The sequence below is a fragment of the Glandiceps talaboti genome, chromosome 7 (assembly GCF_964340395.1).
Source record: "Glandiceps talaboti chromosome 7, keGlaTala1.1, whole genome shotgun sequence".
Classification (NCBI taxonomy): domain Eukaryota; kingdom Metazoa; phylum Hemichordata; class Enteropneusta; family Spengelidae; genus Glandiceps; species Glandiceps talaboti.
Window position 1 is genome coordinate 2471475 of NC_135555.1, and position 63526 is coordinate 2535000.

At 34.8% G+C, this 63526-nt stretch overlaps 4 protein-coding genes across 4 annotated transcripts in view; 3 read left to right on the forward strand and 1 right to left on the reverse strand.

The window, feature by feature from the left end:
- Nucleotides 1-8242, forward strand: part of LOC144437372 (TBC1 domain family member 31-like) — a 12812-nt gene extending 4570 nt beyond the window's left edge. The window contains exons 8-21 of the mRNA XM_078126297.1: nt 447-629; nt 1016-1098; nt 1396-1542; nt 1872-2005; nt 2400-2533; nt 2810-2989; nt 3756-3935; nt 4250-4455; nt 5091-5460; nt 5888-6004; nt 6247-6324; nt 6619-6772; nt 7249-7392; nt 8100-8242. Coding sequence (XP_077982423.1) covers nt 447-629; nt 1016-1098; nt 1396-1542; nt 1872-2005; nt 2400-2533; nt 2810-2989; nt 3756-3935; nt 4250-4455; nt 5091-5460; nt 5888-6004; nt 6247-6324; nt 6619-6772; nt 7249-7392; nt 8100-8242 — 2253 coding nt within the window. The remainder of the gene's footprint in view (nt 1-446; nt 630-1015; nt 1099-1395; nt 1543-1871; nt 2006-2399; nt 2534-2809; nt 2990-3755; nt 3936-4249; nt 4456-5090; nt 5461-5887; nt 6005-6246; nt 6325-6618; nt 6773-7248; nt 7393-8099) is intronic.
- A 13284-nt stretch (nt 8243-21526) lies between these two features.
- On the reverse strand, nt 21527-23917 carry LOC144437376 (uncharacterized). The gene is made up of 7 exons (XM_078126301.1): nt 23873-23917; nt 23241-23308; nt 23008-23088; nt 22495-22544; nt 22185-22260; nt 21806-21845; nt 21527-21532 (listed from the first exon to the last, which is right to left on the reverse strand). The coding sequence occupies exons 1-7, from the start codon at nt 23915-23917 to the stop codon at nt 21527-21529; spliced, it is 366 nt and encodes a 121-aa protein (XP_077982427.1).
- A 2577-nt stretch (nt 23918-26494) lies between these two features.
- On the forward strand, nt 26495-40413 carry LOC144438334 (alanine--tRNA ligase, cytoplasmic-like). The gene is made up of 21 exons (XM_078127407.1): nt 26495-26583; nt 26893-27054; nt 27823-28011; nt 28580-28725; nt 29345-29536; nt 29930-30074; nt 30365-30510; nt 30807-30915; nt 31298-31451; nt 32031-32155; nt 32720-32870; nt 33206-33375; nt 33989-34111; nt 34745-34882; nt 35538-35678; nt 35864-35976; nt 36669-36777; nt 37180-37305; nt 37647-37766; nt 38102-38302; nt 39374-40413. Exons 2-21 carry the CDS (start codon nt 26908-26910, stop codon nt 39548-39550), a joined length of 2922 nt encoding a protein of 973 aa, XP_077983533.1. The 5' UTR covers nt 26495-26583; nt 26893-26907; the 3' UTR covers nt 39551-40413.
- An 889-nt stretch (nt 40414-41302) lies between these two features.
- On the forward strand, nt 41303-53498 carry LOC144437377 (N-acetylglucosamine-1-phosphodiester alpha-N-acetylglucosaminidase-like). Its single transcript, XM_078126303.1, has 13 exons — nt 41303-41470; nt 41790-41859; nt 42362-42405; nt 42788-42902; nt 43464-43536; nt 47088-47576; nt 47979-48118; nt 49207-49315; nt 49616-49744; nt 50271-50476; nt 51701-51874; nt 52237-52371; nt 53040-53498. Exons 1-13 carry the CDS (start codon nt 41303-41305, stop codon nt 53309-53311), a joined length of 2124 nt encoding a protein of 707 aa, XP_077982429.1. The 3' UTR covers nt 53312-53498.
- The last annotated feature ends 10028 nt before the right edge of the window (nt 53499-63526 follow it).

Here is a 63526-nt window from a genome sequence, read left to right on the forward strand (position 1 = left end):
GCCAATGTGGGTGGAATGACACAATGTATCGTATACTATAGTCTAACATAGATTGACTACCACACAGGGAGGAGGGGGTGCCAGGGTGAGGAGGCCTACCATTGGTGTCCTATGTCAGGATGATTTCAGAAGGTATTCACATTTTCACAATGGACATAAAACTATTCTGATTCTAACATACAGTTTTCTGTACCCTTGTAATAAGAACACTTTCTCAATATGTTTGCAATTTAATTGACTGACTGATAACCATACAAAATGTATGTACTATAGTCAAATATGTGGTGCCTTGGAAGCTAGATATTCAGTGAACACAGTGATTAAAATGATTAGATTGCTATGATTTATTTTCAGCTATAATCAATCAATCTAAGCTAAGGATATTACAAACAATATTTGTAAATGCCAAATATATTAATGAAGTAATTGTCTTCCTCTTTATCTAGCCCCCACCACCATTGGTGAAAGCTGTGTCATATGGTAGAAATAAGTCTATGGATTCGTCTGGTTCCAGAACTTTGAGATCAGTAACTCCTAGACAGACTGTTACCGTGGATACCAAAGATAAAAAGAAGACACGAATACTTGGTTCAGGAATTACAGCAAGTCAGACTTCTGATGTAGATGAGGTAAGTTTTTAAATGATGACTGTGTCATATATATTACAACATTGGTATGGCTGATGTGTTATGTACAACTTTTCATATTGTATTTTGTATTTTGTCTTAAAAATGAGTATGGTGTACATAATGTCAATAAGTACTATGGTCATGATTTTCACAAGATTGTTTTTGTTTTCATGGAAAAATTAATATTCATTCATTATGAAGAGAACCACTTCACTTGTAATGGATATTGCATGCAATGAGGGGAATGCCATGGTGCTTCAAGAGGAATATTTCATAGGGCTTCAAAGTAAAACAGACAACTGTTTTTCATACATTTAAACAGGGGAATATTCAACTTCAAATATTTGTGGTGTGAAATGCTGAAAACTTACAATTTTTCTTTACAGACGTCAGATTTACCTGAAGGTCTAGATATGAACAGACTACTGTCAATTCTGAAAGGTTATGGAGAATATCCAGCTAAGTACAGGTAGGAATTTGAGAATTTACAAAATGGTAACATTTAGATGTTTGAAACTAGTATAACCCAGGGTGTTGTGTCATCAAGAAGTCAAGGTACATGCAGAATAATATTACAATTACTTACAGATCTCAAAACTTTTGAAATTACATAGAACCATAATCATAGACAGTTGAGAAAGAAATGTCTCTCCCCCCAACGTCTATTGTCTATGGTCATACTGAAGTCACCTCATTCACTCTAGTCAGTTTTTACCTTCTAAAATGTTAAAATCAGTGATATTGATGATGAATTTTCTTTGCATAGGATGTTTATTTGGCGATCCCTTCTGCGGCTTCCAGAGAACCATGCAGCATACAGCAGTTTGGTTGATAAAGGTACTCACATAGCCTGGGCCAGTCTACATGAACATTATCCTATCAAAAGCAGGAAACTACTCAGAGTTTTACAGAGGTGAGTAAACAAAAACAATATGTCCCCCATTCAGTGATGGCCTGATTTGAGACATGTGACTTTCTACCCCATGTATAACTTGTTTAGCTGATTGGATGATTTGAGACATGTGACTTTCTACCCCATGTATAACTTATTCAGCTGATTGGATGATTTCAGACATGTGACTTTCTATTGCATTTGTAAATTTTATGTAGCATATTGGTTGATTTGAGAGACATGTGTTGCAACATTTAACCCAGCTGTTTCATCTTGAAAGCAATATAAGTGTTATAATTTTTTTGTTGTTTTTGTGTTCTTACAACATTTTTCTTTGTCTTTGTCTCTAGAACTGTGTCATCCTTAGCTCACTGGTCAGCCATCTTTGGTGAGACCGATTACCTACCTTTACTGGTCTTCCCATTTGTCAAACTCTTTCAAAACAACCAGTTGATCTGTTTTGAAGTTGTTGCCACAATTTTTGGTAAGTTTCAATAAGTTTATTCTTTGTGACTTGCTCATCCTAAGTTACAGTATCACATCAAAGATTTATTTTCAGTATACTAGTAATGTATTCACTTCATTTTAATGAAATATAACTGAATTATTGAGAGCTCAATTTGGAACTCACACTGGCTTGGCTCAAAAAAAAATTTATACTTTATTTCTCCCCAAACAGTAAGGCGAGAGGCTTCAGAATGTAAGATATCAACATGGTGTAATCATTTCTAAATAAATTACAGTTGTTTTCAATTCATCATGAAAAGAACTCTGTATTCCAAAATGATGTGTGTACCCAGTGAATGTTTCCTTTGCTGAACTCTGTAGTATATCTAAGAACCATTGCATGATTTAAAGTGAATCGTTTAATTTGATAGAAAACTGGTGTCAGCATTGGTTTGAGTTCTTTCCCAATCCACCCATCAATGTACTCTCCATGGTGGAAAATGTACTGGCACACCACGACAAAGAACTATTACAGCATTTTGTGAGACATAACATCACAACACAGGTCAGTGTCAAGTCTATTATAGCATTTGTTTGTCTTTATGTAAGGTTTTATAACCTCAGAGATACATACATTGTAACTGAACATCTAGCTAACACTTTTGGTGGACAATCCTGGGTAAATGATATAGAGAACTCGGGTGCCCTAAAAATAATTATTTTGTCAGAAACATCACAACTGTTTTGAACACATTCTACTGCATAGAGATATGTGGGCATATTTTCCAAACCACATAAACTTTCCTAAACATATTTTCTTGATTTTTCATTTCATGTACAGGTATATGCATGGCCATTGATGGAAACCTTGTTCTCTGAAGTACTAACCAAAGATGAATGGTTAAAACTATGGGACAATGTCTTCTCCAACCACCCTTCTTTCCTTCTAATTGCTGTTGTTGCTTATGTCAGCTGTTCAAGGCAACCACTTCTACAGTGCATTGACAAAGAAGATTTTGAGGTGAGATATCATAGTGAGATTGTCAAAATTACAGTGTGTGCTAATATAATCAAAATAATGACAGTAAAACATGTGCAAGTGTTTGACATTAAAAAAAATGACAAGTTGAACCTCCAGTGATGAGTCGTGTGATCAACCCAGAACATCAGACTGGTGAACAAGTTTCAGTTTTCACATTCACTAAATATAAACTGTGTGTAGTTGCCTCAAAAGTTTTAAAGTGGCCATGTGGATAAGACTTTGGTATTTATCTTGGATTTTTATTTGATAAAACAGCTTCACCATGTTTTTATACTTGAAAAAATAATGTGAAATAACATATACCAAGTCCATGTTCATCACTCAATACATTGCAAAAAGATGCAGAAAGTGTAAAAAGTTTATTATTGTACGTACAATAACAAACAATTTACACATTGTTTAATGTTTTAATATGGCCACTTTAATGTCAGTATACTGGAGTGAAACCAATGTTTGAGATTTTGGAAGTTTTATTCACATGGAGCTTTACATTTGTAAAGTAAATCACTATACTGATATGACAAATGCCAATTTACATTCTGTTGGCATAATATACTAGTAATGGATTCCTTTCATAATCCCTGGAAATGTCAAAGGTCATAAAGTCACATCTTTGATTTGATTGGTCCTTACCTCTGGAACAGTTTTTACATATACATATCCTACAGCACTTTGGCAGCATTTTTTAATTAACAGTACACCATTATTTCCAACTTTTAATGTTTTCTCCATCTTGTATTTGCAGTATTTCTTTCATCATCGGAACTCTGTGGAGATTGGTACAATATTGAAAGAAGCCTATCACCTACAGGAGTCAACACCAGATGACATTCACCCTGTCAGAATGTTAGATGACTTCAAACCACTCACCAAGGGACAGTACCCAATATTCAATAAATATCCTAAGTTTATTGTGGATTATCAGGTAAATAGTCACAAACTGTCATTAGAAAATGGAGAAGCTTTTGTTTTGATTGAGTATTGTTGAATACTGCTATGATAAGACATTGATTAAGAAAGTTTAAGATCTTTAAAGTCCTTATCGAGTAACCATGTGTCCATGCAAACACAAAACTAATGGTTTACACTAAAATATTTTAATATCTACCACTTTGTTTCATAGACTAAGTAAATCTTTATAGAAGCATGGGATAGTGGTGATTTTAAAACATGGATTATATTGTTAGATTGTTCATAGATGTCTAATTTTCATATGTGGATGTTCTTCTCTTTTATAAGGCCCAGGAAAGAGAAAGAATTCGTCGAGATGAGATGGAGTATCTTAGACAGAGAGAAGCAGCAACAGAATTACAGAAGGAGACGGAGAGACGACATGAAGAGGAGGAAGCTTGGTACAGACAACAAGAACTGATCAGAGATGCTGAGGAGGAGAGAAGAAATTTATTGATGGAGGAAGAACAGAAAATAGTAGATCAAAGAATTAGGTATGATAGGGAATATTATATTAACATTATACTGGGAAATTGATAAATATGATATCTTGCAATCTCTATCAGCTTTTCAAATAGATATTGTGTGTGTGTGTGGGGGGGGGGGGGTGAAGTGATAACAGTAGTCAAGAAGTGGGGGGGGGGTGTAAAGTGGAAGGGATAATAAACAGATTTTGTAGAATATACAACTAATACCCATATTATGGAATCTTTCATTTTGTTTGATTTCTCAGACATAACCAGTTTGCCCTCTCAGAAAAGACAACAATTTTCATTGTGGATGAAAGGATACTAAATGTGTAAAGCAAGGTTTTCTTGTGAGTCATCCTATAGAGGGAATTGGGTAACACCACATTTTGGTGAATCACAATAACTTGCTTTTATGTCAATAGCAGCACATCAAATTGACAGAACAGACACACTCCAGGCATAACTCACATTTGTTGGAAAATTCAAGTATGTAGAGATGAACTCACAGTTGCACATTGGTTCTACTGTTCATAAGGTTTTCTATGTTTATATTTTCATGAGCTAGAATTTTACTTTGCTTCATTGCATACAATCTTATCAACTTATTATACTGGCAGTGTTTACTGTAAAAAAAAATGATTATGTTGCTGTTATTGTAGATTGAATGCAATGAAGAGAGAACTACGCATCAAAGAAATGCAGTTACTCGATGCAGCCAGAAGGAAATTTGTCCACCATGAACAACAAGAAAGAGAGACTGAACTGAAGAGATTAGATGAAGAGTTAGCTAGAAAAGTGATGTTACGAGAACAGGAGACACAGGCTGCTAAAGAAGATGTGGAAATCAGAAATATGGAACTACATCTCCAGAAAAAAATGTTACAACAGGAATTGGGAAGGGTGAAGTCAGAATCAGATTACCATAGACGGGTAGATTATGATGCTAAGAGAAAACAACAAGAGGTAGAAGAACGGATTCAACTAAGATCCATTGAAAATGAAAGAGAGAGGGAACATGAACTCAGAAAGGTAGATAATATCTATCATTTATGTACCATATTTGTCTACATGTTAGCCAATGCTAAGGCAGTCACACAGTACAAGTGGTCACTTGTGTAGACACATTGAAATCTACATGTATGACAACACAGTACATGCCGCTGTGAAGAGCGCCCTCAACCTTAACCAAAACTAATCTGCCATGAAAGTGAATATATCTCTTCAATTCAAATTTGTACTTATATATAACCCATGAGAATTTTTACTCCCAGTAGTCAGGGGAAAATGAAAGTTTTACGTTTTACTGTAAATATCAGTAATTTCATCAGCATTTACAAATGAAACTTTTTATGATAATGTATTCATATATAATGGCTTGTCTTCCACAAAGTGCAGACCACTCATGTCATGTCTGTTTATGGTAATTTTCTACATTTATCATATTTATTTATCACAGGGTGTTCAGAGAACCTTGGCACATGCTGACCAAATGAAAGAAGATGCTACAATGAGGAAAACAACAGAACTTAGAAAAAGGAGAGATGATGTTGAAAATGAACTCAGATCAGTTGAGGTAATGAAAAATCACAGGCAAAACATTGATTTGTTGAATTTACAATGATGCTCTTTAAAAGTTATGTTCTCAAACTAGTCCTTGGTATGAAAAGATTACATATGTACCTGTTATATATATTCTTTTTAATGTACAATGATCTTTGTAATTCATGAAATATGGCAATGGAGCAAACCAAAAGACCTTTTCTGAATATATCCTGAATATAGCTGTCATTTAAAGTTCACTTTGTGTTTCCACAGCTGGCAAGACTGAATGATCAAAACCGAGAACTAGAGGAAGATATTCAAGATTTGATGCAAAATTTGGAGGAAGGCAAGGTAATTTGAACTGCTTAAATTTCAAACAATTATTAGAACATCAACTGGATATATTGATTTTTATAATATGAGTAATTTCAGACAATTTAGGAACTTGTGCATAATTTGTGATGATCATCTTGTATTATGGTAGTACTTGCACATGACTGTCAGCTGATTGTATTCTGTTACACCTGATGCATGTCCTTTCATGTGAACTTATCTAATTTGTGCTAGATATCATGTATTCTTGTGTACGTTACAAAATCATGTGTTCTTGAGTGTATTACAAATATCTCTCCTACTTTGACACAGGTAGATGAAGCTGTCAATGAGCAGGAACAATACAATAAGTTCAAGGCATTGTCTGAAGCATCAGAGAGAAGACGTATGGCATTGCTTCAAGAGGAAGCAACTCTAGCTAGAGAACATGCTGAGGATTTGAGAGTTTCAGTGGATGCATCATTTGGTAAGTTACTAGACTATCAAATTCGCAGTCACCCCTTGAAATGGGACTTGCCTTGCTTCATAAAACAAAGGGTTATACCGAATTATAGCACATTGCAATTCTGTCCTCTGACTGCTATTGGACAAGTTACATAAAATAACCTAGTATAGATTTCAAAGTCCACTGTATTTGGAATGATTCTGTTCATTATTTCTTTTTTTAATGTAACCCCAGACGAAGAGCCACATCAATTTATAAACTTATGGATGCTAAGAAGAAGAAAACATGTTTGTTATGCTTTCAGCACATTTGAAGTAAATTTATGTAATGGTATACAACAAAAAAACACAGTTTAAAGAAAGATGTTACTGTTTTCCTCACAATCGACATAAAAGTACACCTTTGTGTTAGTGTGACTGCTACAAGTTGCATCAATTTCTTATCTTTGTATTTGTAGTCAAGCATTACTTATTACTAATTACTAACTTTCATTACAGAGAGACTACGAGATATACGAAAACAACACACAGAGTATGGAGTAACAACCCCAGTGCTAACTGAGACAAGTAGACAAAATGGAACATCAGGAGACAACACATGTCTGAATGAAAGAAGTGAATTACCTGACAATGATATACAAAGTAAGTTTTTCTGATCTGACTACTTTGATTTTAAATATTTTATCAAACTATTGTCAGTGTATTTTGTTTTACACACTGCATTTTGCAAAACTTACAAAGGACATGTCGTTGTGACTATACTTTTTTATACAGCGCATTGAACCAGAATATCTACTCTTTGACATTTTCCATTAAAACATAAACACCCAAAAGGTACCATTAGTGAGGATAAGAAATATATCAACATTGTCTTAAAACTAACTGAAAATTACAGTTTTGCTAAATTATATTTTAGTAGAATATAATCAATTGCAATGAACTCCTGATGATCGAATGGTTTTAGTGGCTAGTTTGGAATCTGAAGGTTGAAGGTTGGAGCCTCCCCACCTCCGTTTCTTTCTGAATGGATGAAGTCCTTGGGCAAGATTTGAACCATGATTGTACCTTAGTCAACCCAGCTGTATAATTGGGGACCTTGTAGGACAGAGATTGCAATGTGAATGTTTTAATTCTATGTGCTTATAAATGCTGTGGTGGTTTGTATGCTCCCCAGGGAGTTGAGGAAGTATAAAGGGCTGTTGTGCTGCTATAGATCCATACCAGGGGTAATAATTGTAAAGCATTTTGAGCACAGAGTGGGAAAACGATATATAAAAACTTACATTATTATTATTATTATGAATCAATTTCCATTGCATTTAGTAACATAATACTTTCACTATTTTCAGTTTCATTAGACCGAGGTAGGAGAACATTTGATCGAAGAGAGCAAGAACTGCTGCAAGAAGTCAGAGATTTGAGAAGACGACTTGCTTCAGAAAATAGAAAATCACAACCGCCATTGAACTTTAACCCCGATGATTCCACCTAGATACTTAATATTCCAATACTAGTATATACATTGTATTTAACACCTAGATACTTAATATTCCAATACTAGTATATATTTAACACTGCCTGCAATTGGTCATGGCTATGTCACAATCAAATATTCTATCTTTAAACTCTCTATGTATCATCTTTGTCTCTCTCTGTCCCCTTATATATATATATATTCTAAAATCTTGGGCTATTAATTTACGGTTTATGATTATTCATTTTATAAGTGATATGTATAAATGTGATTGTGATTCTGCCCCTTGCTGTATAAATGTGATTGTGATTCTGCCCCTTACTGTATAAATGCTGTCTATGAGAATAGATTGATAAGTTATTCCTATGCATGGTTGGGATATGTTTGTGTGAACTTGCATGTCATAGCTTGACTCAAAAATAAAAGCGTAGCAGATTTTTAGTAGAGTTTTATCTTGGCTCAAAACACTAGTTATGTTGTCAATTGAATTGTTATGTCTACTTGGACTTTTCCAATACATTATATTTTAAGAATTGATAGAGATGAAGTCATACAAATAAAATCAAAGCATGCCTAATAAAATTATCTCTAAAACATGGTTTTAATCAAACAAAATTTACATTACTTTCTTTGTAGAATAAAAACAAGTTTAATTGAACTGAAATGATGATGTAATTAATAATTCTAATCATAAACAATAAAATCAATATTTGTATGTTTTTAGGAATCAAAATTGTTTCTGCATGTTTTTGTGTATAATTCCATGTAATAATTGTGGTAGTGAGATTTTCATCTTCATCATATTAAAGTTGATAACTATGGTTTTGAAACAATTAATTGATGTTCAAAAAGTTGTAGAAGAAGAAATCAGAAAGAAAACTGATAATGAGAAAGAGTTTTATAAATTAGAATATGATTATTATGATCAGACATTTACATTTAATAAATTAAAAGTCGATGTTCAGGTATGTGATCACAATCCTGATAGCTTAGTACATCTGGTGGATGTAAAGAAAACTGCATCAGATGCAAATTTTGAAAACAATTAGTTAATTATGTTTTTGAATAATACAACTCAAGTATTCACCTTGTATTAAATTGAAAAGATTATAATGTTTGATGTCTTAGATGAACCAGCTAATTGTCCTGATTAATATCATTTTTCTGTGGTTATGATCACACGTTTTGAATGTAACATGAACTGACTGACAAATCATTGATTTTATTCACTGATTCTCCTTTCGTAAAGTGGTGAGATGTGTTGATACTACAAGGTAGGATTTGTTATAGGAGTGTGGATTACTAATGTTGCAGCTTGTTGTTGAGATACCTAACAATAATTGATAGATGTGGTTTGATCTTGAACAGTTAGGGTTGTTTTGGAGACATAAATAAGTCCTAGATAACTAGTAATACTGATCAACGAGCTAGGCAAACTGGCGAGGCAGTTGAAGACTGCTCAGCTCACTGCCTTTGTCGGTTTACCCAGCATTTTTGGCTTGCCTTTTGATGACTGATGATGGAGTGTCATATAAGGAAATTGGACTTGACATGGCTGGGCTTTTTTCACATTTTATTGTTAGCACAAGTGAAAGGGTGACCTGGGTGAATGACTGCTAACAGTTGGGTGAAAAAGGAAGGAAAACTACTAATAACTGGGGGAAAAGTTTGAGAACATTTTTAGAAAAGTTTGGGGACATTTTCCCTTACAGATTTCATTAAAAATGAATGATGAACTCAACACATTTGAAGAATGAGACGGGAAAAATCAAGAGAGACTGATGCCAGTCTAGGATTGGAGTAGTTGTTGAAGTAGAATGTAAATCTAAGTCAATGAGAGCGTCTACCATCTTAACCTGTCAAAGAATGGTTTCTTCACTTTCCACTCAATTTAATACTCCTACTCATCGGAAGCGAACGTTAAATCGAAGCCCGCCCCTGTGCGGTCAGAAGATGGTCACCTTGCTCGATGCCTGCTTTCGTGAGAAGGTAAACTACACTATCATGACTATAGTAGTAATCAATAGCGACGCAAAATCGAGAATGGGAAAGAAAGGGTAATAATCGTGACTTATTAATGTCTGTATCAAGTCCTGTATTCCTTTTGCAAGCAGGATTAGCAAATGCCCGATGCCTCACTCGAACATCACCCGAGCACTCGAACTAGCTCTGGATACTAGTTAGTCTCGCTGCCAGACTCGAGACTATCATCCCTATCTGTTTATGTATACCGAGCGGCACAGCCGCGAGAAGAGAGGGACCAGTCCCGACTTGTCCCTCTCTTCTCGCGGCTGCGCCGCTCGGTATACATAAACATATTAGGGACGATAGTCACGAGTCTGGCAGCGAGATGCTCCGAAAACTCCGACACATCTCTAGAGCTACACTCAAACCATTTCCATTCACAGGCACTTGTTGATAAACAAACGCGAATGTCACATGTCAAGAAATCATCTGAGTCAACTTTTGTGTTCAAGACAATTCTACAATAATTTCCAAAAGTCAAACCAAATCTTGGACCAACGCCTACATCCAAGTACAAATCACAAAGAAAAGTATATATTGTTCAATTCAGACCATATTAAATGAAGCCTTGTCGGGGAGGGGGGGGGGCGAAGGAGAGAGACAGATGGGGGAGAACACAACACAACACAACTCAACACAAACAAGAGATACCGAGAAACAGGGAGGGAGGCAGAGACAAACAGGGAGGGAAGAAACCGACATACATAGATGGAGAGCGAGCGATACATATTGTATATAAAGAATATCACATGACAAAAGGAAGGAACACAAGATTTTTGGAACTTTCCGATTATGTGGACAATTTTATTGAGGGTTAAGATATTAGTTTACTTGTGGCACATCTTACATGTTTGAAGCTGTTATCAATATAAGCTTACTATGAATGTGTATGAGAGATAAAGGTATGATGGAGAGATAGAGGTGTAAAGGTGTTGTACTGACCTAGACTGTGTCAGAGTATTTAGTACATCCATTACTAGGTATAACCAGGTGATCTGTGTAAAATTTATGATAACACTTTAACCTTTATATATACACGGATGAGAGTATCAATCGCCGTCAGACAAACAAGTGGTTGTTTGTGTGCAAACCTTGAACCACTTTCACTTTCTTGCACTAGTAAACAGCGGATAACGATTTTCCAGATAATTTATATTATTCCTTTTACTTCTGTCACCATAGAGAACGATGCATATTGGTCTGTCTGGACAAATTTGGTACGTGGGCGAGGGATGCATTCTCACGCTAGTTTAGTATGATGTTCATTAACCGAGACGGAAATCTGGTTTGCATTTTGTCCCTTTAAAGTTACATGTAATATTTCTTATATTTGTTGAACAGCTTTTAGTCTTGTATATGTGTTCATTTCATAATATCCTGATATATACTTGCACACTACATACTTATTCTGTGAAAATCCTTACTGTTGCACTGAAGGAAGTAGTAATAACACAGTTACTTTGGTATGATGATGACAGTAATACATGTAAGCCCTTCTGCAAAGAACGAGTACAGATATATGTGACTGCGTAAAATTCTACTCCAACTAGCACAAACCCTTTGAGTTTACTTCACTGTGTGAAAGTTTACAAGACTATTGTCTCAGTGACTGTAGGCATCAGCCTCTTGTCATCAAAGCACCTGCAGGTTAACCATAGATCATCTATAGTTCACCACATCAGATTCAGTTTATCATTTGGACTATACTAAATAAAAGAAGTCACGAGAATATAATTTATGAGGTATGGGCTATTTTTGGGAGCGAGAGTGCAGAGTGCTTCTCTTTCTTTTTCTACTACTTCTTCTTCTTCTTCATAATAATAATAATAATAATAATAATACGTGCATGTATATGTATGTATGTATGTATGTATGTATGTATGTATGTATGTATGTATGTGTATGTATGTATGTATGTATGTATGTATGTATGTATGTATGTATGCATGCATGCATGTATGTATGTATGTATGTATCTATGTATGTATCTATGTATGTATCTATGTATGTATCTGCATGTATATGTGTGTATGTATGTGTCAGTGTCCTAGTAAACACAGCATTTATTTTCAATGTCACAACTAATAGTTCTGCATATCATAAATGAACCCAATATTGTCGTGTACATCTCATTTTAGTCGTCATTGAAATGATACACATTACTGACAACTTTCAACGATGTACAACAACACACGATAGGTCAACAGTTCATACTTGTATTCTCTCAACCCAATGCATATTTATCACCTGGTGTAAGTGTTTTAGACAGTGGGCTTGTGATTTATTGAGAATATTTATTGGTAAAAGCGTAGGCGGTATGCTGTCAATTGTCTTTGGAACAAATCCAACTTTCTTTTTCTTTACAGATAAATCAATTGGGGTATTCAATTGAATGATGGTATAAACGATTTGAAAACCATCTTTGTCAGGAGATAATGTTACGGATGACAGAATACAACTTTTTAAATATTCGCTAAGTTTTGATGTTTTGCGAGGTCACCGTGAACTCTCAGCTGTCATGAATTAATACTTGCAAATGTTTGCATATCCCGAATAGTATTCTTCTAAGATGACAACATTAAGTTATTAAAAGATCAACAGTGTCAAATAATGACTAATTACAGACAGTTGGAAGAACAATGATGTGATCGCATTGTTTAGCTGGTTTTCATATTTGTCAATTATATCATTTGCATTGAATTAAGGCGACGGCAACACTTCCGTTTTAGTCATTTATGGTGCTGATTATTTTATCACCAAATCATTTGAGTATTGTATATTTTATGTTCATAAGAATTTAATGAAATAAAATTATGGATTCATTCTTTGGAAGTTGGAGCTGAAGGCAACAGCTAGGCCTAGACTAGGAGCTTCCATCTGCTCCGTGGCCACCTCCAAATGATCCAGGTTAACCATGAACATTGTGTGTAGTCTGAGCCAATTCACTAAAAGCCGTCTACGGAGTGGAGAGAGAGAGAGAGAGAGAGTAACATTGAAGGAGGGTTACGTTAACAGTAGAGGCCCCCTCTATTTGTTACAATAAATCAACCCCCTAAATACACCCATGGACTCATGTACTTGGTAATATGACACTCCCGTTGTCCTGATGTTACATTTATCTGTAAGAGTACTTTTACGTTGAAACCAAGCAGATACAAAAATAAAAGTAATATTCGTTTGTCACGACTTTTTTCCTATGTTGAAAACAAACGCGGCTACGCTACGTGCATGTCATTCCCCATTTACACTGTAACATTACCTCAGCTCACCAACTACACGGTAAAAGAAATTTAGATCCAAGCGTATGGCGTATCAACTGCAAGTGTCGTACCGAGGAATAAAACGTCAATTCTATCTCTCACAGCAAGTTGGTTATGATGAACTACGTGAACAATCAAGGCGAACATACAGTCAGTGCGTCATTGTGACTTTATGATTGCTTACGAGAATGACGAGGGGTTTAGCATTACTCTATCTGATAACCAGTACCGTGGAGTATGACTTGTACGTCTGTGCCTGTAGTCTAGTGCTATCCTCCGGGACTATCCTTCATATTGTCTTTATAGATCAGGTAGTCTGGATGCAACCTGTGATAACCCACATGTGAGTGAGCGTTACGATACTGTATAGGAACTAGACTATAGAACAGGGGCCCGAACAGGGTTAGAGTACTGTTGTAGTATAAACCATGCAACTTTGCAATAATTGTAGCGTTTGTTTTGTTGTTTTTTTCTTTCCGTGATTTAACCGAAAAACAAATTCTACAATTCCTGCTGGGCAAGCTTACTGATAAATAAACGCACAGGCACTCGAAACAATCTGTTATGATGTCGATTTTTTTTAATGTACTGTTATCTTTTATACATAAAAAATCATACGAATTGATTCGAGTGCCTGTGAATAGACGGGTCTGATCTGCCTCGCAAAGTTGGTTGGAATTTCTGCTAAATTACGTCCTACCTGGCCAAAAATCTGACATTTGACTAAGAGCCAAGATATATATGTTCAAAAGTATCCGAATCCCGTCAAAAACGGCAAAAGTAGCATCGCACCACAACATTTTAAAACGGGTATGTACGGCGAGATCACGCAAAAACTAAACTCAAGCGGTTTGTATGCAACTATAGCTACTGGTACCTACACATAACGCCAACTGAAACATCGAGTATTTTCTCCCGACCAATAGCCCCTGCCGTAATTTCTGCTTATTCCATAACTCCTCATCACAAAGACAAGATTCAATCCGAATCTAACGTTGATCTCGCTTTGATCTAGTTTATATAAGGCTCGACTTCCTTCTCTTCAATGGCATTTATTGCATGTAACAAAAGATAACACGTTGAAGGACTGAAACGTTGGTTGACCAGCTTTCCGTGCAGTTTATCGATATATTGAGTTGAATGCAATTAGTTGTTACAGTACTTGAAGTTACTTGAGCAATATGCAAATGGTGAAACGCTGTCCACGCACCCAAATTTTGGTGCCTTGGTTACAGGAGGAACTGTAGATGTCTACAGAAGGCTTGACACAAGCTATTCCCCATGTCTGTATGTCACAACGTTTCAGTTCTTTCTCGATGCATTGGAGCGCCTCTTCTGCATCTCCTATGCGAAAAGCCCCGTTTGCGATTTCTGTGGCGTCCCGGATACTGTCGTCATCATCAGTATGTTTCAATGGTATATCATCACTAAGGTAAAATACGATTGCGCATTTTTTATGGGAGTGAAGTGTATGTATTTCCGATCCGTTGAAACGGTGGTTCTCAGTACCAGTGATGTCATTATATACCAGACAGGTCAATCTCATCCAATCATATTTCGCGGACATCTTCTGTTTCAATTTCGCAACGATCTTTTCATTCGTATCATCTTTGTTTCCAGAAACGACATCTTCCATATCTTTCTGCATATTACTTTTACATTCGGAAGTGCACCGATCGAAGACAGCTTGAAACTTGTCTTTAACTTGACTTAATTTCAGACTGTATTTCTCAGTTGAGAGCCTAGCACTACCAATGAAGCAATGTTCGTATGTATGAAATGCTATCAGTCCCCCAATCACAAGCTGTGTCAAAGTGGCTCCAAGTTCCACCAATTTTGGCCTGTCACCACCCATCTTGTCGTAATGTTTGTCAAAGATACTATTTCGGAAATTTCCAGTACCTGCCATCCCATCCAGTAGTGAATCTAATGCCAATTCGAAATCTCCACCTTCGCAAAGACGTTCCAATTTCACAGAATAAGTACGGTGGGTTGCTTTATCTTCACTGCTAGCCATCCCATAAGCGTGTTGAATTGCAAGGGTAAGTTTGCTTGTGGCATCAGCATACTGACCTTTCGTAGCTTCCCATTCTACTGTCTTCTTCAGGTCTGCAATAGAACTTTTAATCCTTTCTAGTTTGTCATGCAGTGATATGATTCCTCCCATGATTTCTTCATGCTGCTGATCCGGGAGAAAGACGGCAAGTAGAGCCCCAACTGCTCCAATCGCCGGACCACCTACAGACAGTACACCGGTGATTTTTCTGAACTCATCTCTACCTGTCGCCTCTGCTATATCCTTCACTGCGTCCATGCACGACTTTACTGCGTTCAAGTCAGCCGCCATCATCAACAAATGTACCGGGCATATATAGTGTAGTCCTATATACTATGTCGATGTTTTCCACGACCACTATCCTCTCCACGTGCAGGTGCAGTCAAACATGAGTCAACGAAGCTATTCTTGAAAAAAAAACCTGTTCTTTATATGCTAGTTTTCAGTGGGCGGGCAATATTTTGTGATTGGTAGTGGGCAAACAATCAAGTCCTGATTATGTATAGTGGGAGGGAAAACATGGAACTGTGGGGGAAGGAGTGTACATTGTGTACATCAAAATGAATTTTTTGGTATAGAGTGGATAGCACAAACATTTCAGAGGTGGGTAGTGGATAAATCATCCTCGCGATACTGGGTGGGCAGTGGGCTGGTGGGCAAGTTGAACACCCAGTGAAGGGAGCAGGGCAGATATCCTTCACCACCAGTCGGAAGAACAGCTAAACACACGCCCCACAATTTTGTTTTAGGAGGGAGCGATTCAAACCATTTTTGGTTTGAAACAACGTATTATTAGTGGAAACTGCAAATCTTCCCGTTGCTGCACCTGCACATATTAGAAAGTTTAATACCGAAATCTGGCTATTAAACCTGTTTGGAAAAGCCAGGAATGTCCATGTCAACAGTTATCCATTACAGACTGCTACAACAATGTTTGACCAACTGTATCTCTTAGCCTGTCTCAAGGTTTGCTAAAACTACCTACTAGCAGCATGTTTCTCTATTGATCACAATGTATCCTTCACTCCCTGGTGTTTGATAAGTGTACATTTCACCAGTGGAGTTCAGGATATCAACACTGTGGGATATCTAATCTGGTATATATAACAAACAAAGTTGCAGCATTGTATTGTGTTCTAGTTGCTAATGTTGGAGTTGTTTGTTCATTAGTCTGAGTGAAGTGAGAAATTGTACGTGTGTCATCTGTGTAGTGATAAACCAGCCTTGGTCTTATCAACAATTTGTTTACAATTAAACATCAGGGAGTGAAAGATAACTGTAATTAATAGAGAAACTTGCTGCTAGTAGGTAGTTTTAGCACAGCTTGTCGAGACCATGGAAGTAGAACCCCGGGGTTCCTACTTCCATGTCGAGACAGACTAAGAGATACAATTGGCTGAACATTGTTGTAGCAGTTGTAATTGGTTACTTCATTCTGACAGTTGCTCGTTAACATCCAATATCAGTCAGTGAAAGGGAAGTGTTTATTAACATTCATTAGTCAGAAGGTCAAGCAAAGTAGCTATGTGAACCACAGGGGTACGGTCGGGAGGTATGAATATTTTTCTTCACAATTTGCCGGGTTTCTCATATTATTTCATTTTTCTCTATATTTCAAGTTTTAAATATTACCACCATAACTTCAAAAATATGATTATATTATCATTATTATCATCATTATTATTATTATTATTATTTGTATTACAGATTTTTAATCTCCTAATGTTGTACTATGGCATTTATGAATATACAGGAAAGAAATCTGTCTTTGTATTTTTTTTTTAAGTAGTTGAGTTTTGGGAGCTATATTCATGAAAATGTTGGCTTGATACATGTTGGAAGTGTTGAGACACTGACCAAGGATTGGAAATTAGCCCTTTAAACTATTATGTTCACCCAGCCTTTTCCAGAATTGATAGAGATAATGAAATACAAATAAAAACAAAGCATGCCTAATAAAGTTATCTCTAAAACATGGTTTTAATCAAACAAAATTTACATTACTTTCTTTGTAGAATAAAAACAAGTTTAATTGAACTGAAATGATGATGTAATTAATAATTCGAATCATAAACAATAAAATCAAAAATTGTATGTTTTCAGAAACCATAAAATTGTCTTTGTGTATGATCTGCATGTGATTAAAAGTGAAAGTATTAGTATTTTATGACAGAAGGACTCTATATCCAGAAAAGTCTGGAGTATTGTTGTCAATGTGTTTGGTTAATATTCTGAAAATAGAGAATACAATGTCACAGGTATCAGAAAAGTAGGTTGTATGTACAAAAAAATACACACATGTAACTGTTCAGAATTGTCTTTGACCATTCTGAAATTATCTCTTTTGAAATGAAATTCCAGTTGCAACTTGCATGTCTTATAAAACTTCACTATCTCTAAAGTGTATAAAATGGAAAGGGGTATATAAAAAACTATGGTAATGGAATCTTCATCTACTACCACCATGCTTTGAAGGATCAGAGATTGCAGCAGATCTGAAATGCAATAGAAAGTAAACAAAACTGTTTATTTAATAGCTTGACATCAAATGGTTGAAAAGCAAGAACATAGAACATATGTATAAAGATGTATGCAATTCAACAGAAAACCAAATTAATTTTGTCACTTTCCACTTAGAACTGTATTGATTACTATTAGGAATGTATATCCTAGTGATACAATCAAATCTCTATCTATCAATGATTGGAGACATGTACAGCCCTGGGGAGAACAAAAATTAAAAATATCACCAAAAAAAAGTTCTCTTTCATCTATCTATTCATCCCAGCACATACCAAGTAGTGATGTAGAAAAAACAGCAGTACAACACAACTATTTTTATGTCAACAACTGGGTACAACTAAAATTGCACATTTCAATTAACAGTCTAAATTTTCAATGACTGGTTTATATAAGGCCTAAAAACTTTGTTTGGTTCCAGTTACCTGACTCCACCGACCCTAAACATTTTTTAACATATTCAGGAAAAAAAGATAAAATCATGCGGAAACTGACATCAACTTAAAAAGACAATATAAAAGTAATACTTACAAAACTGATCTCCTTGGTTGGTAGCTCAGCTATTGAAGAAGAAAATAGGACAGCTTAAATTTTATGCGATGTACAAGGTGAATATTATAACATGTTAGCCAGCCTTTAGAAATTTATTAAATCAGAGAAAATATAGGATGTATTTGTTATCATGTTGTAAGGGTGCAACATTGGCAAACAATTTTTAAATGCACAAGGGGCAAGGGAAGTTTAATAAGAAGTATATGACACCAAAGTAATTCCCACACTTTATGACCAAATGATTGATATATTCAAATTCACAAAAGAAAGACTTTTTTCCAGAGCTAATTGTACGGCGCCTCTGAACTATACATGGCAATGGAAACTGTTCCTTTTAAATTCACTGTTTGATTGTTTATTAATATGTTTACTCACATGTATTTGTCGCCTTGATGGGTCCCAGTTACCAGTTTGGGAGGCTGAAGTGAGATAACCTTCAAAAAACAAAAATTGACAGGTTTTTTTTTTTAAAGTTATTGACCAGAAATTGAAATGCATGATGTCTTAGTAAGAACTATAGGTTACAATGTACATGGTTCATGGTACATGGTACATCTCATACATTCACAAATTGAGATCTTAATTTAAAACAAACTTTGATTTTCCAATGGACAATTCTTAACACACACACACAGGGGTATACCATACAAATCAATAGATGTATATATATGTGTCTGTGTCTGTGTGTCTGCACCACAGTACTGCTAGAAATCAGTTCACAACATCCAGTCATCATTTGGTTCCTTGTCAAACAAATAGTATATGTTTTATTGTTATACATTATGTCTTAACCTTTACATTTGTCACACATTTTTAACTTGTACATTTTTACGTGCAATTCTGAGGTGTAAAATTAAAAAAAAAAAAATCAGATTCTACTTCTCTACCAAGTACATATACATTTCAAAATGAACACTCTTACATGTAAGTGAAAAGAAAAGTTAAGACAGAAGTATAACACAGTACATGTCAGACATACCTTGTGTTGGTGTATTTTGTGAATTAGTAGGAGTTGACACCAACAGGTATCAAAGAGAAGACAGAACTATAACACAGTATGTGTCAGACCATGGAAGTATTACCCACGGTTATACTTCCATGGTCAGACATACCATGTGTTGGGAGTATTCTATAACACAGTACATTTCAGACATACCTTGTGTTGGTGTATTTTGTGAATTAGTAGGAGTTGATACCAGGTAAGTACCACCCATACCCTGTGGAGTGATATTACCACTTGATGGCACTCTACAAGTACAAGTGTGAAGAACAGAACAAAGTCAATTAAATATCTGTTTTAAGTATTTGCATCCGGTTCAAACTTCTCAAAATAAATTTACACAGTTCATGTATTGATGCATCATGGAATCATTACAAAATAGAAATGAAAGTCTGCATATTCAATCAGACTCAAAAATGATTATATGAAATATTATAATTTACAGGATCATTAATCTTTCATGATCTCATAAATCTATTAACACAATTGGAAATATTACATTACATCTGACCAGTTCTAGTCAGCAAACTGAGTTCTGGTATTTCATTGATAAAATATTTATTATGTAATATCATAAAAAAGATGACATTAATTTTTATCATAAGATAAACTCTATTTAGTATGTTGTTAAACTAACCTGGCTGGACTTGCTGACATAGGGGACATCATGAGACTAGATCTACAAGGGGTAACCTTGTCATAGTTACCTGGTGTAAGATTACTTTGCCTGTAAAAATGAAAATAGTACAAGTCAAAGTATTGAAATGTGAGGCATTACACATATCAACTAAATGTACGCATTGTATTTAGTACTAAGTAGAAGTGACACATGACGGAGCTGAGGATGCCAATGACTTCAAGTTTCCTTGACAAATACCAGTAGAAATTATACACTATTCTTACACAAAGATTACAGGCGCAGGTCAGGGGTTGCGAGATGAAATTTATCATAAGGTCATGTGGAAATTATGCTACACATTGTTTGAAGTGTGTTTGTTTAATAGGCAATGATTTGTTACTCCTCATTGGTATTGCCAACCATTCTCCAAACTAGTGTTCTATTGTGATAGGATTTCTGACATTCACCCTTTAATAACACAAATCTTGCATAAAAATGGAAAACAACAATTCAGAACTTACATGACTGAATAATAGAATTTGTTGATAAGGGAGCAAGTTAGGATGTCGGCATGACTGTGTATTGACATAGTAGGATGACAACATTCATACTTACCTCATACCAGAACCTGTTGGTGTTTTTTTCTGACTTGTATTTCGTAAAAGTGTTGGTGATGGAGAACTTCCTAAAAGTTTGTCAAATGAGAAAAATCAGCTTTGCGGTAGCTATTTTTTATGATTCTAAAAATCTGCACTATTGTTAGTATGTGAAAGAGACAATTTTTATGGTCTGTATATCATTTTATCATCTTTCATTATATTTTCATGTCTTCTGAAGGACATTTTGCTTTTTTCCAAATGAATCATATTCACAGCTTCCCCTCCCCTCCAAAACAACAACCCAAAAAACAAACCAAAACAATCATATAACTTCATATGATTGAAATGATTCAATATTCAATAGTACATGTAACTTTACTTACCCATTTTGCCATCTACAGGAGGTGTTCTTATTGTAATTCTGGCTGGCCCTTTTGGTGTGCACTAGAAAGTTATCAATTTATTTAAACAAATATTTGTACGACATTATAATAAACTCAACATTAAAATTGAAAACACTTACTTCCTCTATGATTTGTATGCCTTAAAATTAATACTGACTGTTAGGTGGATTATGATATAGTTTGAGAAAAGTGTTATTTAACGTTTTTATTGCAAAAGTTTCTATTTCTGTTTCATGACTGTATATTGTAATGGGTAGTACAGACAATTTACACCTGAAATCAACAAAACATGCCCAGTGTTTAACAGTAACACATGTCAGGTTTTAAAATCAGAAATTTAATTGTTACCTACATAAAACAACTAATGTATGTTTAATATTGAGATGTGGTGAACAGGTGAAAACAAATACTTTCTTCACATTTCAGCTATGAAATTGGATACATATATACACTGGTATATGTACATGAATTGTGTTTAACTCATAGACATAGTTATCTAAACTCTAACACCAGAGGGCGCTGTTTATAAGAAAGTCTGTTACTCACACTAAGTGGTGTCCCTGCATCTCCTGCTCCACCCTGAGGTCTACAAATATCATGCCAAAATGAAAAATATTCAATGAATCAATCAGTTCAAGCGTACATTATATGTTGTTGGGAAGTTATAAACAAGAAAAGAAAATACATCGACATGTTAACCTACCATCAAATTTATCAAGTGGTAAAATCTGCAATGTCAATATGTGTAGACACACAAGTAAGTATTGCAGAGTAATGTTGTCATCAAATAATGAAAATATACACTGCCATTGTAGAGTAAAGAAATTGGGCACTTTTAGAGAAAAATACTAGGCCCTCTCTTACAAAAAGATGATACATAAATGGTTTCAATGAACTCTGTGGTTATGGTAATACTGTTACTTACGTAGATGGATAGCTCCCTCTGGAGGCTGGGTAAGGTGAGACATGACTGTGTTTGGTAGATGGAGATGGTGTTCTTGCTGTTCACAAACAAAGTTTAAAAAAAAGAGTATATAACTGTGATATAAGGCTATTATAAATTAAGAGTTTGTATCTTTTAATTACACTAATATTGCTGTGATAAAAAATAACAATGATTGAACCACCTGTTGAAGTTCAGATAATGCTGAACTTTACAGCTGACAAATACAAATGAATGTAGTCGTAGTAGTTATGACGTCAAACTTTATTTTGATTTATTATTTGTTACACACCTGATAGCATATGCTGTGATGGACTAAGTACACGGCCAGGAGTTGGAACTCTGTACAGAAAAAAAATCATAGTTTGTTTGAAAATAAATATAGTAGTCACTGGAAGGTATAGATAGGAACAAACAGTAAAAACAGTGTAACTGTACCTGAAAGTGTATTAACAACCAAAAGTATTTTGAATTAGCTACAAATATAGTCTTCACAATATGATAGCTACAGATTTGTCAAAGAAATTTATTTTAAATTTAAATCATGAAAAAGTAGATCTTGAGAGACTTTGACACAGTTATGCTAATAATATTTGTTCAGTGCTAAATTATAACTCAAAAAGTATTTGACAAAGATTTAAAACTTTATAGGAAAATCATGTACTCATTATGTAATATAATTATTAACTCGATGAATTTGAAGAAAGTTGAGATCTGTAAATTGTTTCCAAATTTCGAGTATATTGCCCATTTCTTTTTAGTCTAATTTAGTAGAGATATAGTTTAGTTTGTGTTTTCTCTTTACCTTTGAGATAATTTGATGGCTGGTGAACCACTCAGAAGCCTTCGTAGGTTTGCATTCTCTTCTTTCAATATACAAATTTCTCTACAATGGAAAGATATTCTGTTATGCAATCACATGTAATTTACAAAGTTAAATTATCTATAAATCATTTATATACTATGTGTTTACATTTGAAACAAATCAAGAATCGATGATAGCACAGATTTATGTATACAATGTACTGATGATTTCACCTTTCAAGATCCTCCCATTGGTCAAGTCTCCTCTTGGCTTCTTCAACAATTGAATTTTGATTTTTACTCTGTAACATAAAAAGAAATTAATAAGAAGTAGAAAAATATTTCAATAACAAATCTCTCAGTATATCAAATTAAGGATACGTCAATTGGTTGTTTAAAGATATAGAAAAAGGTGAAGAAAAGTCAGTATGTGTGTGTGTGTGTGTGTGTGTGTGTGTGTGTGTGTGTGTGTGTGTATGTGTATGTGTATGTGTGTATGTGTATGTGTATGTGTGAGTGTGTATGTGTGTGTATGTGTATGTGTGAGTGTGTATATATGTTTGTGTGTGTGTGTGTGTGTGTGTGTGTGTGTGTGTGTTCATGTTGGTGATAAATGTCTGCATGACTTAGAAATATCATTGAAGTCAGAAGGAAACTATGAACAATTTGTTTAATAAGGGTTCCCAATTTCAGCAATTAATGATAATGAGATCATAGAGATGTGATTTCCTTTCTAATCCTGTTTAGAGGGTGTCAGTTTTTAATTTATTTCAGAAATATAGGGTTGATTGGGTCATGACAAATATAGAAATAGGGCCACCCTTATCTTATATCATGTAGTTCTATACTATACCATTATATATTACTGTTGCCATACATCCAAATGACACACTGTTAAAATCCCAAAACATGCCCAAGTACAGTACCACGTACATTGTACCAGTAATAATTGCTAGTTCAATCAGGAACCACCAAAACTGACAAAACACAATGTTGTAACATCTGTACCAAAACCACCCCTCTCTATCCACACAGCATACAAATGAATTTACCTTTTCACTTTTATATGCATTCAGTCTTTGTCTGTGATTCTTCTGAAAATCCATCACCTTCAAGAAAAAAAAATAGTCATCAGTTTTTTAAAAGCCTTTTTGGAATTAAGTTATAAGATTGGTTGGTTGTTGGTTGATTTTGTTAGCTCATTTGCCCATATATGATTGATTTCTTGAGCTAAACCTGGAGTGTTTTTATTAGTCTATTACACTATGTGTATAAAAGTAAAAATGTGTGTGGCAGATGGAGGAATTACACTGCACCCATAACCCCCATATTGTTATATGAACATCCATAATAACTTTGTATTCTTTTATTTAGCCTTTTACCAGTAATACACAATGCACTGATCATATCAAAGACATGGTCTTACCAGTAATACACAATGCACTCACCATGTCAACAACATTGTCATACCATTAAAACATCAAAGAAATCATCATTCCAGACCAGTGTGCCCTCTAGAGCTCTAATGATAGCCAAATTTTGGTGTTAAATACTGGCATTTCTTGGAAGTCACCATGTAGTAAGAGATAGGGGAACACCAAATTTTGGTGTGTTACTAGACATTGTGTGTGTCAGTGGCAGATCAAATTGGCTTAGAGGGCACACTGTTCCAGACTCATTGCTACAGTATCTACATTACAAGTTGTAAGTAGACAAACATCTTACCTGGATAAGTTGTTTCTGTTGCTTCTTTATCATATCAATTGGATCAGTGAAAAACATCTCTACTTCTGGTTTCATCTATTATCAATAGGGAACAATCATAAATCTCAGGATGAAAACTAATTGAAGTAGAAGTCAGTACATGTACAAACATTTTACCTCATGATGGAGTCAGAATAATGTTGACATTTACTTACATGTGCCTTTAATTATGAATATTTTCTGGAAATTCAACTCTCTTAAGTTATATGGCAAAAAAAGTTTATAATCCAGCCTTACACAGTTTAGAAATTGATCACTGGTTAGAGAAAATTTAAAGTTACAATCATTCAATCAATAAAAGAAAAGAAAATCATTAATAGGATTTATAATGCTAAACCAAGGCAGTTCATCCCTCTACCTACCCATATTGAAACTATCGGTATTTCCAAAACTATGTTACCAGTGGTATCACCTGTACCAATTTGTGAAATTACAAGCTTAATAGCAAAGAGATTGTTTACAAACTCGTATGTGTAAGTCACCATAAGTTTTCAAATTGCCCATGTTGGGATAATTGAATACACAACAGAAAAACTCATTTTATGTGCCAAAAAGTTGTTTCCTCTGTGGCTTTGAAATCTAATAATATTGCACCAACATATTGTAAGTATTCATAATGATATTACCTGTGAAGATAAAGCAATGGTTGTACATGGGTTGTTACACATCTTACATTTGTTGCTAGTACCTGCTCAAGGCAAAAAAAAAAATTATTTGGTTGTCATACAATGATTACATGATATATACAGAAGAATGGATTAAATCAGACTGAACAAATTACAGGGATTAAAAATACATATACTGTACCTTCTCTAGCACAGCTTTCACAATAAATATGTCCACAGTTTGTCAAAAAGAATTTTCTTCCATCACCAGGTTGATGAAAACACAAATTGCAGTGTACCCAATCTGCCATGGCCCTGATAACACTTGTGTTAGAAAGGTTGAAGATCTGTGGAGAACAATGGAAACTTAGCATAATAATAATCATGATTATTTATCATCATCATCATCATCATCATCATCATCATCATCATCATCATCATCATCATCATCATTATCACTACCAATACCATACCTTATATCATCACTTCTGAACAAGTTTTTTAATCTAAAACAACCTTGCTTTACCCGTTGAAGTAATGGTATGCTGTAACATAATATTTTAGATCTGTGACTTTTTAAAATCAATTTTATGATCAGAGATATCAGGATAGGAAATTCATCTCATGTTGATAAACACTTCTTTTGATCTCAAAATATTTTCTTTATGGCTTATGCATTGAATTTCACCGACCGTAAAAATGAAAACAAAACTTACATTTTGAATAAACAATATCATTCAATAATTCCAGGGTTTTTTTAATTGATCACAAAGTATAATTCTTAAGTCGCTTTATACTTGCATAAACGAGATTTTCAAATGATTACACAAGTACACATTAGTACAATTACATTTTTATTTTTGTAAATTTTCCGAGACTTCAGTACATATCTAACGACAATGACGAAAACGACGGTAGCATGTTTACGAATATTCTAACAATCAAGCTTATTTCACGATAATTTTAAGCCAAATAATTGTGGGATAGGTATAACTGCCAATAATTACCTATTTTTCAGCAACTTTACAGCAGAAACACAGCAGAAGATATTTTGACAAGACCGCCATCTTTCTTGCGGACGAACTTTTCAAGTCTCGCTCTATACGAGATATTGCGATGTGAATTAGCGTGAGTTCGCCATATTGCTGTCTGGAGGGCAGTGACTTCACCAGACATTACACGTGTGTTGTCGGGGTTTCTGAACACCGGTAAGCAAGTAAATATTTGAGGGAAATGATTTATACTTTATCGCTTCATATATTTCATTCATATGTACACTAATCGATGGATATAAAGTCAATGGCTGACGTATCGTGCATGCAATGTGTCACTTTCGTAGTGTTTCATCATCCATTCACAACCTTGCAACCCCAGTGTCATGACAGACATGTATACATCTTTGATATTAAATGACGACGGCGTTGCATCAGATTGTGTGAATGTTGAAAACGAATTTGCTGTCATATGTATACTGGGTCCGTTATATTTGACGTGATTTTTGCACTCCTTCTTTGCAGCGTTTTGTTGTGACAATGGATCTTACTGGAAAAGGCATCCGACAGTCATTTATAGACTTTTTCAAAACGAAGAAAGGTCTGGAACATGAATTCGTACCGTCCAATTCAGTTGTTCCTTTGGACGACCCGACCCTTCTGTTTACAAATGCGGGTATGAACCAGGTAATGTAAATGACTGTCTTCGATCAAGTTCGCAAACAAGCACTTTTACTCAGTTTTCATTGATAGGTGTATGGTGCTACTGAATGTGACTGTCAACCCTATTCAGTAACTTACACCCATGGAATTTTCTGAGAGCGACCACCAATATTATCCATATGGGACAATAAATTCCATTGAAACAATTCAAGATTAAGTAATACGTTAATTACAATTTACAGGCAGATTTGTTATGTTTTTATTCAGCCATAAAATATGTTTGTTTTCATTTTCAAAATGTATAGTGCTTGTAAAATTACTTTTGCAAATAAAAAACAGCAAATAACCCTCTTTGACCATGAAGGACAGCTCTAATTTATCAAGAGATCTCTTAAACATTCATTGACTATATTCATGTAAAGGTTTTACAAAAATAAACTTATTACAAGACAACAATTTACAAAATGAAATCTAACATTATTTTAATTCATTTTTGTAAATTTCTTAACAATGTATCATGATCGTGATATATGTACCCTTAGCCCCCTTCCCTTCTTACATTGTAATTTAGAAGCCATGTACAGTACAAGCACATGTATACTATACACTTTCTAATTATTGCAATTTAGAGCATATTTTTCTGTTTAATGCGATGAAAAATGAATTGAATTAGAGTTGCCATTAAGTTTTGTTTATTATGTTATTATTATTGTTTATTATGTATGTTTTTGCAACAAAAATTAATATTTACGGTATGTAGAGTTATTCCTACTTTTATTTTTCTACTTTCAGTTCAAGCCAATATTCCAGGGTACTGTAGACCCAAATAGTGATATGGCCAAGTATGTGAGAGTGGCAAATAGTCAGAAATGTATCCGTGCTGGTGGTAAACACAACGATTTAGATGATGTTGGTAAAGATGTCTACCATCACACATTCTTTGAAATGTTGGGCAATTGGTCATTTGGTGATTATTTCAAGGTAAGCACTTGTCTTGTTGTGTAAGTAGATAAGGTTGATGTTTGTGTTGATGATGATGTGGACGATGACAACAACAATGATGACAACAACAATGACGACAGTGATGATGACAGTGATGGCATTCATTGTTTCCATGGCTTCACTTTTAATTTAGGTTTAGTCTTGATGTTGACTGGGTGAGGTCTTATGTTACTAGTATCTACCAAATTGTTAACTGGTAGAAGGGGAAAAATACTTTGTTCTGTTGGTGTAAAGTTAATACTTGCCAGTAGATCACATATCAACAAACTTTAACTTGTATTTATTGTTCTTTCAAATACTGTAAAGATATTTTAAAGATCAAAAGTCTACATTTGTGGAGTTACAGACTGAAATGGATTGTATACCCCCCACCCCCACCCCCACCCTCACCCCCCACCCTCACCCCCACAGTGTTGAGGAAGTATAATGGACTGGTGTACTGCTTAGGTTCATGCCAGAGGTAATGTTGTAATGTACTTTGAGCACAGCATGGGAAGGTGCTATATGAAAACTAACATTATATTTATAATGACTGGTATTTCCACAGAAAGAAATGTGTGCCATGGCGTGGGAATTGTTTACTGAGGTATGGAAGTTACCTGCAGATAGACTCTATGTCACATACTTTGGTGGTGATGAAAAGATGGGATTGGACGCTGATGAAGAGTGTAGGCAGATATGGATTGATCTTGGGTAAGGTTTTATATCATGGCTATGTCATCAAGTAAGCTACGTACATGGCTATTACCAAACCAAACATTCACCAAACCACTGAAGTTTTACAAGACAAGAATAATCTGAAGGATAGATTGACAAATGTGTTTGTGTTGATAATAAACAGCGCCCTCTATCATAGAGTAAACAAGACTGACAGTTTGCAGTAACCTTATCAAATTGTATATAATTAATTATTGTTTTAGTTTTGAGTTGAATTTCTCTACCAAAAATGTACTTTAGGAAGATTTTTTGTGCTTTTATCTGTTCATATCCAAGTTGCATTCATACACAGTATCAGAAATACCTTATTGTATAAAACATAATATACAAAGTTTTGGCAATGGATTTTGTATATACACCTAAATTGATCTGAACTTTTTAACCCAGGATTATGTTAAAGAGTTCAAAATGGAAATATAATCATCTTACATTTTAAGGCAGAGATACAAATTCTGCTTGACTGTGATATTAAGAATTTACTATAGGGTATATGTGTATTTGCATACCCATAGTAAATTCCTGTATTTCAGATGGATGTCCACTGTCAAAATTTCACACAAATTACCAATCTTAAACATTCTTTTGTTCTATACAGCCTTCCAGCAGATAGAGTTCTACCTTTTGACATGAAGGATAACTTCTGGGAGATGGGAGATGTTGGACCCTGTGGTCCATGTTCAGAGATTCACTATGATAGAATTGGAGGTCGTGATGCCAAACATCTTGTCAACATAGATGATCCCAATGTACTAGAACTATGGAATCTTGTCTTCATGCAGTTCAACAGGTAAAAATATAAATATTGTAAAATGTTCACCAGTTTAGACATAAGCTTTTAAGAAAACATCAATGATATTATTAAGTATGAAATGAGCCTTCATTAAACATATAAGCTATAGGTCTATGAAGACAAGCTCACTCTACCTAGCATGTGATTTTCTCTTCACAAATACCAATGATTTTGTATATGCTGGTTTGCATTCATATTACATAATATGCTTAGTAACTGGTTTTAGTTCTTTTTCTAGTGTGTTTTGTAAATGGGTCCCAGTTACAGAGTGTATCCCTTTAATATTGATATTGAACTGATAAAACATACAAGTACAAATCTGTCCTAGTTGACTTACTATTTTTAGTAACATAAGTTTCATGAACAGTTCTTGTCCCCTTTTATCAACAGAGAACCAGACGGCTCAATCAGACCACTTCCTAAAAACAACATAGATTGTGGTATGGGATTAGAGAGAGTTGTATCTGTCCTGCAGGGAAAGATGTCCAATTATGATACCGATATATTTACACCGTTCTTTAAAGCTATTCATGAGGTGAGAAAGATCATTTCCATATAACTATTCAAAATGTAACAATAATATCTGGTGTTAATGTTAGTGAGGGTTTAATTATTACCACACAGTTTTATTTTTTCATCATTTGTTTTATCTTGATGTTTTTTGTAATGAATCCTAAGCCTTGATGAATTGAAATAGATTAAGAATGGTTAGAGCTGGTAATTGGCATGTATATATTTGAATTCATCTGAACATTTGAATAACCTTGACTTCCGCCTGACCTTCCTTAAAATACAAATGATAATTTGAAATTTATGTCTTTTCAGAGTACTGGTGTCAGGGAATATCAAGGTAAAGTTGGCAGTGAGGATGAAGGTGGTATTGATATGGCGTACAGAGTTGTAGCAGACCATATACGTACACTTACCATTGCCATATCAGATGGTGGAAGACCTGATAACGTTGGTAGAGGGTAAGTGATCATATACGTACACTTACTATTGCTATACAAAGTGATGTCGAGAGAATGTAAAGGAAATGGTTTTCCTTTATATCAAAATAAGATGTTAAAGATTTGATCATAAAAATGCCTCTGCATTTGAAGAACTACTGTAAATCCTAATATGAACCAATATTTGAAGTGAAGTGTAATTTCTAATCATCAGTGTAGAAATATCCATTCTTACAATTCACCAGGTTACATTTCTCTAAAGTTTGAAATGATATAATTACCCTTCATTCACCTGTTTTTGTCTTCCTTTGTGATAGGTACGTATTAAGACGTGTATTACGTCGTGGTGTGAGATATGCTACAGAGAAGTTGAATGCCTCACGTGGGTTTTTTGCCAGCCTGGTTGATGTTGTCATAGAAACATTGGTGAGTTACAGTATAAGCAAACCAAATGGAAATAGCTGTCAAACTTCTTTTGTATAACTAGTATAGTATTTTCTTGTAATTTCCATAGGGAGTCATTAGATGGAGCTTTTTACTTCAAAAGTATATACTTGCTGTGATTTTTCCTGTGAGCCACTTTATGACATTGTTTGTACTTCAAAGGTCTATTGTTGTTGGTGTGATTTCTACAGGGACCCACTTGGTGGCGCTGTTTATTTAAAAGGTCCTTTTTTTGTTGATTTTCACAGGGAGTCACTTGATTGCTCTGTTATTCTAAAGGTTTATTTTCATTGTGATTTCCACAGGGGCCCACTTGGTGGCGCTGTTTATTTTAAAGGTCTTTTTATTGTTGTGATTTCCACAGGGAGAAGCATTCCCAGAAGTGAACAAAGATCCTCAGATGATAAAAGATATCATAAATGAAGAAGAAGCTCAGTTCTTGAAAACGTTGAACAGAGGTCACAGAGTATTAGAAAGAACTATCAACAAATTAGGAACAGAAGCCAAAGTTTTACCAGGTAGTTTGCTTAGTATATTGTACATAGTGATATGGAAAAAAACCCTGTTGTATTTCACAAACTTTGTCAGTTCTTGGAATTTAGTTAGAAAATGTAAATTCTGTATGCATGTTTTACTGCAAACAACATGTTTACTTTTTTCACAATTTTTGCATTGTGACTGAATATAAAATGAAAACCAATTAGAATAAATATATCATAAAATTTAGAAATATTTTTTTGAAAATGTCACTAGTAGCAGTAATAGTTGACAAGAGGAATACTTCTATACTTTATACCAACTATTTGGACAAAAATAAATACAACAGGTAAAACTTTGTAAAGCACTTTCTGTATGTGCTATACTTATTTATAACATTCATATCAAGTCTAGAAGTATACTGTTTCAATTACAAGCCTAGCATGTGGCCTTTCTAATGTGGTCAATTAGCAAATGAAACAGTATACTTTTACACTTGATATGGATGCTATAAATGATTATGGTACATACAGAAAAATGCTTTACATTTGGTGATATGGGTTGTATATCAGACAAGAAGACATACACAGTGTTTATTATTATTTGTTGGACTTGTATAGGTAAGGCAGCCTGGCTACTCTATGATACTTATGGATTTCCTGTTGATTTAACTCAACTTATGGTGGAAGAAAAGGGAATGAATGTTCAAATGACAGAGTATGAAGAAGAGAAAAAGAAGGCACAGGTAAGTTTATAAAACTAACAAACGAATATTTAAAAATTTGTCTGCTATCCTTACACTTAATAGTCATACATGGTTTACCAATAACCCTGAAGGAACTCATTTCTAACTCAGTTCTTACTGAGTTCTAACTCATTTCTAACTCAGTTCTAACTCGGTTCTAACTCAGATCTAATTCAGATCTAACTCGTTTCTAAATCAGTTCATACTCGGATCTAACTCTGTTCTAACTCAGTTCTTACTCGGTTCTAACTCTGGTGAATAAGGTTTCTGTTTACTAAGGTATACACTTTAAAACTATTATTGCAATGTGTTGATACAACTGTGATAAGTGATTGAGTGGACATTGGTTTAATTATAGTCTCAGTAGGACAGCTGTCTGAAAGATAGTTCCATAAACTTGCAGTGTACTGTAACAGTTTTGAAACTTCCAATGTAATCTACCTCATAGAACAACAATAGGTTTAGTTTGTGTCTCTTGTGGTATTAAAACCGAAGCCTCAATTACCAGAGTTGCATGTAAAACAAACCCTGTTGAACTTAAAACTTTTGTGTGATTTCTTTCAGCTATTATCCCAAGCTAAAGGTTCAGGTGTAGATGACACTATAGGTCTTGATGTACATTCTATTAGTGAATTACAAGACAATCGGAAAGTTGAACCTACCGATGATTTACCTAAATATGATTACCATTATGATGAAACACAACAGAAATATGGTAAGTTTTGTTTAATTAAAAATGATAATCAATAAATCTATAGGGTATACAAGTATAAACAGATAATTTTTGTACCTGTAATAGCATTTTACATCACACTAGACAGTCAACATAGAACAAGAAGGTTGACTTATTCGTACAGATGGCTGTAATAATAATGTATGTGTAATAAGCATATGGAGCAGAAGTAATGTTGACCAAGAAATTGAGTGATAATTATAGGTAGGAAATTCTACTTCAGGTATGGCAATTGAAATATAATATTTGGAATATCTTTCTAGAGATAATTGGATGAAATTAGTGATTGATTTATTATATTTTTCTTTCCTGTGTAGTGTTCTCTTCCATTGTTGCCACGGTGATAGCATTAAGGAAAGATAAACAGTTTGTAGATGAAGTTAACAATGGTGATGAGTGTGGTGTATTGTTAGACAAGACATGTTTTTATGCTGAACAAGGTGGACAAATATGGGATGAAGGTTTTATGGAGAAGGAAAACAATTCTGTAAGTTAAAGGACTGTGTTTCAATCCAATGAGGATTGGGTATTTATTTTAAATTTTGAATTTATAAAATCATATCATGGCTTCCTACTTGAAAAATTAATGTGAAACAACTTTGGTTAAATCTGTGTTTGTTACTTAATACATTGCAAAAAGACGAAAAACATTTTTAAAAGTTTGTTATTGTACATCTAATAACAAACATTTTACACATTTATTAACCTTTTGCAATTTATTGAGTTACAAACAAAGACTTGACGTATGTTGTGTCATATTAATTTTTCAAGTAGGAAGCCATGAGAAGATTATTTTTATTAATTAAAAATCTAAAATAAATACCCAATCCTCATCCATATGATCACTTTAAGGATTGCATGGGGCCATTCAATGTAGAGTGCATTGATTCAAAACATGCGTACGTGCACACACACACACACACACACACACACACACACACACACACACACACACACACACACACACACACACACACACACACACACTCACACACACACACACACACACACAAACACACAATTCTAGTATATACATATTGTTTATACAAATGCTAAATATTTGTAGACACATTGTATATAATATTTGTTTTGTCTTTCAGGATATTGAGTTCAAAGTCACCAATGTCCAAGTGAAAGGTGGCTATATCCTACACATAGGTAAACTATCTGCAGTTAACGGTCAACTCAAAGTTGGTGACAAAATGAAACTTTGCATTGATGAGGTAAGATTTTTGTCATCAGTGAACAATGTGATATTGCATGATCTCAGGAGTCATTTCAATAGTGAATTATGAAAAGTAAAACACTGCCATGTAGAGACCAGACAATTATGAAAAGTAAAACACTGCCATGTAGAGACCAGACAATTATGAAAAGTAAAACACTGCCATGTAGAGACCAGACATAAACTAGAAACAAGGCATATTAGAAATGAATACTTTGTTCTCATAACTGAAACTTTGGAAGAAAGCAGGTATTTACTTCAGGCTTTGAGCCTTGAGATAAAAACCAAAGGGGCATTTCAATCCCATTTTTACTGTCATTACCAAACAAACAAACAAAACAAAACAAAACAAAACAAAACAAAACAAAACAAAACAAAGCAGCTTTTACCAGATAACAAGTTTTCAGTGACAGTGACTCCCATAAGAATATCTTACATATAGAAAGTAGAAAGAATCCTCAAATCTGGAGTTTGTTCTTAACTAAAAATCTTCTCTTGTTAAGTCACAGATCAACTTGCCATCGACAATAGAGAGACAAGATATTTAGATTGTTATGATATTAGCAACACAATTTATGTACAAGTATCAAATTGTATGAGAAAATGATAATGTATATATTTGTCTCTACAGGTACGTCGTAGGCCCATTATGAGTAACCATACAGGAACACATGTTTTAAACTTTGCTTTGAGAAGGGTACTTGGTGAAGCTGATCAAAAGGGATCTCTAGTTGCACCAGACAGACTTAGGTTTGATTTTACTGCCAAGGTGAGAATCAAAACTGAACTCTCTTCATCAACATGTATGCTAACATATGTAATCTTTTCCTTTGTGTCTTTCTTCCTCTCTGTATTAAAACCAAGTCATGCCAGAAAAGTAATTAATACACATTACCCTTCTGTAAAACGTGACTAAAAGACAGTATGCTAGTTTTGATCATAACTTTTTAGTTGTTTGCAGTCGATTTAAAGTTTTCGTTGTATATCATACATTTTCATAGCTACAAATGGCCATCGTCACAAACCACGGTCTGTTTTATGGCAACGTTCTTAACGAGCCTCCCACATGTGGTAGAAATAATAACTCTGGCTTAGGAGAATGCAAATGGCAACAGTAATGCTAACTTGACTGTGAACTATAACTTAGTCACCACTAGAGGGCGATGTACTTATTTCTAAAATAGTCAAGTCATGTAAGTTGACATTTGTGGTTTAATTTACTGAATAAAATCTAACAGTTTTGCGTTTGTGTTACCCTACTCATCTCGCAAGAAGTTTCAATTCTTGGCTACATTTTTGGCTGTTGAATTATTTCAAAGGATCCAGTGATATCAAACACAGTACACATATACACAACTTTAGTGGGGAAAGACTTCTGAATCAGAACATACAATATTGACAGTTTGCATTTGTTGTAATTACAGGGTGCCATGACAACAGATCAAGTACGTGAAGCTGAACAGATAGCCAATGATACAGTCAGGAAGGCTGAACAAGTGTATGCCAAGAACTCTGCATTAGCGATTGCTAAAGATATCCAGGGACTTCGTGCTGTATTTGATGAGGTCAGTTGTTGGTCTAAACATACTGAGTTCAGATTTCTTATAAAATAATCTATATTTGTTAGGATTACCCTAGCTATTTCTTCGTTCTCATAACCCAACTGACTCAAAATGAAATTCAGTCCAACAAAGTAAAAAAATTGATTAGCGTAATATTATCCCTGTTGTAATATCCTATATATGCATAGGTGTATCCAGACCCAGTCCGGGTGATTTCCATAGGCATTCCAGTAGTAGACATGGAAGCTGATCCTTCTTCACCAGCTGGATCAAAAACATCTGTGGAATTCTGTGGTGGAACGTAAGTTTTCCTTCATCATCTCATCTTAAGAGTTGGCCAGTAACTAATGAACACTAGAACAAACTATTGTGTATATGTCTGTCTTTGTGTGTCTGTTTGTCTGTTTATGTGTCTGTCTGTATGTGTGCGTGTGTGTATATGTCTGTCTGTCTGTCTGTCAGTCTTACTGTCTGTCTGTCTGTCTGTCTGTCTGTCTTACTGTCTGTCTGTCTGTCTGTCTGTCTTACTGTCTGTCTGTCTGTCTGTCTTACTGTCTGTCTGTCTGTCTGTCTGTCTGTCTTACTGTCTGTCTGTCTGTCTGTCTTACTGTCTGTCTGTCTGTCTGTCTGTCTGTCTGTCTGTCTGTACAGTTCATCAATGCCTTATTTAACGTAGTGTCCTAATTTCTCTGACATTTCTTCTACATCATATAAAGGCATCTTTGAGGTTAAATTAATTTTTTGCTGCAAGGTGTGAAGGGATTATATAAAGTATAGAGTAATTAAAGTCTTTAGTAGATTCACTTTTCTGTATCCTAAATTGTGCTGCATAGTACAGATAATCAAAACCTGTTTAAAGTGTTTTGAAAAATGACAAGCATTGATATTTTTTTTTTTAAAGGTGTTTTCAGAATTTCACCTATGTAGAATTACGTAGAATTGCACTTTCACAAATAAATATATCCAATTCCCCCATTTTTGTCACCCATCCAGACATCTACGTAATAGTAGTCATATTGGTCCATTTGTCATTGTCACAGAAGAAGCCATTGCCAAGGGTATCAGGCGTATTGTTGCTATCACTGGTGACGATGCTCAAAAGGTTAGAGGTCAAATTGCACTTAATTTGTATATGTTGAACATTAGTATCCTAATGTTCTTGATTTTCTCTTAGAAACATATAGTCATAATTTGTAAGTACGTGACATAGAAGAGCATGAAAATAGTATTATCATATCTTTATAAGCTAGGTAGTTCAATTCATGGTTTGTTTTTTATAAGGGAAAACCAACAAAATAACATTAATCTTGTTTGTATATATATGACTCTACAGCAATTAGTTTGTATGAAAACGCTTCAAGATACATAGTAATCACCGACTACTGTGACAGAGTTGCCTCTTTAGTGAAATTTCTAGTGACAAGATATATTAATACATCAATTAGATGCATTGATTTAATAAATCTGTCATTTTCACAACATTGTTGTCACTTTAATAATTCAGGCAAACAATCGTGCTGATGTACTGGACAAAGAAATTGATGCTTTGACTCAGAAAATTAATGCCAGTGGATTACAGCAGAACCAGAATGCAAAAGAATTGACAAAGGAAATAGTCCAACTTGGAGATGTAAGTTTAATGACTTGATTATTTCTATAGGGTTCTGTTTCTACACTTTACATTATCAACAATTTCAAAAGTTACTTTTACACTATACAAAGCAAGTAAATTTGACAGTTGTTAAGTACAGTACTGTACAGTATTTGTAAAAGGGTACCCAATCTTTGACGGTATTATTATATATGAGCCCTGTTCACTGTAGATGGAATATTTTCTTTTTCTATTAAGGATGTTTTTCAAATACATATTATTACATTTTAAGTGTCAACTTTATAAAAGGAATGACTTTAAAAGTGAGAGAAACAGAATCCATCAAAAGATTTTGACATTTGTAATGGTTCTCATTGTAGGATTTGAATGTAGCTGTTGTACCTCAGTGGAGGAAAGACACAATGAGGAAGAAATTGAAAGATTTGAAGAAGAAAATGGATGAAATTGACAAAAATAGAAAGGCTGCAGTTATTCAAAATGTAAGTATATTTGATAATCGTTGTCTCTCATGGCCACAATTTGGCATAAACATCTTTCTTTGAACAGTCTTTACTTACTGATTTTGGTATATATTCATAAAATGAAATTGTTGTAATATGTATCAGAATTGTTGTCCCAGAATGGTTCACCAAAAATAAGTACATCAGTCAAATAGAATTAATTGAATTGTTGTTTAGTTTGTAGATCTATATACATATCAGCCCTGTATAGATAACTCATCATTTCATAAACATAAATGCCAAAGTGACAATTGTCATCAATAAACACTTGTTGTTCTTATCATATTCACCATTATTTTACATCAACCCACCAGGCCAAGGAGACTGCTAAGAAGATGATAGAGGACAATCCTAACCAACCAATGGTGATAGCTAGACTAGATGCTGGAGCCAATGCTAAAGCTTTAGATGCTGCGTTAAAGGAATATCGTACATTATCACCACAGACTGCTGCTATGTTGTTTAGTGTCGATGATGATGTCAGGAAGATTATCTGTCTTTGTCATGTACCAAAAGTAAGTGTTCAACAGCAATGCAGTAATACTAGCCCAGCGATTTATCTTGGTGTTGCTATCTCAAGAAGCTCTCTGTGGGTGTGCAGTACTACTAGCCCAGAGATTTATCTTGGTGTTGCTATCTCAAGAAGCTCTCTGTGGGTGTGGAGTACCGTACTACTAGCCCAGAGATTTATCTTGGTGTTGCTATGTCAAGAAGCTCTCTGTGGGTGTGGAGTACCGTACTACTAGCCCAGAGATTTATCTTGGTGTTGCTATGTCAAGAAGCTCTCTGTGGGTGTGGAGTACCGTACTACTAGCCCAGAGATTTATCTTGGTGTTGCTATCTCAAGAAGCTCTCTGTGGGATTGCAGTACTACTAGCCCAGAGATTTATCTTGGTGTTGCTATCTCAAGAAGCTAGCTCTCTACACCTAGTGTGGGTGTGGAGAGATTCTTGAGATAGTAACACCAAGGCAAGCCTGTGGGGTACTGTACTACTAGTGCTGGAGTCACAGCAACTATATAATGACAGAACAAATGGCATATTGTAGGTGTATATCATTGAAATGTTTGTCACATGTAGTCTGGTATACTGGTATTCTATCAATATCTACCCTGTATATCAAAAACAGGGGGATTATAAAGTTGGATAAGACATTGATATGTATGATAGTGGAAATACTTCATAAGTTTGTAGTACATTTATCAACAGTTCAACTACAAAGTTGATACACCAGATACATGGACTCAAAATAAAGAATAACAGGTTTGAAAAGTAAAAAAAAAATCTGTCTTGGATTTGTTTACTTTTCAAACCATAAATATATTATGTAGGTTTATATGAACAAATGTTTTGTAAATTGCTCATCAGTGTGTATGGTAAAGATTTACAAAATTCTAAATCTGACCAAATCTTACTGTTTACAGTCTGTGACTAAATTACCCTTGAGATAGATATCAGGTTGCTGGTATATTTTTGATGATATTTATCGTCATAAAATATGAGTGAGTGACAGAAAAGTTATTGAAATGTTAATGTTTTATGTTTGACCTAGTACACTAACTGTATATGTATTGTTTTGTACATCAGGAGGCTATTCAGAAAGGTCTGAAGGCTGGTGAGTGGGTGAAACAAGTATCTGGTGTTATGAATGGTAAAGGTGGTGGAAAAGATGCATCTGCCCAGGCTACAGGAGATAACACCAGTGGGCTGGAGGAAGCCACTAAACTGGCCAAGGAATTTGCCGAGTTGAAACTTAGCAATTAATGTTAACAATGTTATCTACAGATGTATGAAATATTAACATTGCACATCAGTATTGAGCATTGGCCAATTTCCTTTGTTATGTGCATGTCACTTAAGGTGAAACATTTTCATGTTAAGTACAAAAAAACAGAATTCTTACATTATCAGGGTTAATCTATGTACTCTTCATATCGTTTATTTCATAACAGCCGATGAAAATACAGTTTAACCATATTTTATGAGAGCTATCCAGCATTTTGTCTGTCAAAACAATTTTACCACCAAAGTCCTATAAATATGAATTTATACTTTTGATCTCCGATTTCATATTTTATTACTTTATGGAGAAACAATTATGCAAGTAAAAGTCAAATCAAACTACAGAGAAACTAGTCAAAAATTCAGACTGTTTTTGTACTCATTTCTACAGAATTATACAAGTAATGACATTGGAGAATGCCTAGATTCTAGAATGATAATATTTTGAGGCCTTGCTGTAGGAATTTGAGATAGCTGTGTGTATAAGGAGAGGGAAATAGAAAGAACCATGAATTTTGTAATTCTTAGAAAACTGATCATGGTAGATGAGTGAAACTTTTTCTTTCATATATGTAACTGATACTGAAATGATTGGGGACATTTTATGAACTCTATCTACCAAGAAATCAAATTTTTGATTCAAATTCAAAGAAGTTCGATGTAGTAGGAGTAAGAGATTGTGATAGTAAGTATCCACTACTGGTACATATATAGTGATATATGTACTTGCACCTTATCTGGTCTCATCTATTTATAGTAAAAGAATGGAATAAAATACAAGAAGAATACAGCTCTCTTTCCTACAAACTGTTATTTTATTGTGTTTTCATTTTTGAATAAATTAATATACTTCACATCTCATCACAATGTGCATTGGTCTATTTCATCATTCATAATTGCAAACAACACTCTCTCCAAGACGCACCACCAAGAGTTTTATTTTGCAGTGTAGCAGAAGAAATAAATAACATATCTGGTTTGCCAGAATGGTCTATTCCTGAATTGAATGCAACGCCTGATTTATGTTAAAAGGTGACACCAGTTGCTTTCATTGCCGCCCCAAATTTAACCATGTACACTATATGGGCCATGTCATGAAATAGTACTGTTGCTAGTTCAAGTAAAGAAACTCAAAACTGAGAAGGGATTCTAATTCTGCTCACAATAGGCAATTGAACGTTGATGGCGCTACCCAAGGAAATTGTTACATGCTTGGTCAAAGTTTCTTCACTTCGCATTATCAAATTTAGTACCTAGCAGTTGCTTGTCACAGACCTGTATTGACAATTACTTTCCAAAATTCTACAGAAAATATCATGCACACAGACATAAGTGATATAGCAATGTGCCCACATTTGTAACAATGTAAACTCGTATTTCGTATTTTAAGTTTTAAGCTTATCAGTGAAATTAAAATTTACAATTATTTTTCCAGGTCATAACTACCACTTTTTGTTCTGAAAGAAAATTAGCATATGTTGAATCTGTATAACTTTACATCACGGCTCTCTATAGCACACACAATCAAAGCTAAATATCCTGATGCTGATATATGGATGCCGTCGAACGTCATAATGAGTAACTAGCTAGGCGCGGGGCGCCGCGTTTCCATGATGGAATTTTCGATTCTTTGCGTAATCTGGTTACTAAGAAACTCTTGTTTATTTCTTCATCGACAATATTATTGTTCGATTCGTTAGATGTGTACAGACTACAGTCTCTCTACCGTCAAAAATGGCAGCTCTACGTTTTAAAACGATACTTGTTGTCTTTACGATAGTTCAAGTTCTTCTGATGTGTCATGTTGGCGTTAGTCGTGCCATGGGTACCAAAAACGAAAGTTTTATTAATTGTGAAGAGTTGAATATGGATAATTTCAGCGATATTCCAGAGCAGTGTCAGGTTTGTGAATCTCGGAAAATCGTGTCAGTCAAGAAAAACATCAACGATATACGTAATAGACGTCAGATATAGGATTGATTGGTATGTGTTGTATATGTTAGGAGGGGGGGGGGGGGTTAGGGTGCAGTCTTACACGTGAAATTCAAACCGATAACATTAAGTTTACATGCCATAAACAATTTATTCTTCATGAAACCTACCTGGATTCATATCTGCAGCGCATTTTAACCAATTGTATCCGATATATTATAGCACCTGGACTTGCAACATGTTGCACGACGGTATATTTTTTTAATTATTTTATCTTTTTTTTTTCTAGATATTTTATTATTTCAAGAGATGGTTTACCTATGGATATTTGGCCTTCAATATTGCCTTACTGCCCCTAGGTTTGTAATAAATACTTTGGGTTGAAATTTCATAGCACGTCTTCATATTTACATCATCCATTTGAACAACTGTATAACTTATACGCATAGATCTAGATATGTACGAACAATAACCATATCATGGCATTAACCAAAGCTCCGTAATCAGGCTTAGTGTACGTCATATGTATCCCTTTCCACACGGTTATCTGAATTTTAACGTCTGTGGCACTCTTCTGCTTCGGACGTCTCTTCGGAATTTGCACACATCATTTCAAGTCCAAGTTTTTGCCTGGCAACAAATCACGCGATACGGCAAGTTGCATATCACAGAATGTTTTTTTTTCTGTACAGACCCACACCACTGACTTCTTTTTATGAGTTGAACATTGTAAATGTACGCTCCGGTCTGTATGTTTGTTATTTTAGTCATGCACAGATACTATTTCCTAATTTCCCAAAATTATAACTCACTTTTTAGGTCAAAAATGATTCATTTGTAATTACGACTTTCCATTGACAGCTATTTGGGCATGGGCTGGTGAAGAGGAGGAGACGATTCTTGAGGTACGTAATATTAAAGAGAAATATCATATGGTATTGTCTTGTGCATTGTCCAGCTGGTGACGGTGAGAAATAGTAATTGTATGACGTAACGTGGAGTATGACGTCATAGAAATTAAATCCCCAAAAATATGTTAATGATGTAATACTTATTGTCGTCATTGTTATTAGGAAGTAAGCTAAAATGATGTGAATGACATCATAGATGACATCATTGGTATTTTCCTAAATCAAAGTAATACATAACAGGACAAAAAATGATAAATGCAGTCTTGGATCATGAAGTGTTGTAAAACATTTTATAATGTGAATATGAATATAGCATTCACCATTTTTAATTCGTCATATCGTGTATCTCTTTTTAAACGTACTCTGTTTTTTACAGATGCGACATTCTAGACTACAGGGTGAGGCACGTGTTGTGAAAAATGTCGAAAAAGGACGAGAACTGACGAAAAAAGTGCCAACAACTTGTATCCGACGTAGCACACGTGGTCAAGGTTTGTAGTTATGACGTCATACATATCATTATTCACAATCTTAATCTCATAGGAAATCATACATTTTGTGCGATTCTATATTGGAGTTTAAATTATCTATATATTACTCATTTTGAGATTTCGGGATAGAACATAGTTCCATGTGTTACTTGTGACTTTAGCTATTGAAAAGTCCAAAAAGTCCACATAGGGTTTAGGGAACAAAATAAGTCTTCAATCATGACATAAACCACGTTGATTTCACTTCAAATTTAACAAAACATAAAAATGTGCCTAGAAATCCTTTATTGTAACAAATTCGACCTCCATATTCCATACACATATACATTTTCGATATTGATATCTGAAATCCCGTTTGGTAGATTGATAGCTCCCCCCCCCCACCCCCTCCCCGCACCTCAGTCCAACTCTTATAGTTGAGTTTGAAATTCGATACTCAAATATTGGTTTTATTTATTTATTGCAATATTGCAATACAATTATTTATTTCAGTTTAATGCACACACACATTTTATTGTTTTGAGTTCTGTAATCTTAATGAAACTTTCCTATACTTTACAGGTGACAGTCATTTAATGGACGGTCCGATAGCAGGTCGTACAAGGTCAAAGGTTAAATATGCCAGACAAAAATGGTAAGACTGCAAAAACAGATCAACATAGTCTGCATAATACTTTATAATATGCCTTATATATTAGGATACCTTGTGTTCAATTCTTTCAATGAAGAAAGTCATGATGACGTAGCGGTTCGTATTATAAATTATTGCCTTGATATTGGGTTACTAGTATATGCCTACGGGCAAGGATATATCAACACGACAAGGAGCGGTGTGTTGGTGTATCCTTCCACTGAAAACAAATAACCCAATATCAAGGCAATTCTATGCATGCTATGAAAAAGTCAGCCTCCATACGAAATCTTAGCTGCCATCAAACGTCATACAATCGTCATATAAACTGTTCATATAATCCTTCTGCAATTGTAATTGTTGACACCCTGCCATATAATTTTGTGAGTATTTGTTGACGCTAAAAGTGAGACTGAGAATAATGCAACATAATTTTGTATTTTTATTTCTTTCAGATAAAGCTAAAGGGATAGCCTGGCAGTCTGCAGTGTGATTTTTTAAATCAATTGTACATAGATTTTTAATTTTGTTATTTTACAATTCTTTTGAACTTTTTATGAATATTTTAAACTAGTAAATTAAACAATTTTGCAATATCGAATACCCACTGTTGTCATGGTTTGTGATTGCAATACACATAAATACATAATTCAATTCCACCACAGGAACTTTTTAAAATATTAATTCTCGATCTGTTCATAGTGAATTGTCATTACCGACAACATATATATGGAGTCCATAGATAGCAGTATAAAATTGATAATGATCCGATCATGGCAAAGGCGGATTTGTGAGAAAAAAGAGTACCCTTCAAGAATATCAAGCAAATGTACGTACTACTTGTGGAGGTCTTCACACTTTCTTTTGATGCATGAAATTTAAATGCAATATGTTGAAGTGAACGTACAAAAAAAAACTTACAGATATCTGTCCGAAAAACAAACAACAAAACACTCTGAATTGTTGGTGGTAATTCATTGGACAACCATAAATTCCAACCTTTCACCAACTCGTTACTTATTACATGAAATAGATAATTGACCTGCTTTTGAAAATGAAATGAAATGAACCATCAAAATCCTACACAAATCTTTCAAAAACTGGCCGTTGATGGCGGAAATCCCACGTCCCATTCATTATTATGGCTGCCATGTATCGGTTCGACACGCCTGCAAGCTTGCTTAAATTCTTGGTGATTTTGTCGTTAAAACTGCAACTAACAACCACCGAAGATCGACGAAGGTAGGTTTAGCCACAGCGAGTGCGATGTCTGTGAAAAATTCCAATTGCCACAATATTTGTGAAAAATATATCGGTTGATCTCAAAATGATGTCTGCTAGTATAGTCTAGAGTACATGTAGTATAGTACTAGTACACTCTAGCCAATGGTTTCAATGTACCCGTACGTACCCATGTTAACCTGCGTTCTGTTGTTAGTATGCATTGTGACTGCAATCAATAAAACATACCATATGGATGTTTGACTCGTGGTATTTTGTACATTCAATCAACACAAATTTCTAAATAATACTGTATTATAGCCCGTTACAATGTGTGTAGATAACCATGAATGAAATACGAGTAACGTACAAATCCCGGAAGTGTTTAATACCATGTACTTGTTTCACGTTCAACAACGTAACTTACCGTCTGTGTAGACTATTGTAGTTCACATCGTAGAATCTCACCCCACCCTCACCCACACACACACCTACATTTACATGTGCTGACAACAAGGCAAGGTATCAATCATATCATGAACTCAATTATCAATTTTGCTGGTCCAAATTTCGTCTTCACTGTATTTCAGTCGACCACAGTCCACTATATGACATGAAATAACAAATGATATGTGTGTAATATACATTTCTGTCATCTTTCATCTATGTATCATAAAATACATTTAAAAAAACTTACAGCTAGCAGTAGCAATATATTTATTTCATGATTTCTTCTAAGTAAGTAATTAATTTTTATTTTCATCAGAGATGAGAGTTGTGTTGCATTAAATTAGTCATGATAATAGCACTTACTCTATACTGACTAAAGCCAGGGACACTAATTTATATCTCAGTGTTTATAATAATTATATTACATAATTTATACTGAATTAATTTTACAACACGGTTATTTTATGATCATAATAGACCTTTGAAATAATTTAAGTGTTACTATAAAACAGTTAATTATTCTTGCTAGATGATTGATATATGCATACTGCAGTCATAACGAGATTGTCATATATCAGAATTTAAAATTTCACATCAGTTATCTAGTATGAGGCATTAATATGCAGGTCTGATCACAAAAACCAGAATAATAATTGTGTCAGCCCTATTGTCATGCATAAAATCATCAAAGTCTACAATCAGTTTGTCATCAAATTTATACTTGGACAATGTAATATCACAGCTATACATGCATGTATACACATAATTCCTGGTATGTATTCTAACCACTATACAGTATCTAAATAAGGACTTTGTTCTACATCTAAGTGTTAGTTCTGGTATTTGTCTTTTTTTGTAAGGATAGGATGGTCCTGAAAGCATGTTTAGATTTTGCCAAATGGTAAAATACAGTAAAAAAAATCACATTAGTAGCCTTTTAACTCAGAACTGAATGGAACTCTGAAAAATAATCACACCAGTGATGAAATGCCTAGTATAGTAATATTGTAAGAATACAACCAATTAGTAGTTTTTTCAGTTCTGTAATACATGCAAAAAAAACACACTATATGTCACCCAGATTCTACAATACCAAATACATATTATTCCGTTAGTTTTGGAGAGTTAATGCTGAATACTTAAATCATTGCATGATTAAGGTCTTAGTAGCTGGATCAAAATATTGCATTCATTTCCCAATTTACCATTCCAAAGTGACTATATTGTACTGTCATTAATATAGCTAGATGGCCAGTGCTTCATACTGTACATTTTTGCCATTGAAATTGTCAGTAATGTGTTTACTACCATCATTTATTTAAATTCAGTCTAAAGTTACATTTAAAAGAAAACAATTCAACAGCTGTACAAATGCACGAATGTAAACATAAAGTAAATTTTAACATCCAATTAATTAATAGCCACTCTTAATGATAATAATTATCACAGATGGAAAGTCACTCAAAAGTGTTGTTGTTTTTTCAGTAACAAATTATTCATACTAGACTATTATTCTCATTTCACAAACAGTTTTATTTACTACTACTTGATTTGTTTTCAGTTTATTTTTCTATATTTATAAGGACAAGAACAGTCCAAACTTGTATTGCTCTTCTAATGTACAAAATAATATTTCTTGGTTTTTTTCTATTTATTTCAAATTGAATTTGATGTTTTGATGCCATATTTAAGTGAACAATATGGCTAAAGTTATTTGTATTCTCCCCATTTTGCATACAGTTTTCTGAGTTTTCTGAATTTTTTTTCAGTCTATTTGAAGATGATGTTCTAGTTCTGCCTCCATAGCTGACACAGTCCAAACTTATTCTTCCTATTTTACAAACAGTTGAAAGATTTCTGAAAAATGTTTCTTTTTTTTACAGTTTATTTGAAGATGATGTTCTGACTCCATATTTACAAGGACAGCATGGTCCAAAACATTCCCATCGAGTGACCAGGGATTGTCAAGGTGTTCAGTATGGAAACCTTACACATGAAGCTTTCCCATCATACTCTCCATCAGAACTTCAACTTCCTCTCATGAAAACAAACCGATTCCTAGATCGATGGCAGATCACAGAAAATTTACACAAAGATGTGTATGGACATATTACAATAATCAATAACCCAGCCAGGACAGTTTCAGTTTTAGAACCACAGGAAATTGGTGGCTGCAACAAAAATTTAAGAGCTTCAGTTGAAGATACAGCAAAACAGAAAAACTGCCTTGTTGCTATGAATGCTGGGTTTTTTAATACACACACAGGTGCCTGTCTTGGTAATATAGTCAGTGATGGCAGGATAGTTTTAGACTCCAATGGTATACAAAATGCACATTTTGGCATTAAAAAAGACGGCACATTGTTTTTTGGGTAAGTGATTTCAGTTGTAATTTTGTGAATTGATTTTAACTCAGACTTCTTTGCAAAGACTCGGCTAATGGAATAATGATCCATTGATGAAACATCCTAATATATTATTTGATGTATAAGAATTTTTGTTAGATTTATGCATTTTTTTAAATACAGTGTGCATTAAACACAGATGTACCAAAAGGTCAAAGGTCAGTCTCTTGGTACACTGATATGGTTTTAACATATCTGTAAAGAGTTTTCAGTAGATTATCTGGACACAAAATGTATAAAATTCAAATAATAATAAAAACAGTCCAAACTATCAGAAGCAAATATAACTGAAAATCTAACTGACAACTTGTAACATTTTGAGCTTATTTCTTGCAATTCAGATTAATTGAGATAAGTTTTCTTTTTCAGTTATTTATCCGAGGCAGAGTTATTAGATGAGGTAAATCCATTTACACAACTAGTGGGTGGAGTTGGTTGGGTCATACGAAATGGAGAAACATATGTAAATGCTAGTAAATATATTGAATGTCAGGATACAGAGGAAACTGGTATGTTTGTGTCACTATATCCCTAATGTTTTTATTATTTTTTTTTGCTTTTGTTTTAGTCTGTTATTAATTATTTTTTATTTATATGTATATTATATTACTGTATATGTTTTCCTTGGGCTGCGAACTCGACTAGTTTGAACAAACTATTTGTGTAGTCCAGCCAGAAGTTTAAGTTATTTATATATATTTTTTTTTCTCATTGCCGATATGTTTACTTGATTATTTCATTTTCCTCACTTGATATGTAACATTGGTTGTTGTTTTTTTTTTACCTCTGGTAAATAAATAATAATAATACAATACCTACCAAGGAATATTTACTATGTATTATACTCTCAGAGATGGTATTCAAAAAGCAGGATCATATTAATACATAGTGGCTGTATGAAGTGCACTAGTGATGGTTGCACATACATAACATTTTTGGTAAAAATTCAAGACAGCAAAATGTAGCTTTACTGTGAATAATATTATGTGACTGTATAAGGATTTGGTAGCCCAGTAAATTTCCAATATTAACACAAATATAGATCTAAATATAGTATACATTGTTGTATTGGTGTTTTTCATGTTATACATTTTACCAGTGGTAATTGCACTGCTGTGCAAAACTGAAAAAACTATTGCATACATGTATGCAAATGATATGCAAATTAATACACTATCTTTCCAGGTATATGAAATCACATGATTGCACAGTTTGATTTTTAAGGAAATTTACTGTTTCAAATAAATTTATGTAATAAATAACAGAACCCCATGCAATGCCTGGTGAGTGCCAGTGTGAGTACTTGGGTATGTTCACTCATTCTTGTGGCGTTTTTTTGTTGCATTTTCACTAGCTTTACTCCTAAAAGGACTGCTGCAGAGAACACTGCAAGCACACATTTAAATACCCCAATTATACCACACTTGCACTAACACGTCATAGGGTTCTGTCATTGTCATATATTTATAGTACCGGTATTTATAATAATGAATATCTCAACAGTCATTTCTTTGGTCTACCTATGTATTTTTGTATATATCTACAAATATCAGAAAAACCCAAAATGTGTGATATTAATGTCATCTATGTCCTGCAGGCACTGTAGATCAATTTTTCCGAGTTGTTTCAGCAAGATCAGTGGTTGGTCACGATAAAACTGGTCGATTACTCTTCATTCAGATTGATGGAAAAACATGGGAAAAGGGGTAAGTTTGGTTGTGTGTGTGTGTGTGTGTGTGTGTGTGTGTGTGTGTGTGTGTGTGTGTGTGTGTGTGTGTGCAGTGTGTGTGTGCGTGTGTGTGTGTGTGTGTGTGTGTGTGTGTGTGTGTGTGTGTGTGTGTGTGTGTGTGTGTGTGTGTGTGTGTGTTCATGCATACATGCATGCATGCATGAGGAGGGAGTGTTATATTGTGGTAATGAGACTTGGTAGGGGCTGTGACCTTAGATTTATTTATAGTTCTGTTTTTCCAATGCACAGCTGTGATGTACTAATTCTGTATTTTTAGGACCAACTTGTTTGAGTTTGCCGACTTCCTTCATAAACTTGGTATAGTCAATGCTATAAATTTAGATGGCGGAGGATCAGCTACCTATGTAGTGAATGGAACAACAGTCAACTACCCAACAGATATATGGTGAGAATTGATGGGATCACCCCTCTGTGTTCTTCTTTATTGGGTTATTCCTATTGTATTCCTATTGTATTCTGTAAGCTTGGACGTACCAATCATGAAACATAGGGATGGCTTGAGTAAGGATTGTCAATTTGGATATTCATATATCTTAGCAGCTTGTATACACTTGACAGTAATGCTGAAATCATTTTATCCTGTGAAATGAAAACTGCAAATCAGGTTTATTTACAGTTGAGAGAAAGTACTAAACCAACAGTTCACAGCTATATTACCAACTTCAATAACTTCAACAAATGATGAAATCTGTATTACATGTCTGAGAAGTGATGTATTACAGAGGAACGGACGGACAGATGGACTGACAGATGGAAATAAAAATGAGAACAAAGGATTTCATGCAGTATAAATTTTGAATAGAAAAAAAAGCTGCCCATCTTATTGATCAGACCTACCAAGAACAATATTTTTGTGTATAATAAGATTAAAAATGACATAGAAATTAATATTTTGATGTGTATTTTACCAGTGAAGGGAGTTCTATGTACCGTTGTGACAGACCCGTATCAACAGTTCTATGTGTACATGAACCTGAATGTGACCCAGTAGACTGTAGTAACCATGGCCACTGTGTGTTAGGGCAATGTAGTTGTCATGACAGTTGGACTGGTGACAAATGTGACCTTTTGCAGTGTGGTGCTGCGAATTGTAGTGGACAAGGAAACTGTACTGAAAGTAAGTCATTTATTGCTAAATACAATGTACAGATAACTGATAGGTATAATTGCACTGAACTAATCAGTGTTAACATTTAGACCAGAATTTACTCCAAAAGTCTATAAAAGATGAATACGTGTTTGTTATCAATGAGTCATTCTGTGTTTGTTATCCTTGGTTAAAGAAGAAAGAGAGAAAGTCAAACAGGAAGAATTTTAATTTTATCAAAAATAATGTAAATTCTTCAATGTATAATTATTAAGTACATTCATACCCAATCTGATTAAAATCCGATGTGGATGTCGGCTAATCGTTCATTGCTATTTTACCTTCGTTATTTTGCCTGAATTGACCTGCTTGGTACATGTTTACATTTTTTAGCCTGATCGCCTCCTCTATGAAACATGTACCAAGAAGGTCAATTCAGGCAAAATAACGAAGGTAAAATAGCAATGAATGATTAGCCGACATCTACATCAGATTTTAATCAGATTGATTCATACCAAATTTGATACAATCTTTCAAGTTCAAAGTTGTGTTATTATCAAACTTCAATATTGCATGTTTTGATAGTTTCAACTAATATTTTGTGTTATAAAATGTAGTAAAAATGAACATGTTGATTTACTTCAGATTATATTTTATTGGTAATCTAATCAAACAACAGGATTATATAACACAGCTGTGGTACATAGCTACATCTGTGTAACATATCATTATCATTTATCCTACCTGGATATGATTAACATGTACACACTCACCATCACATCAAACACTCAGTCCTCACACACATCCACACGCATGCACACACACACACACACACACACACACACACACACACACACACACACACACACACACACACACACACACACACACACACACACACACACATTCACCTTCACCTTCACACATTCACACTGATAAAGTGCCATTATCAAGGCATACAGGGTGGCAAAAAAATGGGCTGAATTTTTTATGTTTAGGAGACCCAGAAAAAAAGTCATTTTCATCACAGACAAGGAAGACCAATCCTGCACCTTTGTGGAATAGATTAATAAGAATTGTCAAAGCTGGCTTAGAAGAGACCTATAATGATTCTTACATTGATAATTTGAATGCCAAGTACACAACACAATCAATCATTCAAAAAAATTGATAGTCCATACAATGTAGTTCCTGAATATTTCAAATGTATACTTGTTATAAAAGATGAAATTATACATTTGTTTGTATCAATAGATGGCTGTATATGTAATCCAGGATGGATAGGTTCAGATTGTACTGAGTCATGTCCTGATGGATTCTATGGAGTACAGTGTCATGCAGTATGTCAATGTGAACATGGAGAATGTGATCCGATATCAGGACAGTGTACATGTCAGCCGGGATATACAGGAATACTGTGTGATAGATGTAAGTTGTTTAGTATCGTATAATTGAACTGTCAATGACAACATTTGTACTATTATTTCTTTGTTGATGTGTGTGTGTATGAAGAGACTGTGATTCTATATAAGGACAGCGTACATGTCAGCTGGGATAGTAAGAGTTACTTTTGTACTCCCTAGTTTTAAATTTCACTACATTATGTCATGGCAGGTTTATGAAATATTTCCACTGGCTTATCCATCACTATGGTTACAACTCAAAGATTAGGCCTAAAGCACTTCAAGTACACTGGCAAATGTAATGTTATTTTCCTCTTCACAAAGTTCATTCACCCCTGTTGTCTGAGGAATATAAATCCGAGTAAATGTTGTTTATCTTTATTTCAGTGTGTTCCTATGGTTACTATGGCGACAGTTGTCAACATCTGTGTCAGTGTGGTGATACTTCATGTAGTTGTCACCCTATCTCTGGTAGTTGTAATATGTCATATTTAGAAGTATTTGATAGTAGTCTACATCAAGGTATGTAGAACCCATAATCCAGATTTCCAAGTGCAAGCCACAACAGTCAGATTGTAGTGCCAATGAAAACTTCACATATCTCCTTCTGAGAACTGTCCAATTCTGCCACCTTGGCCATTATTTTTGCAACATGTAGACTATATTTCACCTCCTGGCTATATATCCAGAACATTGATTGTGAAATTTTCTTCCAAACCCTAACTCTCCAAGTACATGTACTCATTTCAGAGTTTATGTTTGATTACTGGTACTCTGAAACTGATGCATGTACACTGAATATCTGATCTATATGTACAAAGAATGCAAAGGGAAAAACCTAGGAAAATACGAGTGACCTAAGGGGTCTTGTCACTATGAGTCAAAGATGAGTTGTAACAAACTATTATCATGAGAGTTTTCCAGCTGACTGAAGAAAAATGTTTTGGAATAAAATTATACCTGTGCAAATATGATGTATGAAAAAATTGAAAAACGATTTTGAACGGCCTTTGCTCATATTTTGAGCACTTAGAAAGTCTGCCATTAACTACCAGGGTATAAATCCTGTATATTCTGTTTTAATAAAACACTTACAACTTGGCTTGTATCATGTAGTATAGCTTCCTTCTTGTTCAGAATTTAATCAGATTACATTGAGTAATCACTTTTGTCTGTTTGTTTTCTCCCAGCCTCAAAATGCATAGCTAATGGTTGGATTAAAGAGAAACATCTTGTACCAACAGTACCACTTGACAACAACTATTTCTTCATTGGTCTGTGTGTTTGTGCTGTAATGCTCCTTGTAAGTGTAGTGGGTATCTTCTTCCTTGTCTGCTGCCGTTGTACCTGTACATGTAGTTCCCGTCCCACCTTGATGTACCACCGATTAAGTGGAAGTATTCCAGATGAAGAGGATGACTCCGAAGAAATATTAATGAATGATTTGAGTTTGAAAAGGTGATCTCTCTGCCATAGTGGCCATTGAGGGTGCTGTAAAACAACATGCTGACCAAACTAAGTTTTCAAAGGGAAACGTATCAGGTGCTCTACTCAAGAAGCTTTACAAACTCATGTGTATGGACAAATTTTACCTTGTGTCTGGATAAGGTAGAAAGTAGATATTTAATTTTTTATCAACTGGAGTGTGATGAATGTACCAGTGAATGTCACTAATGTGTAAATCACATAGTAATCTGAATCCTGGAGATCTAGTTTGTTTTTGTTATCTGAACTATTTATTTATCTGATATGTGGAGGACTGTTTGATCAACCAAACCATTCTTTCAATAAGTGAATTGTTTGGTTATCTGAACATCTGGATTGCTTTTATTATCCAGACAATTTGGTTATCTGAATTGTCAAGTTATCCACCAGATAGTGTATGCCATGATTTACGAGAATGAATCCCATTACTTCCACAGCATTTTTACAGATCTTTATTAAAAATCATGTGTTTATTAAACTGAATTTGAAAATCTGCTCTCAGCATAATGTTGTAAAGATGGACTTCTAGGTGTTGTACTAGCATCTTTCACAACTCTCAAAAAACTATACATTGAATTCACATGATCCACATTGTTGTACAGTTACAGTAACCATAGATACATTGTCAACACAAACACAGATACAGGGTAAGTTTAGTAATGATGTGGTATTAGACTGTTGTACTCCTAGTGGTAGTACTCCTGTCAAATACATATTGTGGCGGATCATAAGTTATACAGACATGACTGCCACAACAGTATCTTTTCCTATGGTGTATTATAAATCAACTAAATTCATTACCATTCTCTACTACCATGGAGGGTCTATGGCAGAACTAAACAAGGCCTTTCTTCCACATTATTTAAGGGGGCAAAAGTGAATTCATCTCATCTTAGCTGCATTTCCTAATAGGGATCCCAGAAAATTGTTACTTCCAAAAGTTACCAATTTTCATAGCTCTGTTTTAAATAAGCTCTGCTATGCAGGGTTTGTAGGAATGACTTGTCTGTGTTTCCAAAGCTTAACAAATGCAGCCAAGATGAGCGTACGTAGCCTCACTTTAATGTTACCATTAAACTGTATAGAGATATACAAAAGCTATTTTATCCATGCAATGAATGGTTCAAAGCCATACTCTCAACTGAAGTATTAGTAGGAATGAGTACACTGAGGAGAATTAGTCTTTTAATATGACTTCCATTCTACATGAATACATCTTTATTTATTTATTTAGGACTTCCAAATTTCAAGATCTTGTCTGTCCAGCTGTAGCTGCAATGTTTGAATAAATTACCTTAAGATTTTACAATGCTAATGTCAGCACAAAACTCATCATAGTTAAGAGTTTCTTATGATCTAAGTGCAGTCTACTTTGAAGTGATTGTTAAGTGCTAATTAACATATGACACCATAATTATGATGTCACCAAAGAATTCATACTTTATAATAGTGAACCTGCTTGAATGTATATTTTGATTATCAAGAATTTTGATATGAAATATTAATTTTATCAAATAAGAGTATTTAAGATAAATGTTAATGTATGACATGGTCTTGTAGTATGTATGTTATGCAGTATATGTAAAATGTCCCATAATTCATTATACAGTGTGTATTATATATGTCCATGATGAATGCTGTACACTGACATGTTCTTATAGTGTGTGTGTGTGTGTGTGTGTGTGTGTGTGTGTTTGTGTGTGTGTGTGTGTGCGTGTGTGTTTGTGTGTGTGTGTGTGTGCGTGCGTGCAAGCGTGCATGCATGTGTATGTGTGTGTGCATGCATGTATGCATGTATGTATGTATGTATGTATGTATGTATGTATGTATGTTATGGAGTGTAAGTGAAATGTAACATAATTCATTATGCAGTGTGTATGTTCATCATGAATACTGTACAAGAATTAGAATTGTTTCTGTGGCATGTTTCATTTTCAGAAGATAATGATAAAGTACTTCCAGTCCAATGTACTATGGTACTATGGTCTAAGACTTTGTCATTTTTAACTGATCAATCCATCAGTTGATTGATTGATTGATTGATTGATTGATTGATTGATTGATTGATTGATTGATTGATTGATTGATTGATTGATTGATTGATTGATTGATTGATTGATTGATTGATTGATTGATTGATTGATTGATTGATTGATTGATTGATTGATTGATTGATTGATTGATTGATTGATTGATTGATTGATTGATTGATTGATTGATTGATTGATTGATTGATTGATCGATCGATCGATCGATCGATCGATCGATCGATTGGTATTTCCAGTGTATGTGATAATACCATAGCACCTTAATATATGAATTTATATATGATGACATTCTTTATACTCTCTCATCCTAGCAATGTAATTATTTCATTACCCTGTATTATGGCACACTTCTTATTTATTTGCCATAGTTCTAAAATACACTGTACACATTTCCATTTTCCTTGTTCTGTACATCCTTTGTAGCCAAGAAGTATTTTGTTGTTTCTTGCAAGTGTCATTGTTTATGTCACTTCTCAGTCATTCCTTGTAGAATTGCCATATAACGTAAACTCTGAATTCTTGCATACATACCAAGAGAATATGTAAAATATGTTGCTTCCTGTTATACAGGAAGTTTATCAACATCACAGTGCATTGTGGGAGGAAATGAAGTGTATTGAGAATGTTAATATTTTATATATGACAAGAGTATTTGAAGTTTTGAATTATTATTTAATTGCTATCATGGAAAAATTGATTCTAAAGATATTTTTAATTGATGTTTGATTGTCTTACTGATTTTTGATATCTAGCAACTTGCAAGTTTGTTGTTTTCACTGCAATTGTATTTTTATGAGAATGTTACATGACGAGGAAACTCCCTAAGAAAAGGTGCAATCTGTACAGAATTGATGGCATTGTAGAGAGGGAGGTGTGTGATACTTCATGGAACCAACAAACTCCCTAAGAAAAAGCCCACTATGTGTACAGAATTAATGGTATTGTGTGGGAAGATGAACGGAAGGCCCAAAAAGAGATAAACTTTATTGCCATTAGAATTGGACTCCAAAACAAACTACGGTGGCTGAAATTGTCTTCCAGAAATTGGTATATGTGATATCATGTTTGTACTTTGTTGCAATGTCAGTGATGTTAAACTTGAAGCCAAGCACTTCAAGTATGAATGGGTCATTTCAAAATAATATATACTAGTATATACCAATGAAGAGACAGAACAATTATTGATATCCATGTGTTTTATTCAATATATTGAAAACTACTAGATTCAAAATACAGTAATTTTAATAATACTATGGGCGTATCCTGGAATTGGAGTTTAGCATTTGTGATTTAATGGCTGCAGATTACGTGCAGTACTTTATCTCAATGCAGATGAGAAACTGCATCAAAGTGTTTTCAAAAGTGTATGAAGCAGAGAGACAATTTACATATCTGTTGATAAAATCTGACCTCTGACCTCTGTATATCAATGCATATACATTGTGTCTTGTGGTCAATATGTCTGTCTGTGAATATTTCAATGTAATTCTGACATACGTCATTGTCATAAAACCACGCCACCATCTAAGACACATCAAGAGGCTCAGTGGAAAAACATGCTGTGGCATGCGTGGACATTCATCTGTATTTTACCTGAGATTCAGCGAGTTCATACAGCCCATTTCATACAGTTTAATGGCTCTGTTTGATGCAACCAATGCAGAAACCAATAAACTACACATACTACACTTTAAGATGGCAAGATTGAAATGTCTTGCTACGTTTTGTCTATTAAAATGAAATAAACCATTGGTCAGAAAGATTCAGTGGAACCCTCACTACACATTGGCTGGAGCATATTACTACTACATAAATGGAGATGGACTGTGATGGAAACACAGATTAGATCTTTCAGGCTATGACCGTACTGCAACAAGACACAAACACACCACACCAAATGTTTTTGATGTCTGCATTTGAGGTATGCGTATGACGGCTTGTTAGTTCATTTCATTTAGACAAAATGTCATAACAAACTGTATTCATTCAATCTTGCTATCTATAAAGTGTAGTATGTACAGTTTCTTATCATTTTCTGCATGGTTGTATCAAACTCAGCCAGTGAACGGTATTAACATGAACCAGGTGGTAAATCTTAAAACCAACATCTACAGACGAGGAAAAAGGTTCATTTTTGATAAATGTGCTTGAGTTCCTGTCTCGTTCATAGTACTTGTATGCAGTTTATAAATTTTGAAATAAACAAAGCAATGTGCAATATCAGTAATTGTCAGTTTCGTTTATGTTGTCATAAAATAAAGAATATGAAATAAATAATTTATGTAATTTTAATATGTATATTATACTTTTATGGTTATAATTATAATCCTTCCAATCGATAAATATCGATCTTTGTCTTTTCACAATCTTGCAAATCTCTGAACCAGTGAAAAAATGACTGGATATACTTAAACCACCAGGTATATATTCCTTTGACACATGATAATTCACTACTTCTAAAAAAAATAAAGATTTAAAGGTCATGACCCCCATCTTTAAGGTCATCGGCAGTCCCATCAAATTTCCAAATAAGGTCATGACCCCATCTTTAAGGTCACCGGCAGTCCCATCAAATTTCCAAATACAGGATTCGTTGTATTTTTAATTTTCATTTGGTCATTTGCTTATACTTAGTATCTAGATGAATGTATTCCTTTGGTGATATTCAAGATATATCTCGACTTAAATTTTTAAAACCGTAGTAAATTTTGATGTACTCTTATCTGATGTCATTTTCATTCTCAACATACACATGCAATCTCATTATAAATCTGATGTAGTGAATACAATTTCTTTGTTTATCTCTTCTATTTCTTTCGGTTGTTGTCCTTTATATTTTTGTTTGCACTCACATCACTCCAGGAACAACAAAATCGAACAATGAACGACACCAAACAAATGAAATAGAGGTAAATAAAGAGTCGTATTAACTACATCAGATTTTAATCAGATTGATGTACATGTAAAATGTGTGTAATGATTCTTTAAGAGTTTATTCACAGTCTCAGCCCTGATCGCATACCATTTACAGTCTCAGCCCTGATCACATACCATTTACAGTCTCAGTCCTGATCGCATACCATTTACAGTCTCAGTCCTGATCGCATACCATTTACAGTCTCAGCCCTGATCTCACACCATTTACAATCTCAGTCCTGATCTCATACCATTTACAGTCTCAGCCCTGATCGCATACCATTTACAGTCTCAGTCCTGATCGCACACCATTTACAGTCTCAGCCCTGATCGCACACCATTTACAGTCTCAGTCCTGATCGCATACCATTTACAGTCTCAGTCCTGATCGCATACCATTTACAGTCTCAGCCCTGATCGCATACCATTTACAGTCTCAGTCCTGATCGCACACCATTTACAGTCTCAGCCCTGATCGCATACCATTTACAGTCTCAGTCCTGATCGCACACCATTTACAGTCTCAGTTCTGATCGCACACCATTTACAGTCTCAGTCCTGATCGCACACCATTTACAGTCTCAGCCCTGATCGCATACCATTTACAGTCTCAGCCCTGATCGCATACCATTTACAGTCTCAGCCCTGATCGCATACCATTTACAGTCTCAGCCCTGATCGCATACCATTTACAGTCTCAGTCCTGATCGCACACCATTTACAGTCTCAGCCCTGATCTCATACCAGTCTCAGCCCTGATCGCACATCATTTACAGTCTCAGCCCTGATCTCATACCATTTACAGTCTCAGCCCTGATCGCATACCATTTACAGTCTCTGCCCTGATCGCATACCATTTACAGTCTCAGCCCTGATCGCATACCAATCTCAGTCCTGATCGCGTACCATTTACAGTCTCAGCTCTGATCGCACACCATTTACAGTCTCAGCTCTGATCGCATACCAATCTCAGTCCTGATCGCATACCATTTACAGTCTCAGCTCTGATCGCATATCATTTACAGTCTCAGCCCTGATCGCATACCAATCTCAGTCCTGATCGCGTACCATTTACAGTCTCAGCCCTGATCGCATACCATTTACAGTCTCAGCTCTGATCGCATATCATTTACAGTCTCTGCCCTGATCGCATACCATTTACAGTCTCAGCCCTGATCTCATATCATTTACAGTCTCAGCCCTGATCGCATACCATTTTCAATCTCAGTCCTGATCGCATACCATTTTCGTCAACACGTCTTGAAAGTGCTTCAGTGACTGTTCCATTTTCCTGGACTCTCTTAAACATTTCTTCAACTCTTGCGCTTTTGTAAATGCGACATCGTATTCGCAAAGGACACGTCTGATTGCAGTTTCCCATGCCTCAACATCCTCTACGCAGTCAACTGTGACATCACGTTTATAAAGTTTACATTTGTCATCTTCCTTCAAGAATTCTGCCACTCCGGAGTTTCCTGTCACCAGTGTTGGAATTCCGGTTGCCATGGCTTCAAAACCCACCAATCCGAAAGGCTCACTTCGAGAAGCCATGATGCAGAGATGACTTTGCTGGAGGTCACGACGTATTTCATCCTGTGTTCCGTATGGCTTCATAACTACCTGAAGAAGTTTATCTTCAGTGTTATATTTTTCAAAGAATTGTTTAGTTTTTTCACTATCATCTCGGTGTACGCCACGGATGATAAGCTTTGGAAGGGTCTTCCGCACGAAACGAAATGATTTTACAACTTTGACCATGGCTTGAGCAACAAGATCATATCCCTTCAACTTTTCTACACCTTTAACTCTACCGAAGGCAATGACTCGCAGTGCGCATTTCTCAATATTTTCGGGTTTCTTGATCTGTACATCGAAGAACTTTTGATCTGGTCGAGGTATCAATTCAATGTGACCAGGTTCCTCTGAGTCAGTTAAGGCCCTATACTTGTTATCAAAATGACTTTTCATTCGCGGTCCTACAGAAACCATCATATTAACCTTCTTAGCTGTCTCAAAAAGGCTATTTTCTCGTTGTTCAACCCTTGCCGGAGTCCAGGTGTCCTTATGCACTTCGATATCTTCAGGGATGACGTGATTGAAAATAAGAACTTTAGCCTCCTTGAATACATCTCTCTTCATGCAAAGAACTGCATCATCTGTGATGGGAGCGTGTCCGACGATAACATCTAACCGAGGAATTTCTTTCCGAAGATGTGGGAAGTACGACCGGTGGCAGCGCAACCATTTTGACGACACTTCGTCTTCAGGAAAGTATTTGTCTTGCTTTGGCAAAATCATATTGATACGCTCCTTTTGGACATCATCCTTATCTTCTTTGTTAGCTTTCACTGCAGTCACGTAAACTTCATGCCCAGCGTTTTTCGCCAACTTAGCCACCAGACGATGAACAGTTGACACTCCGCCTTTAGCAGTCCCCCATTCATCATTTACGATCAAGATTGTCCTGTAAAAATTATTCTAATGAGTCAGTAAACTTTTTGTTAAAAACGAATCATTCCAACTGAAAAACAACATTTTCCATATAAAACGTTTTCATTAACAGTTTGACGATAATTTAAAAGAACATTTTCTGCATGCATGACATTTAATATAGATATTGCCAATGTATATGATTGCACGTGTAAAATTAGAAAAATTAGAAAAATTAGAAATTCTTCGGGAGCCTTCACATATTACAAGGGAGTTCAAAAAAACTAGGGTAGGGTCACATTTTACTTTCATTTGTTGTATTATCTAATTTTGCATTATTTGTGACTTTGCCATTGTCCCATCGCTGCGACTGGTTTCATATCCCACTGCCGCAACATCCCACCACTGCCACCATTGTAACTGAATATCAGAACATATCAGTCAAATCGCTGCTGACAACCATACAAGTGAATTCAATTGTTAGATTTGGTGTGAGGAGAGGAGTGGGTCTTGCAGGGGAGAAGGGAAACAAAGTGGTAAGATAATGAGATATAATAGGGCAGAGTGGAGATGTTCACCTCGATCCCAACAATGTCAGTCGTGTGTTATCTGGTCTTTGGGAGTCTGGATTTTCAGCTCTGCCACCAATTTGATCAAAACATCGGAATTAATCTTTACACGAATTCATTGTCATGGGATTAGTTGGAAACAACAAATGCCTATAAAATTATCAATGTGGTGGCAGCGGTGGGACAGAGTCCTTACTATTGATGTACTTATGTCCATTTTCACATCTGACAGAATTGTATTATCTCGTTTAAAACGGATATTTGAACAGGAGAGGGTCAAGTAAAGAAAATTGGGGAGAGCCAGAAAATGGAATCGGAGAAGGGTCACATTTTACGCAAGGGACCGTGCTGGACCCCCGTAATTAGTTAAGGATCTCTTGTCTATTACCAAATTGAGACAGTTAGTAATGGTTTTCAGATTTACTTGAACTCAATGAAGACTGTTATTATTATCATCACAATACGTACCTCCCAAAATTTTCGTTTTCGTCAGTTTTTGACTTTTTGTGGTCATCTGACCTAAACAGATTAAAAAATACATAATCATAAAATTGTACCTTATAACTCTCAGTCATGACATCCATATTAATTCATCTGATTTCCAGTCGACTTCACGCCTACATATTTATCTTTAGATATAGGTCAGTTTATAAGTCACTAAATATTTGACATGACAATACAATAAAGAAATCCATGTAGTAATAGTTACAGTAATGTTTTGACCAAAGTGTACTCTCTCTACTCTCTCTCTCTCTCTCTCTCTCTCTCTCTCTCTCTCTCTCTCTCTCTCTCTCTCTCTCTCTCTCTCTCTCTCTCTCTCTCTCTCTCTCTCTCTCTCTCTCTCTCTCTCTCTCTCTCTACTATCTTTTTTATAAAAATTTTGCATACGGTAATTAGAAAATGAAAATATAATGGATAGTAGGCTGTGAGATCTTAAAATGTATGTCAGAAAGAATTATCGTCATTTTCATAGACGAAGTCACCTTGATATTGATAATAAGCGACTAGTAAACTGAGACACATGTATGTAAGTCTTCCTGACAGTCACCATTGCATTATCAATTACGTTAGAAAACAAAAAATGTAACTATAACTAAACACAAAATAAAAGACACTTAGATGTAGGTAAACACACAAACACACACACACACACACACACACACACACACACACAAACACACACACACACATACACATACACACCACAACAACAACAACAACAACAACAACAACAACAACAACATCGTCGTCGTCAACAACAACAAAGTTACAACACACACACATCTATTAAGGACCCAAATCCCCATTTCTTGATGTTAAAACTGGCTTCCTTTTCAGGGCAGTAAATGCATAGATCTATCTCTACGTTCTATATTCTACATGTGACACGCACTAAACTGTACCTTCCGTTTTCTTCAGAATCATCACGCTTTCGCTTTTGTGGCTTTCTTGAATTGTTCCTAAAGGACGGATAGAGTAATAAAGTTTATTCAGTGACGTCATCACCCGGGTCTAAAGGACAACCGAGTCGAAAATATTTTTTTTTTCAACTTGAAGGCAGTGGTGCTTGAAGGACGCCCTCACACGACAGACGTACATAATCAAGTAAGAGTATAGTGTACGTGCCTACCTGGCCCCTCCTAAATACCGATATGAAAATGAATCATCGTGACAAACAACCTCAGACTATTTTTAGTTTTTCGTTTGTTTATTCAACATAGGTAAGCAACATGATTTAATCCACCTTATATTTTACCTGTGTGTGTGGGGGGGGGGGGGGGGGCGATATCTCTATTAGGTCTATTTGTTCGTGTCTCTGTACGCACTTGTTTCTGTTTGTATTTGCGAACATTATTGTATCTCAAGAACGGTGAAGTTTATTTGTTCAAAATGTTAATTTTGCTTTTATATATTTTTTTAATAACGGCCAGAAGTGATGAGGAATTCTAATTGTATTGGACTATGCTTTTAGTATTTTTCCCATTTTTTTGAATTTGGGTTTTCATTTGAAAATATACTGTAACACATGATCTGATTAGTTATGCTTAAATACACTTCTGTTATTTTGCTGTTGGTGATTCTGTGTGGAAATTACTCATAACTTGAAAAATCGGGAAAAGTTCTCTTTCTTTTAATGTTGACTGGTTGTCGGTATGTTTGTAGAATGCCAAAGCCTACCTGAGAAATTTCACCGTGATCACTTTTTACACAATAACAAACATCAATCAT

Coding starts and splice junctions, on each gene's coding strand:
- LOC144438334 (XM_078127407.1), top strand. CDS start 26,908: ATGGATCTTACTGGAAAAGGCATCCGACAGTCATTTATAGACTTTTTC. Junction 28,012..28,579: donor CATTTGGTGATTATTTCAAG/GTAAGCACTTGT, acceptor GTATTTCCACAG/AAAGAAATGTGTGCCATGGC. Junction 38,303..39,373: donor GTCTTTGTCATGTACCAAAA/GTAAGTGTTCAA, acceptor TTTGTACATCAG/GAGGCTATTCAGAAAGGTCT.
- LOC144437376 (XM_078126301.1), bottom strand. CDS start 23,917: ATGTTTTGGGATTTTAACAGTGTGTCATTTGGATGTATGGCAACA. Junction 22,545..23,007: donor GCCATCAAATTATCTCAAAG/GTAAAGAGAAAA, acceptor TTTTCTGTACAG/AGTTCCAACTCCTGGCCGTG. Junction 22,261..22,494: donor ATCACAGCATATGCTATCAG/GTGTGTAACAAA, acceptor GTTTGTGAACAG/CAAGAACACCATCTCCATCT.
- LOC144437377 (XM_078126303.1), top strand. CDS start 41,303: ATGGCAGCTCTACGTTTTAAAACGATACTTGTTGTCTTTACGATAGTT. Junction 42,406..42,787: donor AGGAGGAGACGATTCTTGAG/GTACGTAATATT, acceptor TGTTTTTTACAG/ATGCGACATTCTAGACTACA. Junction 48,119..49,206: donor TCAGGATACAGAGGAAACTG/GTATGTTTGTGT, acceptor TATGTCCTGCAG/GCACTGTAGATCAATTTTTC.